Source organism: Musca domestica, unplaced genomic scaffold (genome assembly GCF_030504385.1).
Source record: "Musca domestica strain aabys unplaced genomic scaffold, Musca_domestica.polishedcontigs.V.1.1 2, whole genome shotgun sequence".
In the NCBI taxonomy this organism is placed as follows: domain Eukaryota; kingdom Metazoa; phylum Arthropoda; class Insecta; order Diptera; family Muscidae; genus Musca; species Musca domestica.
Window position 1 is genome coordinate 38,377,046 of NW_026712249.1, and position 72,089 is coordinate 38,449,134.

The 72,089-nt window shown below is 35.7% G+C and overlaps 4 protein-coding genes across 6 annotated transcripts in view; 2 read left to right on the plus strand and 2 right to left on the minus strand.

Moving 5' to 3' along the window:
• The first annotated feature begins 16,360 nt into the window (after window positions 1-16,360).
• Window positions 16,361-24,542, plus strand: LOC101901172 (anoctamin-8). Its single transcript, XM_005176104.4, has 9 exons — window positions 16,361-16,516; window positions 16,603-16,739; window positions 19,446-19,823; window positions 19,901-20,113; window positions 20,170-20,709; window positions 20,777-21,073; window positions 21,141-21,274; window positions 23,496-23,672; window positions 23,737-24,542. Exons 1-9 carry the CDS (start codon window positions 16,492-16,494, stop codon window positions 23,765-23,767), a joined length of 1,932 nt encoding a protein of 643 aa, XP_005176161.1. The 5' UTR covers window positions 16,361-16,491; the 3' UTR covers window positions 23,768-24,542.
• LOC101889788 (protein singles bar) lies at window positions 24,454-28,005 on the minus strand. The gene is made up of 3 exons (XM_005176124.4): window positions 27,666-28,005; window positions 24,820-24,960; window positions 24,454-24,748 (listed from the first exon to the last, which is right to left on the minus strand). Exons 1-3 carry the CDS (start codon window positions 27,975-27,977, stop codon window positions 24,671-24,673), a joined length of 531 nt encoding a protein of 176 aa, XP_005176181.1. The 5' UTR covers window positions 27,978-28,005; the 3' UTR covers window positions 24,454-24,670.
• Window positions 28,006-39,923: 11,918 nt separating this feature from the next.
• LOC109614009 (uncharacterized) lies at window positions 39,924-41,108 on the minus strand. Of its 2 annotated transcripts, none has more exons than XM_020039210.1 (4): window positions 40,987-41,108; window positions 40,717-40,911; window positions 40,468-40,655; window positions 39,924-40,416 (listed from the first exon to the last, which is right to left on the minus strand). In XM_020039210.1, the coding sequence occupies exons 1-4, from the start codon at window positions 41,038-41,040 to the stop codon at window positions 40,362-40,364; spliced, it is 492 nt and encodes a 163-aa protein (XP_019894769.1). In that variant the 5' UTR covers window positions 41,041-41,108; the 3' UTR covers window positions 39,924-40,361. The 2 variants fall into 2 exon arrangements, with proteins under 2 accessions (XP_019894769.1, XP_019894765.1); XM_020039206.2 differs by having other exon boundaries at window positions 40,966-41,107.
• Window positions 41,109-68,688: 27,580 nt separating this feature from the next.
• The window catches only part of LOC101901341 (uncharacterized), a 40,484-nt gene continuing 37,083 nt past the window's right edge, over window positions 68,689-72,089 (plus strand). Inside the window, exon 1 of one of the 2 annotated variants that reach the window (XM_059122148.1) lies at window positions 68,689-68,973. The gene's annotated coding sequence lies outside the window, so the exon portion shown is untranslated. Of the gene's footprint in view, window positions 68,974-69,562; window positions 69,771-72,089 lie in introns of those variants that run through there. The other variant, XM_020039198.2, reaches the window with a different exon arrangement.

A 72,089-nucleotide genomic window follows, 5' to 3' on the forward strand; every position in this document is an offset into this window, starting at 1 on the left:
GCGTCTTAAAAGTTTACATCGAAAATTAACAAAAAAAGAGACAAGTTCCCCTCTCTTCCACACATTTAAAAATGTTCGGATTAAGATTCCTTGGAATCCGTTCATTTTAGGTATATGGTGACTTTGGCAATATTATAGATAACAATACGAAGTTTATTTTCGCCAGAAGTTTTAACCCACAAGCGAGTCAACAAAGGGGTCTTTTTGGTCCTGTTTTTTCAAGATATGGTTAAAAACTCCCTTTAAATGTGGTATTTTTGATTCTCTTTCGAAAACATGGTATAAAATTCCCTTTTAACGTGATCGTAGCCTTTCAAAATACTCTACAAATTTAGTTGTCACAAAATTCTACTACAGGTCCCAGAATACTTAAAAAGTGTAAATCTTACCTAAACGCCGAAAATCGTACAGGGTTGCCCATATTCGACGGACCTTTGGGCCTTTTGGCCCATTCCAATCGACGAGGCTTGTCCGCAGGCAACATTCTTTGCGTCAATTGAATTTTGTACGGGAACAAATGCAAATCAATGCGAATAATCCGTTGTAAAGTGGACCGAGCCATGCCCAACTGCTGAGAACGGCGTTTTTGGGATGTTCTTGGGGACCTCTCAACATTGGCTCGTACGGCAGCGATGTTCTCGACCGATCGCCTTGGTCGACTTTTATATGGCCTCTTCGGATTTGAAAGAGCCTTACCAGTCGAAAATTTTTCGTATAAACGCTTAATGGTGTTCTTAGAAGGCGCACTTCTCACATTTTTTAATGTTTTAAAAGCACGTTGAGTTTTCACAATTGACTTCTATTTCAGAGCGCTCGCGTGGCGTGTATTGGTTCATGGTAAAAATCTGCTTGGACTGACGCTTCAAACGCGGTATGTCATTAAGCGATGTGACATCTCTGTCAAAAGTTATGGCGTTGCCAGATGGGTCCGTCGAATATGGACAACCCTGTATTAAATTTTATGTGAATTCACAAATTTCATAATCATCCCAGATTTCTGGTTGAGATAAATATTTAGATATTGCAAGTTGTAAAGAATACCTGACTTACTTCGTTGATTTAGTGAAAATAATGGGATGTGTGAAATATGAAGAGAACCGGATGTTTATTTCGAATTTTATAATAGTTTTGGTTATTCAAAACTTGGGAGGTATCAGAAGGAATGGTACGATTTCTACCATCTTCATATTAGATCTTGTGCTGATAGAAATATTGAGATGTGCAATGTCTGAATGAAATCGGATGTTAATTACGCGTTTTATAAGATTCATGGATATCTACAATTTGGGCCTTTTGGGGAGGTACCAGAAGGAATGGACCGATATGTTCCATTTTCACACCAGACCTTGGGTTTAATATGATATTGTGATGTGTGCAATTTGAAGAGAACCGGAAGCTTATTTTGGATTTTATAATTTTTTTGGTTATTCAAAACCTTGACCCTTTGTGGGGGAGGTACCAGAAGGAATGGTCCGATCTCTACCATCTTTATAGCAGATCTTGTGTTGATGGAAATATTGAGATGTACCAAGTCTGAATGAAACCGGGAGTTTATTTCGTGTTTTATAAGCTTCGGGAGTATTAAAAATTTTGACCCTTTGTGGGGCAGGTACCAGAAGGAGAGGACCAATATATTTCATCTTTAAACCAGAACTTGGGCTAATGAAAATATTTTAAATGTGCGTAGTTTGAAGACAATCGGACATTTATATCACATTGTACAAGGCTCATAATTATGGAAAAATTTAACCCTTTGTGGGGGAGGATGGAGTGCGTCGATATTGTAATTTTTCACACCAGACCTAGCACTGATGAAAATATTAGAAATTGCAAATTTGGAGAAAACTCGAATTATTGCCGAAAAAAAAAATATATATATATTTTTTTTTTTTTTTTTTTTTGAATATTTCGACCTTTTGTGGGGGAGCTACCAGAAGGAGTGTACCGATATATTCCATCTTTACACCAGACCTTGGGTTTTTAAAAATATTGCGATGTATGAAATGTGAAGAGAATCGGACTCTTTTATCACATTTTATAAAAGTTGTAATTATTGGCAATTTTGACCCTTTGCGGGGTAGGTACATGATGGAGTGGACCGATATTGTTCATTTTCTCACCTGGCCTAGCATTGACGCTAATATTTGAGAAGTTGGAACGAAATCGGATTACCTTTCCTCTTCATGTGCAGAAATTATATTTTTTGAAAATTCCGACCTTTTATGGGAGTGGTACTAGAAGGAGTGGACCGATATATTCCATATGAACTCCAGCTCTTGCGGTTATAAAAGTACTGGGATGGGGGAAATTTGAAGGCAATCGGATTCTTACTTCACATTTTATAAGACTAATAATTATTCACAATTTAGACCCTTTGTGGGGTAGGTACTTGATGGAGTGTACAGATATTATCCATTTTTGCACCTGGCCTAGAACTGAGGCAAATATTAGAATTTGCAAAGTTGGAGAAAAATCGGATTATCCTTTCTTGTTTTGTGCAGAAAATATATTTTTTGAAAAATTCGAACAAGGAGTGGACCGATATTGCCCATCTCCGAACTCGATCTAAGTTTGTCAAAAATATTACGATATACAAAGTTAGGACCAAATCGTATTCACCCTTCGAGAGTAACGGACGCACGGACATCGCTAGATCGACTACAAATGTTCTGAAACGGATTTGGTCCCAAGAAACCTAGGGTCTAAAACCGTTATTTCGACTTGGCACGTTTTGTCCCTATCAAATGTTATATACCCTCTCCAGCCATATTTGCTGAGGGTATAAATATACAAAGTTATATCGTCCTAAAAAATATGTTTAAAATCCACGATTATTGCTCTGTTGATGTTTCGAAAGGTATACTTTTTTTACGAACGTTCCCAACGTCACTCTTTCCCACCCCAACCGACTGTGGGGGCGACCTACCCTTAACTTAGGGATCGCGTACTCACCATGATCCGAACCATGGTAGAAAATTAGTAGGTATTGCAATTCCAGCTGCAGAAAATATTTCCTCAGCCGGGTTTGTTCAGCCGGTATTCTCTGCACATTTTGAGAACAAATTAGTAAGAAGTTGTTTAGTTTTTTGAAATCGATGCTGGCCTCTGAGGGAGTACAATTGTTGAGTCTGAATGTATTTGAAGAAATATTCCTTAAAAATCCACAATTATGTATCTGTTGGTTCTCCAAAATAATATCCTGTTATAATTCATTATTGGTTCTTGAAAAAATATTCTTAAGAAAATTACGACTATAGCTCTGTTGGTTCTTCGAAATATATATTTTTTTTTAAAATCCATGATTATTGTTCTTTCAGAAAATATTCTTTAAAATCCGGATATCCGATATCATTCCGATACTTAAATAAATATGAAATAGTCATTTCAAAAACGGAAGTAATTCAATACCCATTTAATTTAAAAATGAACATAATTGTCGTTCAAATAATTCATAGACGTAAAGCTTAAAAAAGCTCCAACAATTTACCATAGGTTAGTTTAGTTGGTAGTGGCCCAACATTCAAATTCATTAGAATTCCTAAAACGTTTATAGTTTAAGCATATTGTTTTCTGTACGAAAAATTATGATAGAGCCCTTTTAATAAATATCGGCTGGGCGTTATACGCCAATGTTGAAAACGTACAAAGTACGTGCAGAACGTTCAAAAGCAACAACATATGTTTCTGCCACTACAAGTCAGGCTTGATTGTGCTTTTACGTTTTTTTGAGAGATAAGAGCCAAAATAGTAACAACATTTGCTGTCAAAAAGACTTCCTGACTGACGTCACATTTATATCTTCCAGCTAATTAGTTGACAAGCATTAAAGCTATTATTTCGAATCGTGTCTGAGATTTAAAATAGATATTCGGATGTGCTGCTCGATGTTTTATTGTGTGCCCTACGCTACTACTACGTGGGAGGGGTATTAAATTTTTTTGCTTAGTTCCGACATTTTGTAAAATTTAGGTAAATTGAGCAGAGGGCGATCTATGAACTTACTTCTGGGTTAGATGTAAGTACGCGTGACGAATCGGAGACTTCTGGTCAATAGTTTACACCCTGGATGCGATGTTGTTCAATATTTTGCCAGAATAGTGGGAAGATATTTATGCTAAGGCAGGTAGAAGGTTCAAATATATATTTTGAGGGACCATCAAGGTAATAATCCTGAATTTTTGAAGAAATATTTCTAAAGGATTTTAAATTATATAAAAAACTTGCTGCATTTTTAATACCCTCAAATATATGGCTACTGAGGGTATACAGGGTGAGATAAAAACGGCAACAAAGTTAAATACCTTAACTTTTATACCCTACACCCACCACAAGGTGGTCAGGGTATAATGTCTTTGTGCATTTGTTTGTAACAGGCAAAAGGAAACGAGATAGACCCATAGTTCCTTTTGATGATCTGCATAGAATCACATTCTGAGTCGATTTATGCATGTCCGTCCGTCTGTCCGTCTGTCCATGTATTTTTGTAAACATAGTACAGTTCGCATTTATTGTCCTATCCAGATGAAATCATTTGTTTGGCCCAAGGACGAACCCTATTGATATTGGAGATAATCGGTCAAAATTTAGATTTAGCTCCCATATATATCTTCCGATTCGATTTGCCTTTTATTGTGCACCAATCGTGTAATATCAGGCCGAATGGTATGGAATTTTGCACATACAACCAGATTTGGTCTGAAAATAAGTATGCCATATTTGATCGAAATCGGTTCAGATATAGCTATAGCTCCAATATATATTGTTCATCCGATTTGTAATTTTTGACCTCCGCAGCCGTAATATGCACTCTGTAACAACAATATTTTGGGAAATATATCAAATGCAGCTCAGAAATATCTTTGCCAAATTTTATCGAGATCGGTTCAGAATTGGGTATAGCTCCCATATATAACTTCGTCCAATTTACCTTTGATTGTGCACCAAACGTCTAATATTTGACCAAATGGGATGGAATTTTGCACATATAACCAAATTAGATCTGAAAATAAGTATGACAAATTTGATCGAAATCGGTTCAGATATAGCTATAGCTCCCATATATACTGTTCATCCGATTTGTTATATTTGTTACCCACAGCCATAATATGCACTCCGTACCAACGATATTCAGGGAAATATATCAAATACAGCTCAGAAATATCTTTGCCAAATTTTATCGAGATCGTTTCCGATTTGGATATAGCTCCCATATATATCTTTATCTGATTTCAAATTATTTTTGCACCAAATGGGCAATACAAGTCCGGAGCTCTACTAAATTAGCAAAGTGGTGTAGGGTAAAGTCGGACGGGGCCGACTTTAAGACTTTCTTTACTGGTTACATTTGTTTTTGACATTTTATTGAATGAAAACAAAAAATGTCGGAAATAGCATCAAATTTTAGACTAAGTTTAGATTTGTTCGAATTGCTCACCTTTGGCACGAATTATGGCCTTCAAACGGCCAATGAAACCGCCGTCACACGCTGCCCGAATGTAGCTCTGCGGTATTTTGGCCCATTCCCGTTTGAGGTGATCGACATTTTGGTATTTTTTAGTACCAACCTTGCTTTCCAAAATACTCCAGACACAATATTCCAACGAATTGGTAGGCGGAGATTTTGTAAATGAAGCGAGAAACCTCATTTTGTAACCATTCTTGGGTGGTGCATGCTGGTTGCGATGGTGCTGAGTCCTGTTGGAATGTCCAAGGTCTGCGATCAAAATGTTTGGTTGCCCAAGGCTTTAATACACCCTCCAGAATATTTTCGCGATAATATTCGGCATTTATTCTGATGTCACGGTCGATTAATACGAGCGGAAAGCGACCATCGGCTATTATGGCGGCCCACACCATCACCATGGCCAACGCTTGAGTTCTGGTGACCAACGGAGCTGACCACTTTGGAAATTTGTTTGTTTACAAACTGCTGGACAACGATTTTTTTCGCATCGGAGAAAACCAGTTCACTACTTTCGGCCAAGCGAAGCAACTCCTTAGCCCTTTTGGGTCTATTTTCTTTCTGTTGCTGTGTAAGTTCTTGCACTTTTTGGAATTTCAATGGCTTTATCCCGAGCTCATTTTTCAATATTTGCCGAATGGAATATTGCTATATGTTCAGCACACGAGCCAATTTTCGCCCACTGCGACGCGGGTTTTGATCAAGTCGCTTCATTACTTTTCGAACGATTTCTGCTGATGTTACTGTTTTCTTTCCGCCACTTCCTTGACGTCGGGCTACGCTACCAGTATCACGGTAACGAGCGATAGTACGAGACACAAACGATTTATTCACATTTAAATGCTGGAGTGCTCTAACGATAGCCACTTGTGGTTTTCCAGCTAAATATAAAGAGATCACACTATCACGCTTGAATTCCATCACGAATAACTTTTTTTCTGCAATATTCTCACCAAAGTTCCTTTGGTCGCTTGTAAACACTCTGGAATAATTTTAACAGCTGTCGGACGAGTGGCTTAGAAATGACAGCAGTCTGAAGTTGGTTGCAGTTTTTTCATCCCACCCTGTATATGGCTCATATCGATCATCTTCGAACTTGACCTGCCTGTAGACAAAAGCAACTCTATGCAAAATTTTACATTCCTATCACATGCGGACGGATGGGCGAGCATGGCTAAGTCGACTTAGAATTTTCCGCTGATGAAGAATATAATTTATTTTTTTTTTTTGGGTCTGAAATGATGATTTCGATGAATTACAAACGGAAAGACAAACTCAATATACCCAGCATGCTAGGTATGGTGGAGGGTATAAAAACATGGCGTTATTCACGTTCCGAATTCTATCCGCAAATCCTTATCGCTTTTCCATAACCGGAATCGAAACACATTATTGCAACATGGTTCGAGTGACACATAAGAAAACATTCTAATGTCATGTCAAGAATTTTAGTCGCGCTACACAAACCGAATTTGGTACGAAAACAGGCACGCCGAAGAATCCACCACTGGCCATAAAAGAAGGCGTCGAAAATGACAAATCTCTGTCAGACCTCAATTCAATTTGTCCACTTTTTGAGTTCCCCCAAAAAAAAAAGACGACGACAATATTTATGAGCATTCGGAGATGTGATGGTCGACTATTTGGTCATTCGATGTGGCAGGCAGTCATGCCTTGTCGCTTGTTCGGGTTGTAACACTCTACTACTCACTTCATACGTGTTGCCAATTTTGGTTAATTTACATTGTTGGGCAAATTAAATTTGGTCAAAAACATGTATACCCAACAGCAGCAGTGGTAGCGACAATTGCAGAATTGACGATGGCGGCGGTAAATGATTTTTGTAGTTGTTGTCGATTTTGTTGCTGTGGCATGCCACACTCGTATGGTATGGGAATGCGTTTTTGGCCAACAGCTCTTTTAAGACATTTGACATAGACACCGAATAGATTTGAGTTGAATATTTTTTTTTTTTGTCGTGTTGAGCTGTTTTGGGGTCATATCAGACCCCGGAATGGAAACTGAATTCGTAAAATCATGTTATAATTTATTTACAAGGCCTTGGGGAATATTAGAAACAGTCAAATAGTAGGTAATGGACCGAAACGAGGTGGGATAAAAATGCTTAGGCCATAAAGATAAACTGACTCACTGGGGGAATTGAAATTAAGTTTTGAAAATATTTAAAAACCATGAATGCTATGAAAATTCTTGATAAAAACCAGTAAAGAAAGTCCTAAAGTCGGGCGGGGCCGATTTTATGATACCCTGCACCACTTGGCTAATTAAGTTGATTAAAAATTTTTATGGAAGAATTCAATCATACACGCTATGATTATAATTATAATTTAAAGTTCAAGGACTAAATATGCCGAAGCATTTGTATCTTTTAAATTCGGACTTGTATTGCCCATTTGGTGCACAATTAATTTGAAATCGGATAAAGATATATATGAAAACTATATCCAAATCTGAACCGATCTCGATAAAATTTGGCAAAGATATTTCTGAGCTGTATTTGATATATTTCCCTGAATATCGTTGTTACGGAGTGCATATTACGGCTGTGGGTAACAAATATAACAAATCGGATGAACAATATATATGGGAGCTATAGCTATATCTGAACCAATCTTCACCAATTTTGACATACTAGCTTCTAGACTTAATTCGGTCGTAAGTGCCAAAATCCATCCCATTTGGACAAATATTAGACGTTTCGGACGAAGTTATATATGGGAGCTATATCCAAATCTGAACCGATCTCGATAAAATTTAGCAAAGATATTTCTGAGCTGCAATTGATATATTTCCCTGAATATCGTTGTTACGAAGTGCATATTACGGCTGTGGGTAACAAATGTAACAAATCGGATGAATAATATATATGGAAGCTATAGCTATATCTGAACCGATCTTCACCAAATTTAACATACTAACTTCTAGACTCAATTCGGTCGTAAGTGCCAAATTTCATCCCATTTGGACAAATATTAGACGTTTGGTGCACAATCAAAGGTAAATCGGACGAAGTTATATATGGGAGCTATATCCAAATCTGAACCGATCTCCATAAAATTTAGCAACTGTACTTGTGAGCTGTATTTGATATATTTCACCAAATATTGTTGTTACAGAGTGCATATTACGGCTGCAGAGCACAAAAATAACAAATCGGATGAACAATATATATGGGAGCTATAGCTATATCTGAATCGATTTCGATCAAATTTGGCATACTTATTTTCAGGCCTAATTTGGTTGTATGTGCAAAATTCCATACTATTCGGGCTGATATTACACGTTTGGTGCACAATAAAAGGCAAATCGGACGAAGTTATATATGGGAGCTATATCCAAATCTGAACCGATCTCGATAAAATTTAGCAAATGTATTTCTGAGCTGTATTTGATATATTTCCCCAAATATTGTTGTTACAGAGTACAAACGTTGTTGCTACGGAGGACAAAAATAACAAATCGGATGAACAATATATATGGGAGCTATAGCTATATCTGAACCGATTTCGATAAAATTTGGCATACTTATTTTCAGGCCTAATTTGGTTGTATGTGCAAAGTTCCATACTATTCGGGCTGATATTACACGTTTGGTGCACAATAAAAGGCAAATCGGAGGAAGATATATATGGGAGCTATATCTAAATTTTTAACGATTATCTCCAATTTCAATAGGGTTCGTCCTTGGGCCAAACAAATGTTGTTTGCAAAATTTCATCTCAATCGGATAATAAATGCGACCTGCATTTTGTTCACAAGAATACATGGACAGACGGACGGACGGACAGACGTACTGACATGCATAAATCAACTCAGAAAGTGATTCTATGCAGATCATCAAAAGGAACTATGGGTCTATCTCGTTTCCTTTTGCCTGTTACAAACAAATGCACAAAGACATAATACCCTGACCACCTTGTGGTGTAGGGTATAATTAATACAAAATCCGCGATTATTGCTCCTGTGGTCCTAGAAGAAAAATCCTTAAAAAATCAACGATTCCGTTGGGCCTTCGTAAAATAAAATAGAAATTTTCAGGTGAGGGTCACTCTTCATTCGAAGGTCTCAGATAAAGCAGGGTTTTGGGAAATTCGTACTAGAACGATATGACGATATGATATGGTACCCTTTGTGATTTACGAATCAGTAGAGCTAGAACTCTTAAATTTGGAATGAGGGTCACCAATGGAGTGAGTGATGGATGTACCAAAGAGATTTTGGAAATACGCACTATAAGTGTACGAAAAGTACTAAAATGTACTACTTTTGGTACTATTTCGGAATCAAGGTTGAGGAAGTTGTTTTGGAAGTGTGTACTCATGTAAATTTCGTACAATTTGAATTTGGAGGAACGTATGGAGCTGGAATCCTGTAATTTGAAATTAATATTGCTGGCGGAGTGTAGGATTGGGATATGGAAGAAGTTTACGACATTTTTGCTTATGTGCACGAAAAATGCTAAATGGTACTAAATTTGGTACAATTTCGATTTGGGTGAACCGATAGAGCTGGAATTCTGAAATTTGGAATTAGGATTGCTGTGGGAGTATTAGATTGGGGTATATAGGAAGTTATGGAAATTTGTACTAAATTGTACTAATTTTGGTACAATTTATTTATTTTGGAGAACTGGTAGAATTGGAATCCTGAAATTCGGTAAACAAATTTAATTAGATTGTATGAAGCAGGTTGTTATGGAAATTTGTACTTATGTGTACTAGATGTTACTAAATTTTGTACACTTTGGACTTGGATGAACCAGTAGAGAGAGGTATCCTGAAATTCGGAATTAAGTTTTCTGATGGAGTGTAGAGTTTGGGTATGTAGAACCATTGGAAATTCGTACTTATGGTACTAAATTTGGTACAATTTGAATTTTGGGACAACGAATAGTATTGGAATCCTAAAATTGGAAAAAAATTTACTATTGCATTGTAGGACTGAGGTGTGTAGGTAAATTTGGGAAATTCCCACTTATGTGTACTAAATGGTACTAAATTTGGTACTATTTAAATTATGGGAGAACCAGTAGGTTTGGAATCTTGAAATTTGCAAATAAGATTTCTATTGGATTGTAGAATGTAGTTAGTTATGCAAATTTGTACTTATGTGTACTGAATAGTACTCAATTTGGTATAACTTGGAATTGTGGTGAACCGATAGAACTGGAATCCTGAAATTTGGATATACTATTGCAATTGCATTGTAGGATTGAGGTATGTAGAAAGTTTTGGAAATTTGTACCTATGTGTACTAAATGGTACTAAATTTTGGTACTATTTAAATTTTGTTAGAACCGGTAGGTTTGGAATCCTGAAATTTGGAAATAATACCTCTACAGGGTGAGATGAAAAAACTGCAACCACCTTCAGACTGCAGTCATTTCCAAACCACTCGTCCGACAGCTATTAAAAATATTCCAGTGACAGGTCATTATATTGTTTACAAGCGTACAAAAGCATTGTGGTGAGAGTTTTCCGGAAAAAAAAACTTATTCATGATGGAATTCAAGCGTGATAGTGTGGTTTCTTTATATTTGGCTGGAAAACCACAAGTGGCTATCGTTAGGGCACTCCAGGATTTAAATGTGAATAAATCGTTGGAGTCTCATACCATCGCTCGTTACCGACTACGTGATACTGGTAGCGTAGCCCGACCTCAATGAAGTGGACGGAAGAAAACAGCAACATCAGCAGAAATGGTTCGAAAAGTAAAAAAAGCGACTTGATCGAAACCCGCGACGCAGTAGTCGAAAATGGCTCGGGCGATGAACATATCGCAATATTCTATTCGGAAAATATTGAAAAATGAGCTCGGGGTAAAGCCATTAAAATTCCAAAAAGTGCAAGAACTTACACCGCAACAGAAAGAAAATAGACTCAAAAGAGCTAAAGAGTTGCTTCGCTTGGCAAAGTGGGAAAGTGGTGAGCTGCCGAATTTTGTTTTCTCCGATGAGAAAACATTCGTTGTCCAGCAGTTTGTAAACAAACAAAATGAACGGGTTGTCCTTGCCAAAGAGGTCAGTTGAAAATGTGCATCTTCGGTTGGCCACCAGAACTAAAGCGCCAGCCGGCCATGGTGATGATGGTGTGGGCCGCCATAACAGCCGATGGTCGTTCTCCGCTCGTATTAATCGACCGTGGCGTCAGAATAAATGCCGAATATTATCGCAAAAATATTCTGGAGGGTGTATTAAAGCCTTGGGCACGCAAACATTTTGGACGCAGATCTTGGACATTCCAACAGGACTCCGCACCATCGCACTCAGCACGCGCCACCCAAGAATGGTTACAAAATGAGGTTCTTCGCTTCATTTCCAGCGCACAATGGCCACTAAAATCTCCGGATACCAATCCTTTGGACTATTGTGTCTGGAGTATTTTGGAAAGCAAGGTAGGCACAAAAAAATAGCAAAGTGTGGATCACCTCAAGCAAGCGCTACACCGGGAATTGGCCAAAATACCGCAGAGCAACATTCGGACAGCGTGTGACGGCGGTTTCATTGGCCGTTTGAAGGTCATAATTCGTGTCAAAGGTGACCAATTCGAAAAAATCTAAAATTTATTTTAAAAAAATTAAAAAAAAAATGTAAAAATGTTGGCGTAAAGTGCTCGCAAGGAACTCCTTGTGTAGAATTTCAGACAATTCCATAGAAAAATGTGGCTAAAATCATCAAAATACCGAATATCGGGGGTACCTTTATATGGAGGCTATACGATATCGTGGACCGATGTAACCCATCTTCGAACTTGACCTACCTGCAGACAAAAGACAGATCTGTGCAAGTTCGTATTATTGGCAATTTGATTTTAAGGTGGACTGGTATTCCTTAAAAATCCACGATCGTTGCTCTGTTGGTCCTTTGAAAAACGTTCTTTAAAAATCAAGAATTATTCCCCTGTTGATCCCTCAAAAAATATTTTTTGAAAATCCTCTATTATTGCATTAAAAATATTTTTAAAAATCCCAGAGATATACTCTGTGGGTCCTCCGAAATAAATGCCCTTCGAAAATCCACGATTGTTTTTCATCCCTCCATCCTAATTAAAAATTACCCCCAGGGACAATTACCAACCGAAAATGGTTTCCATTTCTCAAACTGCTGCAATTGTCACGCAAGTGTTGCATACAATTTATTGCACCTCCCCCTACTGTCCATATGTCCAAAATATTGATTTGGTATTGAACATTTGCCTGCAACCATTCAACATTTTTTTCTTTAATTTGAAAATTATTTGTAGCCAATAAGTTTGCTCAAGTGCATACTTTTATTTGAGTGAATAAAAAACAAAGTTAATGAAACCATTTTTTGTTCTCGATCTCGCCCACATTTGTCTTTTTTATTGGTTCTGGCGGTTATTAATGGCTTGGCAAATATTTGAGAAGTGTTTTTTGTTATTTTTTTGGCTGAACTGCATTTTTTAACCAAATATTGCAGACATCTGGTGTTTGGCGGAAATTCCAACAAACATTTTCAAGTAGAGAATAAAAAAGAATAAAAAATGAATTTGAATTTGTGCACATACGCCAACAAATTAATTGATAAACATTGTTCGGAAAACAGATAATGGATGTAAATAATGCAACATTTTTTTTTTTTTGAAGTGGTGGCTGAATTCTATGGAATACTTATATAATTTATGTTTGCAAATAAAAAATGATCATCTGTTTTTACCAAAGGCATTTTTTACACCTTTTTGAAGCAATAATTTCAAAATTGTTTTTTTTTTTAAGGACATAAAAAGCAAATGCTTTAGATTTTTACAAAAAAAATCAATAAATAAGGAAATAAAATAAAAAATAAATAAAAATTAAAACATATTTAAGGACCATTAGTTTAATACACGTGGATTTTTAAAGAGTTTTTTCGATATTTTTATGAAAAATCACAGCAAAAAATCGAGATTTTTTAAAAAACTATTTTATTAAAGGACCAACAAGGAAAAAATCTTGGATTTTTGAATAAAATTTTAAGACGGACCGCAGAGCAATATTCCTGGATTATAAGAATACATTTTAACAACAAAAAATCTATAATTTTGTTTTGTTTTTTTTTTTTAATAAATACATTTTCAGTTATTTTACAGAAAGTGTTTTAAGGACCATCAGATTAATAAACGTGTACTTTTAAAGATTATTATTAAAAATTTTAATGAATATTTTTCAAAGCATTAATACAGGCTCTGTTCCAGAATCTGTAAGAATCAACTAATTGGAAAAATCCGTTATCGGTAGTAAAAAATGCTTACATAAAAAAGACCAATTGATAGTAAAAACCGACAAACAAGACAATAATCGTGGTTTATAAAATTAAAGTTTTTCTTTTTTGTTGTTGCAAAATGGTCAGGCTTAATCCCTTTATTGTTGTTTTTATAAAAACAACGTTTGTTTATTAGTGAAGGACTATGGTAATGTTTACCTGGGGGTAAGTTTGCGCCGTCCTCCACTAATAAACAAACGTTGTTTTCATAAAAACAACAATATTTGCAACAACAAAATACTATGGTATATCGAAAAAAACAAGCCAAAACTGTTTTTCTTTTTTAATAAATACATTTTTTGTAATCATTTGGCCGTACAAAATGTTTATGTGCGACATCTGTTGTGAAAATGTAGTGATACAAATATAACAGGTCGTTTTTACAAAATTTACACAACAATGAGCGTCGTATTTACACCATTGGTGAGTAACAATGTTGCCCCATCGTATTGATGAAATGAAAACATAAGATGTAGATAGTTCCATGGTATAATGATATCAAGGTAGGGCTTTGATACCATATGATTTAATTTTTTTTATTTTCTTGGCTTAATATGTCATCTTTATTTGTTTATGTATGTGTTTTCTTTTCAATAACAAAAAAATTGTTCAGAAAATATTCAATTTCGAGTGTTTTCCAAATGTTTATTTCAACAAAATCTAGAGTTTTTGTAGCGAAATTATCCTTTAGATATATATACTACATGATTTTGAAAAGAAGTGTTGACCTTTCATTCAGTTATCGCGGTTTTCAATTATTTATTCAAAATAAATGCAACAAGTTGTTTAATTTTTTATTGTTTTGATACTAATTCTGACATTACAAGCCAAACAGGTAGACCTCTTTACTTGCAATTTTTCCAAAGTTGACCTACCTTCTCTTCATTGTACCATGGATAGTTCCAATTAATAACAAGTAAAATAGTATCAGTCGGTTTTGCCGACAGACGTATACAAGCCAAACAGGTAGACCTCTTTACTTGCAATTTTTCCAAAGTTGACCTACCTTCTCTTCATTGTACCATGGATAGTTCCAATTAATAACAAGTAAAATAGTATCAGTCGGTTTTGCCAACCTTGAGTTATGATTATTCAAACTGTTGACCCTTTATGGGGAAGGTTCCGAAGCAGTTGGCCAATATTGATCAATCCGTATCTGGCCCATATCTTATATAAATATATAAACGTGCCAGATTTGGACCATATCGACTACTTCCTATACTTTAGATGAGATATTTGCAAATTTTGAGAAAATGTGGAAATATAGGTGAGGTACCAGATATAGCGGACCGAAATATTCCACTTCATCTAATAAAGTTTAAAATATTGGTATGTGCAAAATTTGAAGGTAATCGAACATTTATATCCAATTTTATGCGAAATCATATATTTCGATAAATAACATATTCATATCAGATTTTTGGTTAAAATCAAAAATTAGACATGGAAAATTGTATAGAATCGCCGAATTGGTTCTCAAATTATGACAGATACAAGTATTGGATATTGTGATCCTTTGTGGGTGAGGTACCAGAAGGGGTTGGCAAATATATCATCTTCACCATAGATTTTGTTCTAACATATAAAAGTATTAGAGATTGTGACCCTTTGAAGGGGTTGGTAGATCTTGCGTGAGCAAGAATATTTGGATTTGTGAAATTCGAAAGGAGTTGGATGCTTATTATGCTTATTATGTTTAATGAGCTTCATGAATATTCAACCCTTTGTGGGAGAGGTACAAGAAGGAGTGGACTGCTATATTCCATCTTCATACCAGACATTGGGTTAATAAAAATATTGTGATGTGAGTAATTTGAAAACAATCGGACACTTACATCACATTTTGTAAGAGTTATAATTATTCAAAATTTTGACCCTTTGTTGTGGAGGTACTTGATGCAGTGGACTGATATCGTGCATTTTCTCACCTGAGCTAGCACTGATGCAAATATTAGGATTTGCAAAGTTGGAGCAAAATCGGATGTTGCTTTCTTTTTCTGTGCAGTAAAATATTTTTCATATCATAAAACATATGATCTTCGCCTTAACAAGGCCTTAACAAGGTAAAACTCAAAATATTTTTTTTTTTTTTTTAACATTTTGACCTTTTGTGGGGGAGTACCAAAAGAAGTCGGCCGATATTGCCCATCTCCGAACTCGATGTAATTTTGAAAATAATATTACGATGTATAAAGTTTGAACCAAATTGGATACTACCTTCAGGAGTTATCGTGGGTACCAGCTACTCCATAGAGGGGCAACAATTTGAATAATCATAACAGAAGTCAAATATATATTTAAATAATCGATAATTTGCTGAGGGTATACATCTGTCGGCTAAACCGGCTAATACTTTTTATTTAATATTTTTCTATTCCATTAAATTGTTTATTATTAATTATTTCTCAATTGCAAGTACCACAAACCATTAATACAACTGGGAATATGGCAACTCTGTGATTTGCCGGTTTCATTGCCTTTGTTTTGATAAATTTTCGTCCCCCCTCACAGCCCCAACAACAATCAATCATCTGTTTTTTGTTTTCTTTTTCGCGCTGCCACTCAAGAAACTCAAGAAAAAAAAATAATTTCTAAATTTCTTTTATTTGTTGTTTGCATTGCGTGGAATGACAGGAATGCTGTGTAAGACCAGCTGGGTGAAGAGACGACGCGTGTGCCAAAGCAGAGGAAAAATCTTTAGAATAATTAATACAATTTGTTTGTTGATGTATCAAAAGTGGCCAAGACAATGGCTGCCAACGAAATGAGCAAAGGTAAGGCCAACAGCCTATGAAATATTATTTATATGCATTGTAATTTTATATAATTGTTTGCCATTCTTTTGGTTCATTGCAAACAGTTCCTAGTCTGCTGGGCAGACGACCACAGAAAATCATAGAAAATCAATTGTTTCGTCGCCAAAGAAGCCTTAAACTGAGTGCGAGGGCAGCAACATTGGATCAGGGCGATGATGGTGACGATACTGGAAACGATAAGGTAAGGGCGTCACAAGATAAGAAGTGGGTGTATGAATGATTGTGTTTGTTCTTGATTTGAGAAATGCATAGAAATTGGATAAATGTTAGAGAAAATAATGAAATCTTTGTGCCACGTAATTGAGTGAAGTCGCCAGAGGCTGCGCCAAATTTGGTTCAAATGTTTATTCGTGGCAAAATAAAATAAATCTGTTTTGTGATCTTAGTGACTTTGTGGTTTTGAGCGAACCCCGCAAATAGAAGTGGGACATCGCAGTCGTAAAATACAAAAAAAAAAAAAAAATAAATAAATAAATAAATAAAGTTGATCGCAAATGTAACTGAAGTGAATATGAAAGCAAACTTCTGTTCACGATGAAAGAGACTTGAAAACTTGAAATTTTATAAGGATCGACCTAATGGATTGAGAAACCAAATATACTGCAGACTAGTTTAATGTGAGTGCTATCATGGTACAATGAATTCAAGGTAGGGCAGAACTACCATATGATTTAAATTTTTTTATTTTTCTGGCTTAATATGCCAACTTAATTTGCTTATGTGTGTGTCTTCTTTTCAATAATAAAAAATTGTTCAGAAAATATTCAAATTCGGGTGTTTTCAAAATGCTTATTGCAACGAATGCATCGACAAAATCTACAGTTTTTGTCGCGAAATAAACCATAAGAGATATATAGAACATTATATTGAAAAGAAATTTTGACCATTCATTCAGTTTTCGCGGTTTTAAAGTATTTATTCAAAATCAGTGCAACAAGTTGTTTGCTTTTTTATTGTTTTGATAGTAATTCTGACATTACAAGCCAAACAGGTAGACCTCTATACTTGCAATTTTTTCAAAGTTGACCTACCTTCTCTTCATTGTACAATGAGTGCTATGAAGGAAGGAAGGATCTCTTTCAGAACTGTCAACAGTTTAGCAACCTACTGGGATACCCTCGGGATCTAAAGATACTTTTGTAGCCGATTTTTTATTATGCTGTCAATTTAAATCACACATCATCCCGATATCAAAAGAACAAAACTATACAGGTTTGCTGTCCTGCTGGATGGTACTCTTTGTATACATTTTCTTGTGATATTGCAAAGACAAAACTTTCGAATCTTCTTTCATATTACTGCAAATTGTTCGAACGCTATCGGCTATATTGGGTGACGGTAAGATTGCTTTAACAGTCCTGTTGTCAAGAGAGAGAGCTGACAAGAAGGCCTGGTTGAACTCTTATAATCAGCTGTGGTATGTGGTCAACTATGCCGCCCCGTGTGGTCTGCGATTACAAGGGCTACAAACTGGAAGAACATCCAAACCTGAGAGAAAGCTGCCCTTAGAACTGCGAGAAGGTACCCTCTCGCCTAATAACACCAGAAGGCGAATTAGGATGCGAAGGTCCTTCCCATACGTCAGCACAAACATATGCTTTCGTGTCAGGAAGGACATAAATCATCTACAGAGGGAAGTCCAACGCTATAAGAGAGAGCCACTAGATCAAGAAGCCTATCGCCTCATAACACCAGGAGTCGAATTAGGACGCGAAGGTCCTTCCCATATGTCAGCACAGACATATGCTTTCGTGTCAGGAAGGACATAAATTATCTACAGAGGGAAGTCCAACGCTATAAGAGAGAGCCACTTGATCAAGAAGCCTATCAGGCAGGTCTGAGTAGCATTCATACTAATGCAGTCACAGATGCCATTAACAATTACAGTACGAATGCCGTACTCTTAGCTCACCTCCCATCTCAGAAGAACGTTGTGTGCCTATACACACCAGGTTAGTTTTGTCGTAATTACGTGCAGGATGGTGTAGTAATTTCAATTCGTATTGTCCACGAATTGATAATGCTGTGTGAAACGTGTACTCGTATTCGCTACAGCCTCTTTAATTGCTCTGCCAAACCTATCCCATTCACTGCAGAAGATCATTGGTTACAGCCCGCGAAAGTTGCCCAATTTTTGAACCCGGAGTTAGAAGCGGATTAGCAGAAATCAAACAAAAGATGTAAAGCCGTTAGAACAGCAAACAGAACATTAATTATTAATTCTTAAGGACTATTTTGCAAAGGGTCAACAGAGCAATAATTGTGAATTTTGAAAGAATATTTTTCGATGGACGAACAGAGCAATAATCGTAGATTTTTAAAGAATATTTTCCAAACACCACCAGAGCCATAATTGTGGATTTTTAATGAATAACTTAATGAAAGACCAACAGAGCATTATTTATCGAATATTTTTCGAAGGACCAGTAGTGTAATAATCGTGGATTTGTAAACAATATTATTTGAAGGATCTACAGGGCCAGCAGAACAAGTATCGCGGATTTTTTAAAAATATTTTTTCGAAGGACCAACAGAGGAATAATTGGGAATTTTTAAGAAATATATTTTTTTTAAAACTTCGACAGAGCAATATTTGTGGTTTTTATAGGATGCTTTTTTATGTACCAACATAACATTAATAATAACATTTTTAAAGAACCAATCAAACATTCGCTAAACTAAAAGGACAAACGAAAATTGAAGTTAGATTTAAAAATGTCTGCAAATTTATTTAACATAAGACCAAAAATGACTTCCGACACTTAGAGTAATTTTCGGCCCCCCGAAATTTGGCTTTAAAACAATTGAAATGCACTTTATTAGCTTCAAAAATATAGTATTTTTGGATCATTGCAAATTAATTCATTATTTCTTTTCTTTTATGCAGACTTATGTTGTACTGATATTTGGTGAAAAAGCCAAACTTACCCACTGTGAAGATGTTCGCAAAATTATACATCAATATGATATTAAGACGACTCTGGAAGTCATTAGCAAAGAGGAAAAGTATTTGTATTTGACTGCATCCACAGATACCCTGTTGCGTTTGGCCGATGAGGCAGAGTTGACGAAGATGACAACCACAGGGAGTATGCAGAAATTTAATTATCACTCAGTATCGGATTTCTTGCTGCCCGGCATGACTGTGGATGATATTGTAAGATTCTGTGAAGCTCCGGTGCTCATCAAAGATGTTGTAAAACCTCAATTGCTGCCATATATACGTAATGGTATTGTTGAGGAATTATTTCCACTGCATGATATTGTAAGTTTCATTTTTTTTTTTTTTTTTTTTGTAATTGGATTTGAATTAATTATACATTTCATATTCACCTCATTTAGGAATATTTGGAGAAATTTGGCTTTGATTGGCGCAGACGTTCTCTGCCCATAGAACATATACGCAATTATTTCGGCTCGAGTATTGGTCTTTATTTTGCCTTTACCGAATTCTATACCAAGGCACTGATTTGGCCGGCTTTATTTGGTATCTGCCAGTATTTATGGAGTATTAACCTATCAGCTGTTATTGGTTTCTATGTTATATGGTCAACGGTAGGTTATAAACAACCTCTCCTATTGAATATTTTTCAAACTTAATCCTCTTTTAGATTTTCCAAGAATTGTGGAAACGTCGTTGTGCCGGCTTAGCCTATCGTTGGGGTACCATTGAAATGTCTAGTCTGGATAAACCGCGCACAAGCTACAAGGGAAAAGAGAAAGTAGATCCCATAACCGGAAAATTGACCCGTCATTATCCCATGCGTTATACATACATACAAATGTATTGCATATCATATCCGGTGGTGTTGCTATGCGTTGTAGCTGCAGCCTATTTTGCCCTATATCAATTTCAAATTGAAGCTGAAGTTTTGGCTGATTTTGGTCCTGATTCTTGGCTGTTATATATTCCTGTTATTGTTCAATCAATATTGATTGCCATATTCTCTTGGGCATATGAAAAATTGGCAACCTTTCTTACGGAATTGGAAAATCATCGTACCCGTTTGCAATACGAAAGACATCGTGTTAATAAATGGATGATTTTTGAAATTGTGAATAATTTCTTTTCGCTGTTCTATATTGCGTTTATAATACAGGATTTGAAACAGCTAAATTATCAATTGATGATGCAGTTGCTGATATTCCAAGTAAGTTCAAAGATCTTTTCTTTTTAATTAAATCTTTTTCTTTTAATTAAACAAATGTCCCTTTCAGATTGTATGCATTGCCCAAGAGGTGGGTATTCCCTTGTTGGCTGTTATTAAACAAAAATTTGCCAAATTAATGCACAAAGAACTGGATGAAGATAAACTGTCGTTGGTCAGTGATGTATCACGTTATGAACAATGTTTCTTTGAAGCCGGGTTGGATCAATATCAATCCACCTATGAAGATTATTTGCAAATGTGCATACAATTTGGCTATGTGGTATTATTTGCTGCCGTTGCTCCTTTTGCCGCTCTGGGAGCTTTAATTAATAATGTCTTTGCCATGCACATTGATTTGTTTAAGGTAAGTTGGATAAAATGTACGGAATATTGTAAAAATGTCGTGGATTTGAATTTGTTATCCCCCTTAGCTTTGCAACATATTTAAAAGACCATTTGCACGACGCACAAAAAATATTGGAGCCTGGCAATCTGCTTTCGAACTACTCTCTGTTATGGCAATTTTGAGTAATTGTGGCCTTCTGTATCTGTTACCAAATGTCAGGTAAGTCCAAGAAATGTACATATTTTACATAAACTCATTGGGAGATTTTATATATCGCATTCAAATCATTCCATACAAAAATTGGAAAACATCATTTAATGTCGATTAAAATCAGGAATCAAATAGAAACACATTATAAAAATCACTTCTATACAAAATCCATTTATGTGCATGATATTTTAATTCCCCACATTCAAATAAGCCAAATACTCTTCAGAAGCTAAGGGTTATGATTTATGCGTTTATGTGAGTTAAGTAAATCTTAAAAACATATTTTATATATTGCATATTTCTTATAATTTTCCCATAAGACCCGTAATATTGTGTCTATTCACTTTATTAGTGGCTAAATCTTTGAAAAAAAAACTATAGATTTTATATTTTTCTTATAATTTTCCCCATAAGACCACCTAATATTGTGTCTATTAAGCCACGTTTTAGTGGCTCTTCATTGAAATTTTAGCTGATAAAGAGCAGAAGCGGTCTCTCGACATAGTGATGCAGAATTCGATTTTCCTGGCCAAAAGCCAATTTTGCCATCACATATGTTTAGAAGGTAGATTGGATAGATCTCAATATTTGAAGATATGGACACATTTTTAAACCACGGATTCCTCAAGTAATATAAAGCAACATATCGAGTTTCAAAGCTTAAACTTCGGTCTGAGAATCCAAAACTATTTAGTGGTTTTAATCTACAAACCGAGCATTTTCATATCTACTTGGGAATATCCAATACCTCAGATTGGCTGTTGTTCAGTTTGATTTTAAGACAATTTGCACCGGCAAAATTTGAATTTCTGGGCTAAAGTGGTACCTCCCATTATCGGGATTTTGGCATTTTTGGACATATGTTTTGATCGATTTTTTTTAAATTTGGCATTTTATGTTTATCATTGGAAGAACTTTTTCCGTTTGTTTTTGTTTTTACCCCTCAATATAATGGTACCTTCCGATATTCGGCATTTTGATTACTTCGACTACATTTTTAACAGAAGTATTTCATATTCTGTATTTGATGTTCGCAATATATACCAACAAATTGTTTAAAATTCGGAATTTATTTGGTTCGTAATGGGCAGAACTCAAGTTTCGGTAATGGCTTATGACAAACAACGTATAGACCCCAATATAGCGGCTATATTCGTTATCTTTAAAATTTTAAGAGAATTTTTTAAGGATTTTATTTTTTGAAATTTTCCAAAATCGTTCCAAATGGTGGAGAGTATTCAAAGTTTGGCCCGGCCGAACTTACTGCTTTTTTACTTGTTTTTTTTTTATTTACGATTATTTCCCTGATGACTACTGAAAAAAATATCCTTAAAGAATCCACGATTATTGCTCTGATGATTTGTTGAAGAATATTCGTTCCATTGAACATTTTTTTTTATCAAATATTCCTCCATTGAAAAAAAATAAATCCACGATTATTGATCTGATTATTATTGAAGAAAAAAAAAAACATTTTTTTTTTAAATCTATGGTTATTGCTCTGTTGGTTCTTTAAAAAATACTCTTTAAAAACAATCGGTTATTTTGCTGGCGGTTCTTAAAAAAATATTTTTATATATTTTTTATAAATCCACGATTATTGCTCTGTTTCCTCGAAAAAATATTGTTTAAAAATCCGCAATTATTAAAAAAACACAATTATTGTTCTTGTGAAGATTAAATCCCCAAGATTATTTCTCTGCTGGTCCTTGAAAACTTTTTTAATCCACTTTGATGACCATTAAAAAACATTAAAAAAACACGGTGACTATTGAAAAAATGTATAAAATGACTTTTGAAAAATTTTTTTAATCCACAACCATTCAGTTTTGTATTTCGATTCAAATTGCAGTAAGAATATTTTCTTTTGCTTTAAAATGTTAGATAAAAATGTAAAAATAAAAAATATGTCTTCCAAATTTTTCCAAGGCTTTTTTTCTTCTCTGCATTAAAAAATATTTAAAAAAAACCGTGCGGAGAAAAATTCCTCTTGTTCCGTCTTTAATCCAGGCCTTTGAAAATTTCCTTCAAAGTCCTAACATTATGTTACGACAAACATTTATCGTTTTCATTAGTTTTATTTCGATTAACTTTATCACCTGCAAGCCATTCATCATTAATTTCCATTTCAAAATTCATACAAATTTCCATTTCATTCTAATGTTTCTGCATCGATCATTCCCTCATCATTTTCACAACACTTAATAATTTTTCAATTCCCCCTTTTTAGAGCCTTCGTTGTCCAACATTTTCCCTCCATGCCCAATTTGTCGTTTGTCCTTTTCGAACATTTGCTGTTGGGTCTAAAATTTGTGATACACAAAGCCATCCATGAGAGGCCACGATGGGTGCGCATTGCCCTGATGAAGGGTGACTATGAGTCGAGTCAGGCCTACAAAAATATTAGGTACGTTTAAATAAAATATTAAGTAAGAATAGAATTAAAAAATATTTTTTTGTCCTTTTTGCAGGAAATTTAATAGCACCAAAAAAGTTGATTAACGTTTTTTCTACTCCACCAAATCGTATTCGATTTGCTGTCCCAACAGAATCTTGTTCTCAAACGAAGATCGAATCTCCACTTGTCACAGATCACACAGATTTTTGAAATATGTCCAGTGTTTGTGTTGTTTATAACTCCCAATAGTAATGTACTAATTTATTGAAAACCGGTCGACAATGGTTCTAAAGACTAGATGAAGTTTTGTAAATTTTTAATATCAAAATGTATATATACATACATGGGACCAGTTTCTTGTTCTATGAAAATATGAAATGAAAAATATTTCCCTTATAAAAGTTTTAAATTCACATTTTCATAGAACACAATTGAGACCACGGCCTATATAAGGTCGTCCATTAAGCCCATCTGACAATTAACAATTTTCTGTCAAAACACATAATTGTGATTTGAAATCCAAAGAGAATCAAAACGCAATAGTACCAAAACTACTAATTTTATTGGCAAATTGTTTCCAAAAGTAGTCTTCTTGGCCGACCTTATATAGGCCTTGTTTACATACATATAAATTATACATTGATATAATTGATATGAATTGTGCCATGTATGTAAGGAAAAGTATACTCCTCATAACCACTGCTCGACTGTGTGCCAAAAAAGTGATACCAACTAAGTTGCCTATAACATATGCCTTATAACATTATTAATCACACAAAAAGAAGATACGTAAATAATTACACAGACTTGATTTATTTGTTGTCAACTTAACGATATAAATATATTTATATATTTTTGTATATAAAATAACTTAAATAATATTGCCTTTTTTCTTAGTTTAAATTACAATTTATAAAAACAAATGCAATCTTTTCCTAGAATAGATTCGTTGGAAAGATTTGAATTTGGAGTTGAGACCTTGGATGTGTTTATTTTTCCGATGTATATTACCGATATCCCTTGTAATGCCTAAACGCCAAGTATCCATCAATGGCGTGCAAAATTCCACCGGCATAGCCCATGTACTGTAAATAGTTAAAGGAGAATATTTTGTTTTTGAATAATGTTATTTTAAAGTTCTAAAGATTTAACTTACATAGGCTGCTGTCATTGCCGGATATGCCCAAAATCCGGGTTTTATTAAAAATTGTGGATGTAACCAAACTACACAAGCAAATCCCATATAGCTGGCTGCACTGAAGTACATGCTGCAAGCTATGACATTGAAAAGTACCTCCTGGAAAGACAAACAAGTATTGAATGAAATCAAAAGGAATAGGTTTTTAGAGAGATCAGTCGGTTTTGCCGACAGATGGTATACATCTTATCCCAACCATGAGTTATGATCATTCTAACTGTTGACCCTTTGTGGGGGAGTTTCAGAAGCAGTTGGTCAATATTGTCCAATTCGTATCTGACCTAAGTCTGATATAAATATTACAACGTGCCATATTTGGACTATATCGTCTACTTCCTGTGAGATACAGGGTGAAATAAAAATACTGCAACAAAGTCAAACGCCATAATTTTTACATTTTTTTTTTAAATTTTATTGAATGAAAGCAAAAAATGTCGGAAATAGCTTCAATTTGTGAATAAGTTTAAATTTATTGGAATTGGTCACCTTTGGCACGAGTTATGGCCTTCAAACGGCCAATGAAACCGTCACACGCTGCCCGAATGTTTCTCTGCAGTATTTTGGCCCATTCCCGGCGAAGCGCTTGCTTGAGATGATCGGCACTTTGGTATTTTTAGTGCCAACCTTGGTTTCCAAATACTCCAGACACAATAGCCCAACGGATTGGTATCCGGAAATGTTGGTGGTAATTGTGCGCTGGAAATGAAGCGAAGAACCTAATATTGTAATCATTCTTCGGTGGCGCGTGCGATGGAGCTGAGTCCTGTTAGAATGTCCAAGGTCTGCGGCCAAAATGTTTGCGTGCCCAAGGCTTTTATACACCCTCCAGAATATTTTCGCGATAATGTTCGGCATTTATTCTTATGCCACGGTCGATTAATACGAGCGGAGAGCGACCATCCGCTGTTATGGCGGCCCACACCATTACCATGCACATTTTCAGTTGACCTCTTTGGCAAGTAAACACGATCATTTTGTTTGTTTACAAACTACTGGACAAGGAATGTTTTCTTTTCGGAGAAAACCGAATTCGGCAGTTTACCTCTTTCGGCTAAGCGAAGCACTCTTTAGCTCTTTTGAGTCAATTTCCTTTCAGTAAGTTCTTGCACTTTTTGGAATTTCAATGGCTTTACCCCGAGCTCATTTTTCAATATTTGCCGAATGGTATATTGCGATATGTTCAGCTCACGATCCATTTTTCTGCCACTGCGACGCGGGTTTCGATCAAGTGGCTTCTTTAGTTTTCGAACCATGATGATGTTGCTGTTTTCTCCCGTCCACTTCCTTGACGTCGGGCTACGCTATCAGTATCACGGTAACGAGCGATGGTTCGAGACACAAACGATTTGTTCACATTTAAATGCTGGAGTGCTCTAACGATTGCCACTTGTGGTTTTCCAGCCAAATATAAAGAAATCGCTTAAATTCCATTACGAGTAACTTTTTCTCTGGAAGATACTCACCAAAATGCTTTTGTACACTTGTAAACAATATAATAAGCTGTCACTGGAATAATTTTAACAACTGTCGGACTAGTGGCTTTGAAATGACAGTAGTCTGAAGTTGGTTGCAGTTTTTTCATCTTACCCTGTATATAAACTGATCTGGACTATACATCTTCCGGAAAAAGCGACTAATAACTTTTTTCTTATAATGAAATTAAAAATATTCCTCTGATGACCCCTGAAAACTAAAATCCATGAATATTACTACCTTGACCATTAAAAAACATTTTTTTAAATCCCTCAATTATTCCTTGAAATGAAACATTCTTTAAAAATTCACAATTGTTGCTCTGTTTTCCCTTTAAAAAATATTTTTTTAAAATCTCAGATTTTTGCTCCGTTCCACGATTAATCCATGATTACTCCTCTGTTGGTCCTTGAAAATCCTTCTTTAAAACCCCGAATTATTGCTTAGTTGGTCCTTAGAATTTGTCGAAAAATATTCTTTAAAAATCCTCCATTTTTTTAAAAGCCATCATTATTGCTCTGTAGGTCCTTACAAAAATATTCTTTCAGAATCCATGATCATTTGTCTGCTGGTACTTTGAAACACATTATTTAAAAATCCGTGATTATTGCTTTGTTGATCCTTGAAAGATATTTTTCAAAAATCGTTGCTTATTGTTCTGTTGGTCCGTTAAAAAATATTCTTCAAAATCGACGATTTTTACTCTGTGTCCTTCGAAAAATGGTCTTTAACAAGTAAAAAAAACATTAAGTTCAGCCGGGCCGAACTTTTAATACCCTTCACCTTAGGGTAAGGGAAACATTAGAACCCATTATGACCCACAAATACCAATTTTAAGACATATTCGTGGGAAAATGTGGCAAAAATCATCAAAATACCGAATATCGGGAGGTACCATTATATGGGGGCTATACCAAATAGTGAACCTATACATGCAATGTTTCGTCGCCGGAGCTAGAACCCATTATGACCAACAAATACCAATTTTCATCATGATCATCATCAAAATACCAAAAATCGGTAGGTACCGTTATATGGGGGCTATACAAGCGGACATCGTTAAATCGACTTAGAATTCCATGCTGATTATGAATATATATACATTATGGGATGTTACAAACGGAATGGCAAATTTATTATACCCTCCTTTCAAGGTGGAGGGTATAAAAATCCACAATTATATTTCTGTTGGTCCATAAAAAACATGCTTTAAAAATTCTCACTTATTGCTCTGTTATTGACCTGTTTTTTCTTTGAGACATTTTTGAGATTTTTTTCTTTAAAAATATTCCTATTAAAATTTATGAACATTTAATATTTTTGAAACTTACAAACAACGATTGCCTTATTAATCCATACGATTTATCCGAAAAACAATAGCAGGCCAATAAAATCGCCGTCGTTGTAAAACAATACGATGTGGTTGTTAGAAATCCCGTCAGTGCTTGACCAATTGAGTCAGCTGCTGGTATACCATATTTAATGAGCAGACCCTCGCACAGCGATGCCAAGCCTAATTGAACGATTTTCAAAAGACCCGCCCGTGAAGTTATAAAACCGAAATGTATGCAGGTGCACACGCGGCAGCAACAAATTTTAATGCCAAAATTCTGGCTCATGCCACGAACACCAAATGATGCCATTTAATGTTTTTGTTTTTAATAATAAAAAAAAAATTAATTTCCAATAAATTTATAGCAAAATCTTTTTTGTTTGGTACCCGGGACGATCCTTTGTTTCCGAAGCCTTAGCTACAACTGATCTCCCTATAGATGCTGGGGAGATGTCATCTCAAAAACAATGAAGCAACTCCAATGAGATTTTTCTTTCTTTTAAAAATAGACACATCTTCCGTTTGTTGTTTATTTTTTTTGAAGATCTTCATCGGGAAAAAATTAAGACCCCCTTTGGCAACTCAAGTGTGTGCGTTCGTTTGTGTGTGTGTGTGTGTGTGTGCGTGAACATGACCTAAACTCATAGATCTCAGCGTAAACACACACGTGTGTTAAAAATGCATGCCTAGCTTATCAGTTTATGGGACAGGCAGGATATTCTGCTCAATATAGATTTGGATTTTTTTTTGTGTTCAAACATATGGTGTTTGGTTTTATTGATGTCCAGAGTACACTGAGAGAAAATACTGAAGGTTATCCCATTATGTGTCTTTTCCTCAACCTATTGGTAAACTCATCAACATTTTAAACAAGTAAGCAAAGGCTATACAACACTACAATATGGTGGAAACCACCTTATGTTCAAATTAATTTTAGAATATTTCGATTTTGAAATAATGTCATAGAGCCCTGCTGTGTTGTTATGTATTCGAAAAAAATTCGAAGTCGTGGTCCATTTTACAGCTAAATATGATCTAATGGTCACCCAAAATGCTCGACGTCTTCCCTGTAAGTAACTCTCTCCTCGTGTAGAGCGACTGCAAAATCAGGAAAATGTTTTTTTTGGTCCACTACATTTTCATAGGCTTTAATTCTAACCCTAACGCTACTCCATGCAAACTTTCGTGAGGATCGACTGAGAGACTTAGCTTTATGGGGAAGGTAGCAAAAGAATGGCCCTATCTCTAGCATCTTTATAACAGATCTTGGGTTGATGGAAATATTGAGATGTACCAAGTCTGGAATGGAATCGGATGTTAACTTCGCTTTTTATGAGCTTCATGGATATTCAAAAGTTTTAACTTTTGTGGGGGAGGTACCAGAAGGAGTGGACCGATATAACTCATCTTCACAACAGATCATGTATTAGTAGAAATAATGGGATGTGTGGAATACGACGAGGATGCCTAATTCAGATTTTATGATCGTTTTGGTCATTCAAAATGTTGACCATTTGTAGGAGAGTTACCAGATGGAATGGTCCGATCTCTACCATATTTAAAACAGATGTGGCAAGTCCAAATGGAAACGGATGTCAATTTCGGGTTTCACGAGCTTCATGGATATTCAAAATTATTAACCTTTGTGGGGAGTAACCAAAAGGAGTGGAATGATATATTCTATCTTCGCACCATACCTTGGATTAATAAAAGTATTGTGATTACATTACATTTTATAAGAGTTATAATTATTCAACATTTTGATACCTGGTGGGGTACTTGATGGAGTTGACCGATATTGTCCATTTTCGCAGCTGACCTAGTGCTGATGCAAATATTAGGATTCGAAAAGTTGGAGAAAAATCAGATTATCGTTTCTCTTTCTGTGTAGAAAAAAAATATTTTTTTTGAAAATTTCGACCTTTTGTAGGGGGAGGTACCAGAAGGAGAAGACCGATTCCGGTAAAGATTTGGACATAGCTCCCATATATATCTTTAGCCGATTTCGTGTTAATAATGCACCAAATGGGCAATATCAGTACAAAAGTCCTAAATATTGGTACATCCGACCGAATTCAGTGTAGAAGCAAGTACTTCGAATTGGGAGAAAATCGGATCAGCTCCCATATAAAGGTTTCATCCGATTTCGTGTTTAACTCCCCCACATTCGTAATATGCACCCAGCAAAAATAATGTTTGGTATCAGATATCAAAGACAGTCCAGAAATATCTCTGTCAAATTGTATCAAGATCCCATATATATATCTTCGACCGGTTAATTATGCACCAAATGGCCAATATAAGTCCAAATGACCTGAATTTTGGCACATCCCACCGAATTCAGTCTAGTAGCAAGAACATTAAATTTGGAGAAAATCGGTTCAGACATGGCTATAGCTACCATATATAGGTTTCATCCGATTTGGTGTTTAAGTCACCCACATTCGTAAGAATGTTTGGTATCAGACATCAGATACAGCCCAAAAATACCTCTGTCAAATTGTATCGAGATAGGTTCAGATTTGCATATAGTTCCCATATATATATTTAACCGATTTTCGGGTTGTGCACCAAATGGCCAATATAAGTCCAAATAACCAGAATTTTGGCACATCCAACCGAATTCAGTCAAGAAGCAAGTACATGAAATTAAGTCCTCCACATTTGGTACCCGTTATCTTATAGAGTTCGCAAATACCTTTGCCAAATGTTATCGAGATCGGCTTAGATTTGGACATAGCTCCTAAAATCCTTAATCTGAATTGAGGTTTATGGTGCAAATAAACCGCTAACTTCAGCCTAAACGGAGTGAATTCCAGCACGTACGTTTCCATTTTGTGGAACTCGGCTCCGATATATATTTTTTTAGTCGGCCCCGCCCCACTTTTGACCTCTCCTTACTGGTTATGTATATAAAAAATAAGCCCATTTTACTCCAGCATTCCTTTAAATAATCTTTTCCCCATATGTACCCATATAATTGCAAGGTTAAAAGTTCATTAAAACTTTCACGTAATTCCAGCGAAATCGGAAATGGGGGAAGACGACAGATTAAGATGCCTATAGAGTAATTAAAATAATTTCATTAACAACTCGTGCTGTTTTTAATTTTTATTTTTATTTAATTCCAAACTAATGCCCTAAGACGCCTGCCCAACAAGGCATTCCCTCCATTACCTTCTTCCACTCTCCTCTCCAACCCTCTTGCAATTTCGTGTAATGTCTGTCACAAACAATTAATTTCATTACAATTGATTTGGATTTTGATAAAAATTAAGACTTAAATAATTGATTTTCACACCGCCGCTGACGGCTGAGAGAATTTTGTGAAACAATTAATTTGTAGTTGTTTTATTTTTTCAGAATTTCTTAATTGGTATTACGTTTGGGGGGCCAGATATGTGGATGTCGTCGTTGTAGTTCTTTTGTTTTTTTTTTGTTGTTGTCTATTATCGCGATAATTGAGAGAAACTTTCCACATGATTTTCAGATAAATTAGCTTCGCAAATAGATAAAATTATTTGACCTACACGAATATTGAATACCGAAAGCGATTGCTCGATGGGATTCTTCCATAATCGAAATTGTGCAATATTTTCATAATTGATCGCATTCAATTGTTTGTTATGATGGTATTTTAGTAATAATTGGATTCTTATGTCGTAAAAGAGATCGAAAGGGAACTCGAATACTAAACCTTATCTGGAATGTTTAGATGATATTTTAAATTATCTTTTATTTTGAAAGTTATGGCACACGAAAGGTATTTTGCGATAACTTTTTTTCCCGAGAGTAAAGCTATAAGGCCATAATCTAGGCTTTTTTCATGTAGGGGGATTCGATCTAATTTTGGCACAAACCATGATCCAATTGGAAATATACAGCTCAAAATATTGGATTTTTTTACCCTACCCTAAGGGTATTATGTCTTTGTGCATTTGTTTGTAACATGAAGCAGGAAGCGAGATAGACCCAGAGTTGCTTTTGAGGATCTTCATAGAACCACTTTCTGAGTCGATTTATGCATGACAGTCCGTTCGCCCGTCTGAAAAGAAATTTTCCAAACAATATTTGTTTGGCCCAAGGACGAGCCCAAGGACGTGAGAATCGGATGTGAATAAATCTTTCGTGTCTCGTAACATCGCTCGTTACCTGGTAGCGTACCCCGACGTCAAGGGAGTGGACGGAAGAAAACAGCAACATCAGCAGAAATGGTTCGAAAAATAAAGAACCGACTTGATCGTAACCCGCGTCGCAGTGGTCAAAAAATGGCTCTTAAGCTGAACGTATCGCAATATTCCATTCGGCAAATATTTAAAAATGAGGTCGGGTACAGCCATTGAAATTCCAAAAAGTGCAAGAACTTACACCGCAACCTAAAGAAAATAGACTCCAAAAAGCTAAAGAGTTGCTTCGCTTGGTCGTGGTGAAGTGATGAACTGCCGAATTTGGGTTTCTCCGATGAGAAAACATTCGTTATCCATCAGTTTGTAAACAAACAAAATGATTGTGTTTACATGCCAAAGAGGTCAGCTGAAAATGTGCACCTTCGGTTGGCCACCAGAACTCAAGCGCCGACCATGGTGATGGTGTGGGCCACCACAACAGCCGATGGTCGCTCTCCGCTCGTATTAATCGACCGTGGCATCAGAATAAATGTCGAATATTATCGCGAAAATATTCTAGATGGTGTCTTAAAGATTTGTATTAAAGCAATTTTGGCTGCAGACCTTGACATTCCAACAGGACTCAGTACCATTCCACCCAGCATGCGACAGTTACAGTACACAATGGTCACCAAAATCTCCGGATACCAATCCGTTGGACTATTGTGTCTGGAGTATTTTGGAAAGCAAGGTTGGCATTAAAAAATAACAAAGTGTCGATCACCTCAAGCAAGAGCTTCGCCGGGAATGGGCCAAAATACCGCAGAGCAACATTCGGGTAGCGTGTGACGATTTCATTGGCAGTTTGAAGGCTATAATTCGTGCCAAAGGTGACCAATTCGAACAAATCTAAACTTTTTCTTAAATTTGATGTTATGTCCGACATTTTTTGCGTTCACTCAAAAAAAAAAATTTAAAAAATATAGAAGTTATGGCGTTTGACTTTGTTGCAGTTTTTTTTATCTCACCCTGTATATATTTTTTAAAAACAAAATTTAATTTTTTTTTGGGAAACATATCTGTAAAGTATTTGGATTTTTATACAGTTTTTGAAGTTCATCATAACTTTTCCTACCACAAAGAAAAAAAATGATGAGCCTTTTTTTGATTGGACTCAGTTGGAATACTTGCATCGCAGTTTTACCACAAAATATTAGATAATTTGTATTATTTTCGATAAATTTCATCATACTACTATTAATATTAATTTTATTCTTCGTTTAAGTCGTATTCAATTTTTCTTAGTTATATTAAATTCACTACCCTAAGCTAAAGACATCTTTAGTTATACAATTGATTTGTAAGCCTTGTCATTGCCAACATCAATCGGATATTTGAACAATGTGTTTTCAAAATAAAAAACATAAAACTCTGTACAATGCATGAAATCTTTACTGAGTTAATAGTAGGGTCCATTACACTACGTTTATATATAAATGGGTTAACCGACTGGATTTGGATTAAAATTGTCATATCCATTACTTATACTTCAAATAAATCCTCTCAAAGTAGGTTAACCCTACAAAAAGTTCTAACGTAAACATGGCATTAAATTTAATTCTTGAATATTATTTCATGCAAATATTGCCGGCGACTGCGTCTTAAATGGTACATCCACTTAGCCCGCCTCAAAACTTTAAACTCGTTCCCACAGTTCGTGTTAGCGCTTTTTAGTACTCAAAATACGTACTAAATTTTCCGACTTTCAAGGTTTTATATATTATTTAAGCTTTTACTTTTTCGGAAAGAATTACGGGCAAATTTTTTCCTTTTACACCAAAAAGTGTTCAGAATCTCTCATTTTGAAGTTCACCAAGGAAGATTTTGCTAAAACCATTGCACAATGGACCCACATCCAATTTTTCTTTTCAAAACTATTTCAACGTCTCCATATCTCAACCTCAGATACCAATATGAAATTTCAGGAATTTCCCCACTATCAAATTTAGTACACATTTCCGAAACCATCTCCAATCTTCACCACAGACACCAAAAGTGACATCTAAATCAAATTTCATGGTACCATTTAACACTTTTTGTACAATTTCAAAACACAATTCCAAAAACCACCTCAATACCTGAATTTCAGGGATTCCAGTTCTATCCCTTCACCCAATACCCAATTTTTTTGATACACTTAGTAATTTTCGAACAACTTAGTACATATTTCTGAAACCACCTCCCAACTTAATCACAAACACCAACATTGACATCTATATTAAATTTCAAGATTTTAGCTCTATTGCTTCACCCAATGCCAGTTTTAACACTATTTTGTAGTTTTCGTATAATTATAGCATACATTTCCAAAATCAGCTCCATACCTCAATTTCATATACCAACAGAGACTTCAATATAATATTTGAAAATTCCATCCTTATCCGCTGACCCAATACCAAATATCGTACCACTTAGTAATTTTTTGTACAAATATAGGACACATTTCCAAACCATCACCAAATCTCAAAAACAGATACCATCAGTAATCTATAATATCTATATAATAATCTACCAACACCAAATTTAGTACCATTTAGCACTTTCGCACAATTATAGTACACTTTTCCGAAACCACATCCATATGCCCAGACTATAAATTTACGGCGACCTTAATAATAAATTACACATTTCAAGCACATTTCTTGCAATATCAAATTGTACCAAATATGATACTATTTAGTACTTTTCGTGCTCTTGTAGTACATATTTCCAAAGCCACATCTTTATCACAAACCTACCCAGTTTCAAAATTCCAGCTTCATCCGTTCACCCCAAACCAAAGTATTCTAAATTTAGTACCATTTAGTACAATTCACACACGTTGTACACATTTCCAAAACCATTTTCATGTATCAAACGTACTTTCCAACCTTAATTGTTAAACCAAAATGTCAAGTTTTTAGCTTTATCCCTTCACGTAATACCAATTGGTACAATTTTAGAAGTTTAGAACCATTTAAAATTCCAAAAAATTCTTTGGTACATCTGTCCTGCTCCATGTCATTCCTAATTTCAGAATTCTAGCTCATTTCGTTGGTCCAAAAACAAGTATTCAATTATTAGTATTTTTCATACCCTTTTAGTAAAACCCGCATACGGAACAAGACTGATCCTTGTGCAAATGTCAAGGCTCTAACTTTAGACGTTTCGTCTTGGCGTTGGTTCTCAGTCAGTCAGTCAGCCAGTTATTTCACTGGTCTTTTATGTATACATCATTCGGTAAAACCGACTGATACTTTTTAAATTTTTTTAAATATAGTGCATTTTTGAAATATATTTTTTAACAATCGCGTATGTATTAAACAATGTTTTTCAAGCAGCTATTTGGCTGCAGAGGGTATATATCATATGATACGGCAAACACGTGCCTCTTGGAATAAATAGGTGCCTTTGTACCAATTCCTTCAGGACCTTTGGAGTCGATCTAGAAACGTCCGTCCGACTGTCTGGCTGGCTGGTGCGCACGAAGGGAGTATCCGAATTGATCCAAACTTGGTACATCGTAATACTATTATCAAACTTAGATGGGCAAAATCGGTTCACTCCTTCTGGTACCTTCCCCACAAAATGTAAACATTTTCAAAGAAAATAATTTACTGCACAGAAAGGGAAAAAAGATAATCCGATTTTGACCCAAATTTGCATATCCTAATAGTTGCATCAGTGCTAGGTCAAGTGTGAAAATGGACAATATCGGTCCACTCTATCAAGTACCTACCCCACAAATGGTCAAAATTTGAAATAATTATAACTCTATTAAAACGTGATGTAAAAGTCCGATTGTCTTCAAAGTACGCACATCACAATATTTTTATAAACCCAAGGTCTGGTGTAAAGATGGGATATATCTGTCCACTGCTTCCGGTACCTCCCCCACAAAGGGTAAATATGCTAAATATTTATATCTTTCCTAAAATGTATCAACACTATTTTTCAGACTTGATTCTCATATCAAATTTCAAGGTTCCTTCTCTGTCCGTTTATATAATTCCAGATGCTACTAAATTTAGTGCGTTTTAGTACTTCTGGTACACATATTCCTAAAATTTCGATAAACACTTTAGTTTGTTTATCCTACGCAACATCAAGGACTCTCACTCCAATATTCAGATTTCTTGCTCTATTTCTTCCCCAAGTACCAAAGTTAATACTATTTAGTAATTTCCGTACTTTTTAGTAGGCATTTCCAAGTTGCCCGTCATATATCAACCAAATCGCACAAAAGATGACCCTAATTCCAAATTTTAGACCTTCAACTCAATTCCTTACCCAAAATACCAAATTTAGTGCCATTTAATACCTTTCATACATCTACGGTACATATTTCCAATACCACCTTAATATCTCAATACTACACACCAATTCCCAAACACCAAAATTCGGAAATCTAACTATATCTACGATTAATACTAAATTTTGCAAACCCAATTTCAGGCTTCCAACTCCACCGGTTTACCCAAAATTTAAATTGTACCAAATTTAGTGTCATTTAGTACACAAAAGTACGAATTTCCAAAATCACCTATGCCATAGTAATCTTAGTTCCAAATTTCAGGATTCCAACTCTATTGGTTCACCCAAATTCAAATTGTACCAAATTTAGTACAATTTAGTACCGTTCCTGTACATAAGTACAAATTTATACCCCAATCGATACCTCAATCCTACACTCTGCAAGTAATGTTAATTTCAAATGTAAGGAGTCCAACTCCATCCGTTTCTCCAAATTCAAATTGTACCAAATTTAGTACAGTTTAGTACTTTTCGTATTAATGAGTACACCCTTAACTACCTCCTTACATCAACCCTACTCCTCAACCTTCATTCCCATTCCAAATTTCAAGTTTTTAGCTCTAACGGTTAACTTCATACGAAATCGCACCAAATGTAGTACATTTTAGTACCTTACGTACACTTATGGTGCGAATTTCCAAACTCCCTTTGGTAAATCCATCACTCACTCAATTAGTGACCCTTATTCCATATTTAAGAGTTCTTGCTCTACTGGTTCGTCAAATACAAAAGGTATCATATTTAGTACCTTTTAGTACTTTCGTACCGTCCTACTGCAAATTTTTCGAAAACCCAGCCTTTTTTGACCCCTTCGGACCAAGAGTGACCCTCACCCAAAATTTCAAAATTCTAGATTCAGGGACTGATCTCTTTCTTTTTGGGGGTCTTAGTTTAAAGCTCTTAATTCGGTGACCTCAAATGAGGTGGAATTTTGTATATGTTCTGCATTGACCAGGCTACAGGAATACGACTGTGATAACAGTTCTGTGGCAAGAGTTCTGCATCGACAGCTGATATCCCAATGCATTCATCTTGTTCTACATTTTCATTAAAAGTCCGCATACCGCATCGAACTATTCGATGCAACCAACCAACTTTGTTTTTCCAACCCAACAACGTTAAGTGACCAATTACAAAGTTGTTGCTGCTGTTGTTGTTTTCGTTGTGTTATCAAACTCTCACGAATCTGTTTTAAAATTCTTAAATTATAAAACGGTAGAATTATTTATTAAGCTACAAAATAAAAAATTATAAAATGTTATTACGCGATCGACGATGATCGACATGTGAGTGAGTCGGCGGCGACGAGTTCGTTCACAACGTTTGCCAATTAACATTGTGAATTAAACAAAAAACAAATACACAATACAAATTACGTTAGAACCGATGTGTGTGATTATAAATTACTACTATTACGTTATTACTATTACAACAATTGGCGATGTTGTTGTTATTATTTTTAGCGAGCGGTGCCTATCACGTTTTTCTGAGTTTGATGAAATAGTTTGGTTGGAACATCTTCTTATTTTTAATAATTGGTGGTGTTTAATTTGATTTAAATTGGAACTATCGGGAATTTGTAAAGCATTCATAAATTAGGGAAATTCTGGATGATTTTGTTGATTCATCTGAGCTTAATTAAGAAAATAATAGACGTTAGAGAAGGGTTTATTCAGGGAGTCTATTTAGATGAGATGAAGGAACGAAAAAGTCTATTTAAACGATCCTGGGGAGCTGCATAGACATGCTGAACCCTAGGTATGTTTTTTAGACGGGCTGAAGTTAAAGGCAGCTGTAAAGAAAAGATAGCAGTAAGAGAGTCGATATAGAGGGGCGTAAAAGCCAGGAAGACGAGAATGCCTTGGAACCTTCTACAAACGCGCTGAAGCCCAGGCAGGCTGCCTAAAACAACTGAAACCCAGACGACGAGCCGGCGGCTAGTGAAGTCTCTATAGGCAAGCTGGAGGCCAGGGAGTCCGTATAGGCGAGCTGGAGGCCAGGGAGTCTCTATAGGCGAGCTGGAGGCCAGAGAGTCTCTATAAGTGAGCTGGAGTCCAGAGAGTCTCTATAGGCGAGCTGGAGACCAGGGAGTCTCAATAGGCGAACTGGAGACGAGGGAGTTTCTATAGGCGAGCTGGAGACGAGGGAGTTTCTATAGGCGAGCTGGAGACGAGGGAGTTTCTATAGGCGAGCTGGAGTCCAGAGAGTCTCTATAGGCGAGCTGGAGTCCAGAGAGTCTCTATAGGCGAGCTGGAGGCCAGGGAGTCTCTTTAGGCAAGCTGGAGGCCAGGGAGTCTCTTTAGGCGAGCTGGAGGCCAGGGAGTCTCTATAGGCGAGCTGGAGGCCAGGGAGTCTCTATAGGCGAGCTGGAGGCCAGGGAGTCTCTATAGGCGAGCTGGAGGCCAGGGAGTCTCTATAGGCGAGCTGGATGCCAGGGAGTCTCTATAGGCGATCTGGATGCCAGGGAGACCCAGGCAGTCTCTATAGACGATTTGCAGCCCAGGGAGTCTCTTTAGTCGAACTGAAGAGCTGGGGTGTCACTACAGACGAGCTGAAGTTTATGGAGTTTATATAAACGAGTTGACAGCCAGGAAGTCTCTATAGGCGAGCTGGGGGCCAGGGAGTCTACATAAATGAGTTAGAGGCTAGGGAGTCTCTATAGGCGAGCTGGAGGCCAGGGAGTCTCTATAGATAAGTTAGAGAGTCTTTGTATAGGTGAGCTGGAGGCCAGGGAGAGTCTATAGTTGAGCTGAGGTCTATGGAAGTTATATAAATGAGTCGACGGCCAGGGCGTCTGTAAATGCGAGCTGGAGGCCAGGGGAGTCACTATAGGCGGGCTGGAGGTCAGGAAGTCTCTATAGGCGAGCTTAGATGAGTTAGAGGCCAGGGAGTTTCTATAGACGAGTTGAAGGCCAGAGAGTGTCTATAGATGAGTTGCAGCCCAGGGAGTGTCTATAGACGAGTTGCAGCCCAGGGAGTCTCTTTAGTCGAACTGAAGGCCTGGGGAGTCACTATAGATGAAGTGAAGTCCTGGGGAGTCACTATAGATGAAGTGAAGTCCTGGGGAGTCACTATTGACGAGCTGAAGCCTATGGAAGTTTTAAAGAAAAGCCGGCGACCAGAGAATCGATGAAGAAGACAACTTCAGATAGTCGATGTAGAGTTGACGGCCCCTCTCTATAGACAAGCCAAGGCCAAGCGATGAAGGGAGTCTCTTCATAAATACTGGAGTCTCTATAGACGAGCTGGAGCTGAGGGAGGCAGGGAGTCTCTATAGACTCCCAGAAGGGAGCCTTTATAGACTTCCAGAAGATAGTCGTTATGGACTCCCAGAAGAGAGTCGTTATAGACTTTCAAAAGAGCGTCGTTATAGACTCCCAACATGGAATCTTTATAGACTCCCTTAAGGGAGTCGTTATAGATTCTCAGAAGGCAGTCGTTATAGACTCTAAGGAGGAAGTCCCAGAAAGGGGATCTTTATAGCCTTGAAAGACTTCCAGAAGGTACTCTTTATATAATCCCAGAAGAGTCGTTATAGACTCCCAGAAGGGAGTCTTTATGGACTCCCAGAAGGGAGTCTTTATAGACTCCCAGAAGGGAATCTTTATAGACTCCCACAAAAGCGTCATTACAGACTCTCTGAGTGAGAAAGTTGTTATAAAATCTAAGAGAGGAGTTTTCATAGTCACCTTAGAGACATTTTCTTCTTGCTTGAATTTTGTCCTCTCTTTCCTGTGATCTCAGGAATGTCCCATTCTCCATCTAGCATTTTTTATAAATTCCATTACAAAAAAGCGTTTATTCAAACTGCGTCACACTTTTATGGCAATTTCGATTCATTCAAGAAAATCTAAATTTCAATCGCCTCTCATCCATATGTAACAGGTCCGCGATTAGTGTCATAATAAGCCATAATTATTTCAATTGATTTACAGTTAAAAAACTTGCAACGAATCTTCTAGTCAATCAAATAACGAAACGGCGACGAGCCATAACATTTGAATAGAATTGCAATTTGTTGGCGAACACGACATGTTTATGACGAAAATACGTCAGTAGTTTGAAAATCGGTTTTTAGGCTTAAAGGCCTATTTCCGCTTACGACGACAACAGCAGATATTGCGCATCACTAGGCCAGTAGTGGCAACAACAACAACGAAAATATCATGTTATCATCTCGGTATTGCATTACGTTATGGATGAATGGTTTTATTTGGAAATAGATATCGTGAAAACTAATTTTCATTTTCCGCCATAGTAGAACTTGCAGGTCTTCGTAGGGGAAATGCTCTGAAATGAAGAGTATTTGAATAAAATTCGAAAATTTTTGGCTGGTATTACCTTTCTTCGGGCGCCACAAATACTAAACAGAACACCGAATTTAGGAGATGAACTATTCCAGCTATTATGCTTGGCAATGTCACACTCTTAACAATGGATATGGCATCATTGCCACAGTCCTCAATGGCATAAATATAGAAAATGGACCAGATTTGTAAAATACCCACCACCAAGTTATAGGCAATGGTCTGTAAATGGAGAAGGTTTGAATAGAAACCAAAATTTTATTTTGGGACAGCGCCGTCTTACCCCTTGATCGGAACCAAAAGTACATGTCTTGATGAACATTGCCACACCAATACATGTGAGAAATGCAATATCTGGTACCACAGATAGCATTATGAGTTGTAGATGTGACCCTACTTTATCGGTTATTTCCCAGCCAGCAATGCAATGGGAATCGAACTGGCTATAAAGCGTTTTGATGTCCCAAATTTTTAAAATCTGAAATTTGAAATAATTGTTTTTGTAGATATCTTCAAATGAAATTTAACTTACAATAGCTGTCATGAAGAATACCAAACTGATCGCCTTGGTCACAATAAGCGGCAGTGAAGGCCATTTGAGGGGCATTTAAAAGAAGTGCTAGATTTGATTATATATTTTTAATTTTATATTTTGAGTCAAAATGTCAATGAGAATTTAAATAAAAAGTAAAAAAATCGAAAACCAAGTTTAGTGATCGGAGAAAATCGATTTTTATGTTTATGGCATAAATCGACGAGTTGAAAGTCAGGGAGTCTCTATAGACCAGTTGAATGTCAGGAAGTATCAATAAAAGCCCTGGAGGCCAAGCAGTCTCTATAGACGGGCTGGAGGCCAGAGAGTCTCTATAGACGAGCTGGAGGCCAGAGAGTCTCTACAGACGAGCTGAAGGCCAGGGAGTCTCTATAGACGAGCTGGAGGCCAGGGAGTCTCTATAGACGAGCTGGAGGCCAGGGAGTCTCTATAGACGAGCTGGAGGCCAGGGAGTCTCTATAGACGAGCTAGAGGCCAGGGAGTCTCTATAGACGAGCTGGAGGCCAGGGAGTCTCAATAGACGAGCTGGAGGCCAGGGAGTCTGTACAGACGAGCTGTTGGCCAGGGAGTCTCTATAGACGAGCTGGAGGCCAGGGAGTCTCTATAGACGAGCTGGAGGCCAGGGAGTCTCTATAGACGAGCTGGAGGCCAGGGAGTATGTTTATGGCAAAATCGGCAAGTTGGAAGTCAGGGAGTCTCTATCGACCAGTTGAATGTCAGGAAGTATCAATAAAAGCCCTGGAGGCCAAGCAGTCTCTATAGACGGGCTGGAGGCCAGAGAGTCTCTATAGACGAGCTGGAGGCCAGAGAGTCTCTACAGACGAGCTGAAGGCCAGGGAGTCTCTATAGACGAGCTAGAGGCCAGGGAGTATGTTTATGGCAAAATCGGCAAGTTGGAAGTCAGGGAGTCTCTATCGACCAGTTGAATGTCAGGAAGTATCAATAAAAGCCCTGGAGGCCAAGCAGTCTCTATAGACGGGCTGGAGACCAGAGAGTCTCTATAGACGAGCTGGAGGCCAGAGAGTCTCTACAGACGAGCTGAAGGCCAAGCAGTCTCTATAGACGGGCTGGAGGCCAGAGAGTCTCTATAGACGAGCAGCTGGAGGCAAGGGAGTCTCTATAGACGAGCAGCTGGAGGCCAGGGAGTCTCTATAGACGAGCAGCTGGAGGCCAGGGAGTCTCTATAGACGAGCTGGAGGCCAGGGAGTCTCTATAGACGAGCAGCTGGAGGCCAGGGAGTCTCTATAGACGAGCTGGAGGCCCGAGAGTCTCTATAGACGAGCTGGAGGCCAGAGAGTCTCTATAGACGAGCTGGAGGCCAGAGAGTCTCTATAGACGAGCTGGAGGCCGGAGAGTCTCTATAGACGAGCTGGAGGCCGGAGAGTCTCTATAGACGAGCTGGACGCCAGAGAGTCTCTATAGACGAGCTGTAGGCCAGAGAGTCTCTATAGACGAGCTGTAGGCCAGAGAGTCTCTATAGACGAGCTGGAGGCCAAGCAGTCTCTACAGACGAGCTGGAGGCCAAGCAGTCTCTACAGACGAGCTGGAGGCCAGCTAGTCTTTATAGACGAACTGGAGGCCAGCCAGTCTTTATAGACGAGCTGGATGCCAGCTAGTCTCTATAGACGAGCTGGAGGCCAGCTAGTCTTTATAGACGAACTGGAGGCCAGCCAGTCTTTATAGACGAGCTGGATGCCAGCTAGTCTCTATAGACGAGCTGGATGCCAGCTAGTCTCTATAGACAAGCTGGATGCCAGCTAGTCTTTATAGACGAGCTGGATGCCAGCTAGTCTTTATAGACGAGCTGGATGCCAGCTAGTCTTTATAGACGAGCTGGATGCCAGCTAGTCTCTATAGACGAGCTGGAGGCCGGATAGTCTCTATAGGCGAGCTGGAGGCCGGAGAGTCTCTATAGACGAGCTGTTGGCCAGGGAGTCTCTATAGACGAGCTGTTGGCCAGGGAGTCTCTATAGACGAGCTGGAGGCCAAGCAGTCTCTACAGACGAGCTGGAGGCCAGCTAGTCTTTATAGACGAACTGGAGGCCAGCCAGTCTTTATAGACAAGCTGGATGCCAGCTAGTCTTTATAGACGAGCTGGATGCCAGCTAGTCTCTATAGACGAGCTGGAGGCCGGATAGTCTCTATAGACGAGCTGGAGGCCGGATAGTCTCTATAGACGAGCTGGTGGCCAGAGAGTCTCTATAGACGAGCTGGAGGCCAGCTGGTCTCTATAGACGAGCTGGAGGCCAGCTGGTCTCTATAGACGAGCTGGAGGCCAGCTGGTCTCTATAGACGAGCTGGAGGCCAGCTGGTCTCTATAGACGAGCTGATGGCCCAGCTAGTCTCTATAGACGAGCTGATGGCCCAGCTAGTCTCTATAGACGAGCTGATGGCCCAGCTAGTCTCTATAGACGAGCTGATGGCCCAGCTAGTCTCTATAGACGAGCTGATGGCCCAGCTAGTCTCTATAGACGAGCTGATGGCCCAGCTAGTCTCTATAGACGAGCTGATGGCCCAGCTAGTCTCTATAGACGAGCTGATGGCCCAGCTAGTCTCTATAGACGAGCTGATGGCCCAGCTAGTCTCTATAGACGAGCTGATGGCCCAGCTAGTCTCTATAGACGAGCTGATGGCCCAGCTAGTCTCTATAGACGAGCTGATGGCCCAGCTAGTCTCTATAGACGAGCTGATGGCCCAGCTAGTCTCTATAGACGAGCTGATGGCCCAGCTAGGCTCTATAGACGAGCTGATGGCCCAGCTAGTCTCTATAGACGAGCTGATGGCCCAGCTAGTCTCTATAGACGAGCTGATGGCCCAGCTAGTCTCTATAGACGAGCTGATGGTCCAGCTAGTCTCTATAGACGAGCTGATGGCCCAGCTAGTCTCTATAGACTAGCTGATGGCCCAGCTGATCCCTGTAGACGAGCTGGTGGCCCAGCTGGTCTCTATAGACGAGCTGGAGGCCCAGCTGGTCTCTATAGACGAGCTGGAGGCCCAGCTGGTCCCTGTAGACGAGCTGTTGGCCCAGCTGGTCCCTGTAGACGAGCTGGAGGCCCAGCTGGTCCCTGTAGACGAGCTGGAGGCCCAGCTTGTCTCTAGAGAAGAGCTGGTGAAAGAGGAGGCTAGCTAGAAATTTTGTATTTTTGATTTTAAAATACTGTCCTATTTTTTTCAAAAAAAAAAAAAAGGAAAAGAACAAATCCAATACCAATTCAAAATGAATTGAATAGCGGTTTCGCTTCAACGGCAATTGCGCCGTTTCAGTGGGCCATCAAGCGAATAAACTTCAAATAAAATAATTTAGTCGAGATGTTGTTGTTACAGCTACAGCATTAGCTATGGCAGCGGTTTGGAAAAACAGCAGTTAGATATTACAAAATATTCCAATGGAGATGCAATCGCCACACACACACTACCTAACAAATTAATTACAACATCGCAATGTAATAATATCCAACGATAGCATCGGCGATTTCGATTGTTGTTGTTGCTGATTTTGCCGGTCGTATTGGCGTTTTGCCGCTTCACTATTATTTGCACAGTGTGGTGTGAGCGATGGTTTCTATTGTTTACAGATCGAGTAATTTGTCGATTGGTTCTAAGTTTGGAATTTTCATAAATGAATTGAAAAAATCAATCTTAAAATATTGATTGTTATTCGAACGGTCAATAATCTTTGCAATTTCATAATGGCAACAATAACTACTTTTTTATGATCATTGAAATCAAATTAAATATAGAAATCGAAACAGAAGCGACGCCATGCAATGATGCATTCAAAAACATCCACATCATCGTCAGACGTGTTAATTTTATTCATCAAAAAAAAAAATTGAAATGAATATTCAAAAAACTATTATTATTACAACATATGATGGGCAATGGCGCATATGATCTTCATAATTATGATGAAGATGATCATCATCATGTTTGGTATCGTCATGATGATCATAATCACGATTATCATGGCTTAACAGCTATTTCTTTGGCTATTGTTTCGTTTCGAGTTTTGGCTTTGCATAAATAACTCTTTGGTATGCGCGAAGCGACGCTAAGCGATTATCACAGTTTGATTTTACTCGCTCGCTCACTCACGATTTATGCACGTGACAATGACATTTAATATTTACAAAAAAAAACGACAACGACAACTTGTTCGATTAGTTGTTGTATTTTATCGCTGGGTGTAGATCTGCAGTTAAATGGAATTTTCGACGATTCATCACCTTTTAGATAAAACAAGTAAAAAACCAGATAAGTTCGGCTCTCCACCACGAAGATGGAAGTTGTAAAAAAATCAAAATTTCAGGTTTTATATTTGTATGGGGCCTTTAAAGCCAATTATCTGCCAGAGAAGAATCTATGCTAAAATTTTGACCTATATGTCGGAAATAGTATCAAATTTTAAAATAAGTTTAGATTTCTTCGAATTGGTCACTTTTGGCACGAATTATAGCCTTCAAACGGCCAATGGCCAAACCAAACGCTGCCCGAATGTTGATCTGCGGTATTTTAGCCCATTTCCGGCGAAGCGCTTGCTTAAGGTGATCGACACTTTGGTATTTTTTATTGCCAATCTTGCTTTCCAAAATACTCCAGACACAATAGTCCAACGGATTGGTATCCGGAGATTTTGGTGGCCATTGTGTGTTGGAAATGAAGCGAGAAACCTAATTCTGTAACCATCCTTGGTGCTGAGTCCTGTTGGAATGTCCAAGGTCTGCGGCCAAAATGCTTGCGTGGTCAAGGCTTTAATACACCCTCCAGAATATTTTTTTGCGATAATATTCGAGCGTTATGGCGGCCCACACCATCACCATGGCCGGTGTTTGAGTTCTGGTGGCCAACTGTAAATGCACATTTTCAATTGGCCTCTTTTGCCCATATTCGACGGACCCATCTGGCAACGCCATAACTTTTGACAGAGATGTCACATCGCTTAATGACATACCGCGTTTGAAGCGTCAGTCCAAGCAGATTTTTACCATGAACCAATACATGCCACGCGAGCGCTCTGAAATAGTTGAAATTTACATTCAACAGAAGAAGTCATTTGTGAAAACTCAACGTGCTTTTAAAAATATTAAAAAATGTGAGAAGTGCGCCTTCTAAGAATACCATTAAGCGTTTATACGAAAAATTTTCGACTGGTAAGGCTCTTTCTAATCCGAAGAGGCCATATAAAAGTCGACCAAGGCGATCGGCCGAGAATATCGCTGCAGTACGAGCCAGTGTTGAGAGGTCCCCAAAAACATCCCAAAAACGCCGTTCTCAGCAGTTGGGCATGGCTCGGTCCACTTTTCAACGGATTATTCGCATTGATTTGCATTTGTTCCCGTACAAAATTCAATTGACGCAATGAATGTTGCCTGCGGACAAGCCTCGTCGATTGGAATGGGCCCAAAGGTCCGTCGAATATGGGCAACCCTGTAAACACGATTATTTTGTTTGTTTACAAACTGCTGGACAACGAATGTTTTCTCATCGGATAAAACCAAATTCTGCAGTTCATCACTTTCGGCCAAGCGCAGCAACTCTTTAGCTCTTTTAAGCCTATTTTATTTCTATTGTGGTGTAAGTTCTTACACTTTTTGGAATTTCAATGGCTTTACCCTGTGAATATGAGCTCATTTTTCAATATTTGCCGAATGGAATATTGCCATTTTTCGGCCACTGCAACACGGGTTTCGAACAAGTCGCTTCTTTACTTTTCGAACCATTTCTGCTGATGTTGGTGTTTTCTTCCTTCCACTTCCTTGGCGTCGGGCTACGCTACCAGTATCACGGTAACGAGCGATGGTACGAGACAAAAAGGATTTATTCGTATTTAAATGCTGGAGTGCTCTAACGATAGCCACTTGTGGTTTTCCAGCCAAATATAAAAAAATCAAACTACGACGCTTTTCTGGAAAATTCTCACCAAAATGCTTTTGTACGCTTGTAAACAATATAATGAGCTGTCACTGGAATAATTTTAATAGCTGACGGTCGAGTGACTTAGAAATTATAGCAGTTTGAAGTTGGTTGCAGCCTGTATGCATTTACTTCTTCTAGGGCCTATGGTTAATTTTTATGACAAATAATTTTGTAGAAGAATTTGACTGACTAGCTCTACTTTCATAATCTGCTTTTAATTATTTTTTTTTTGCTGCACAGTGTTATCTTCTCGGCTGTCTCGTAATTATTTTTTGGGTCGCACAGTATTTTTTTAATTTCGGTACACCCTTTTACACCTGTCTTCCGCCGATACATGTTGTAATAAAAAAAATGTTCATAATTTGTTTATTCTAAAATAAATTTTAAAAGATTTCGAATCAAACTTCCCGTCATACCGCGCAGATGATAAAAATGATTCACCCATCGCAAAATCACTTTCATTTTATACACTCAAGGAAAAACGCATAAAATGCAATTCATTATGTTTTCCTCTGTAGGCAAGTGGGTTTTCCCCATTGAAAGCAAATAAGAGAATGGAAAAACGAATTTATTAACCCCCAATTTGTTACACGGGGCCAGAATTTCAAAGAGTAGTGAAAACCTGACTAACTAACTGAGAATCAACGTCCTGACGAAACGGCTGAACCTAGAATCTTGAAATTTTGCACGAGGGTCAGTCTGTGTAATAAAGCTGGGTTTTTGGAAATTCGTACTAAAAGGGTACGAAAAGTACTATTACGAAAAATTTAATACTTTGTATTGGACAAACGGAAAGAGCTAGAAATTGAAATGAAATTTGGAATGAGAGTCACCGACGGAGTGCAAGATTTAATACTAAACTTCTAAAAGGGTACGGATAGAGCTAAACAATTATTTTTTATATGAGAATCAAGGTTGGAATGTAATTTTAATATATGAAGGTGGTGGCTGGAGTCCTAAAAATTTGATATTGAGATCGCGGTCGGTATCTGAAATTATGATATGGAGCTGGTTTTGGAAATATGTACTATAATTTTACGAAAAGTACATCATTTGGTATTGGGTTAACAAATTGTGCTTGAAATCGGAAATTTGGTATGTGAGGCGCTGCTCGTATCGTAGCGTGGACATATGAAAGGCGTATCGGAAATGTGTACTATAATTGTACGACAAGTACTTAATGGTACTAAATTTGGTGTTGGATGAAGGGTGAGATATAGACTAATGGAATCTGTGTTTGATGTTTGACGAAAAGTACCAAATGGTACTAAACTTGATATTTTGGGGGAAGGAAGAGAGCTCAAATCCTGAAATTTGATGTAGATGTCATAGTTGGTGTCTATGGTTAAGATATGAAGATGGTTTTGAACTGTGTACTATAATTGTGCGAAAGTGGAACTTCATTGGGTATTTAGTGAATTTATAGAGCTGGAATCCCGGAATTTAATAGTGAGGTATCTCTTGGTATCTGGGGTTCTGATATTGTTTGCATGGTTCTGCATAGGCGTATTATAATTGTTCGAAAAGTACTAAATGGTACTAATTTTAAATCACTGATGGCGTCTAGCATGGAGAGATGTCGATTATTTTGGGTTACAAAGTTTGGTATTGGGTGAAGGGATAGAGATGAAATACTGAAATTTTATATTGAGGTAATTTTTTTAGATTTTAAGATGTCCTATTGTTTCCGAAAATGAAAAACAACTTAGAAAAAATCTAACACAACTGTTGGAATGTATGTAAAATATTACGATAGTCTTTTTACTGACACACTAGCGGGCACTTGAGATTTTCAGCAAAACTCCCTAAACGTATCTAAAAAGGTAGCGTATGTAAAAGGAGGGTGCGTATGTAAAAACGAACTCGGCAAGAGTAGAATCTGCTCGAAAACGAGCAAAGCATACTCACAAGAGTTAAAGCGTTCGAATTCGAATAGGAAACTCGCTCGATAAGAATATTTCCCAACCTAAATTGTATTAGTTTTTACCCATATTTTCAGACGGGTTCTCCAAATTGTGGTATTTTAGGTTCACATTTTGATATAGGCCATATATAAAGGTACATCCTTTTTTGGACTATTTCATGATTCCTGGCTACATTTTTCGATTAATTTTGCTCAGGGGGTAAATTATATCTTTCTTTTTAAATGTAGGTAAATGTTTCGGTGTAGTGTCCTCCTACTTAGTTTTTATAATGCCAGGCAAGCAAATATATCTACACTTTCTTAAATAGCACAGCATTATCAATACTTTTATACCTTCAGCCATAATGCTAGAGAGGGTATATAACATTAGATACGTTTAAAACGTGTCTAGTCGAAATAACGGTTTTAGTCCCTAGGTAACTTTGGACCAAATCCGTTTCAAGACATTTGGAGTCGATTTAGCGATGGCTGGCTGTCTGTTTCGCACGATAACAGTCGAAGGGAGTGTCCGAATTGATCTAAACTTGGTACATCGTAATTTAAAAGTCAAACCTAGATCGAGATCGGAGATGGGTAATATCGGTTCACTCCTTCTGATACCTCCCCCACAAAAGGTTGAAATTTTCAAAAAATATATATACTGCACAGAAAGAGAAAGGATGATCCGATTTTGCTCCAACTTTGCAAAACCCAATACTTGCGATACGTCAGGTGCGAAAATGGACAATATCAAGTACCTCCATCAAGTACCTCCCCCACAAAGGGTCAAAATTTCCAATAATAACAACTCTTCTAAAATGTGATGTAAGAGTCCGATTGTCTTAAAATATTTTTATTAACCCAAAGTCTGGTGTGAAGATGAGATATATCGGTCCACTCCGTGTGTAGATTCCATTCACACTTGGTACATCTCAATATTTCTATCAACACAAGATCTGTTAGAGAGATGGTAGAGATCGAAACATTTCTTCTGGTGCCTCCCCCACAGAGGGTCAAAGTTTTGAATAACCAAAATGTTTATAAAATCCGAAATAAGCATCAGGTTCTCTTTATTTTTCACACATCCCATTATTTCTACTAACACAAGATTTGCTGTGAAGATGGGATATATCGGTCTACTCCTTCTGGTACCTCCCCCACAAAAGGTCGAAATTTTTAATATCCATTAAGCTTATAAAATTAACATCCGATTTCATTTAGACTTGTCACATCTGAGTATTTCTATTAATATAGGATTTGTAATAAATATTGTAGAGATCGGACCATTCCTTATGGTACCTCCCCCACAAAGGGTCAAAGTTTTGAATAACCAAAACGTTTATAAAATCCGAAATAAGCATAAGGTTATCTTTATATTTCACACATACAAACATTTTTGCTAACACAAGATCTGTGGTGAGGATGCTATAAATCTGCGATCCCCTTCTGTTACCTCCCCCACAAGGGGTCACAATTTTCAATACTTTTGTCGGTCATAAATTGCGAAACCACTTAGCGATTCTTTACAACTTGCTATATCTAAATATATGTCCCTCAACCAGACACCTGAGATGAATATGGAATTTATGATTTAACATAAATTTGGCCATACCAATATTTTTATCGGCATTAGATGAAGCATGAAAATGGAATACTTCGGTCGACTATATCTGATGCCTCAGCACATTTTAATATTTTCTAAAATTATCACATATCTCATATAAAGTGAAGGAGGTAGTCGTTATGGTTCAAACCTGGCATATTTATTTAGGTCCGATACGAAATAGACAATATTGGCCCATTCTTTCAAAACCCACTCCATAGAGGGTCAAGAGTTTGAATAACCAAACCAGTCAAAATATTTTTCAATAATCGAACATTGGCTGAGGATACACATCTGTCGGCAAACCCGACCGGTACTTTTTTACTTATTTTTATTTTTTGGTGTAGTGTCCTTCTCCTTAGTTTTTATAACTTCAGACAAGCAAATAAATCTTCAATAAATAAATAAATAAATCTTCTCAAATAGCACAGCATTATCACAACTTTTTGAACAGCCCTCGTTAAAAAATCACCCGCCACATGCCAAAATTTTTTCGTTGAATTATTAGTTCAATAAAATAAATATCGAAAGTCCCCAAGTGACTCTTTCAACAAGTTTTGGGTTTAATGAAAAATCATTCAAATTAAGAAGAAAACAACAAAACAAATCGAAAAAACGAGAGTGAAAAAAACGAACAAAAATTCTGAAAAAAAAAACACAGCATCATTTCGAATTGCCAATGAGAATTTAGTACATTTTTTATTTCGGCAAAATAAGATGTTCCGAGATATGGTTTATCAAAACGTATTCCCCAAGAAAAGAAGAGAGAAAAATAAAACAATATTTTCCTAAAAAAAAATAAAACCAAACAAAAATCACAAAAATAAGAATTCAAAAAAAAAAATTAATTAATAAAAAAATCTCAACATTGCATAAAAATCACAACAGTGTAAACAGTAATTTGTAAAAAAAGTAAAATGTTAATGAAACTAAAATATTCAAAATCTATTTAAAGATCAGGAGGAATATATAATGTGCGTCTTGTGTGTTTTGTGTACAGTGTTAAAATAAACAAATACAAAGACGAGTGTTGACCAAAAATAACAACAACAACAAAAAGAAGAGAAAACAAAAGCACAAACAAAATAAATAAATAAATTTTCAATAAAATTCACCCACCGCTCACACACACACACATATATATGTATGTATGTTTGAACGTGAAACGCAATTTGCCATTCACTTTGAAAACAAAAATCAATATCCCAAAAAAAAATTTACCACAGACTCAAACCGAACCAATAATTCTATTTCCAACTTCTTAATACCGCGTTGTCTTAATTAGATCGTTAAATTTATCGCCAAAACGTGAGAAGAGTTTCTTTTGTTTTTTTTTTTTTTTGGGCGCAGACATTCCGCCACCCACAGCTCAACAACAGCCGGAGACGACGAGAATGTGTTAAATTTGCAATAACAAATTGTCACAGAAAAGAGAACCATCCGAGCAGACCACCAACCAACACCACCTGCCACCTCCGCCAACGTCATATTTTACATAAATAAATATTCATGAGGACCCTCAACTAGGTATTGATGGATTTACTATTCTTTGTCGCAATTTTGAATTCAAATTTTGAATATTTTTTTTTTTTTTTTTGGTTGAGTATTTCAAGTGAAATTCAGAAACGAGACTTGGCGTTATTTTATTGTGCGTGCGTGTGTACATTCCGGTTTTCTAAGTTATGCACCATTTTTCGAGTCGGTGCTTTGAATTCCATTCGACGCGTGTGGAAAATGAATAAAATTGTTTTGGAACTAACTGTTTTGCGAAGAAAAAAAATATTTATTCATAAAATATTTTAAAAAAAATAAAATATTTGTTTTGCTGTTCTTAGTCAGCGAAGTTACTAACCGGTAGTGTTGTATAATTCGCACCGATGCATATTGAGGAGGTGCGAATTGAAAATGAAACAAATGCAAGCTGAAACTTTTTTTCTACCCTCCTTATTTTTAGAAAACTTAATTTAGACCTCAAAATCGGGGGATTCTCAGAAATCAGTACCATTATTGTCAATTTCTCCAAGATTACCTTCTGTCCATTATGAATGAATTTCCAATAAGAGGTATTTTGTGATATTCTGAAATATGTCACTTTTTTATTTTAAATAAATTATCGGATGTTTATGCTGTGAATGATAAAAAATAACAAGTTAAAAAGCAGTAAGTTCTGCCGGGCCGAAGTTTGAATATCCTCCACCATTTGGAACGAATTTAAAAATTTTCAAAAAATAAAATCCTCAAAAAATTCTGTTAAAATTTTAAAAGTACCGAATATAGCCGTTATATCGGGGTCTATACGACGTGGACCTACATAGGCATTGTTTGCCATTAGCCATTGCCGTATTCAAATTCGAAACTTGAAATAAACGGTGAATAATGTAGCTAATATCATCAAAATATCGTATATAAGGAATATAGGGAGGTACTGATATATGGGGCCTATACGAAGACCTGAGCCTGCATAGGCAATTTTCTGTCACAGACTGATATTCCCATTAAGAACTCTAAATAAGTAATTTGAAACAATTCCGGTGAATAATGACGCTAAAATCACCAAAATACCGAATTTTGAGAGGTACCGTTATATGGGGGCTATACGAAGACGTGGACCTGCCCATATAATTTTCTGTCATAGGCTGTAGTATCCATTTCGAACTTCAAATACCAAAGTTGAAACAATTCCGGTGAATAATGTCGCTAAAATCATCAACATACCGAATATCGGGAAATACCGTTATATAGGGGCTATATGAAAACGTGGACCTACATGGCCTATTTGCAAACTTAATCTGCCTACTGGAAAAATAAACACGTGTGCAAAATTTTAGCCTTCTATCTCAATTCGTTCGAAAGATAACGTGATTACAACAGACAGACGGACAGACAGACAGACAGACAGACAGACAGACGGACGTCGCTAAATCGACTTAGAATTTTACGCTGATCAAGAATATATATACTTTGTTGGGTCTGACATGAGTATTTCGAGGAGTTACAAACGGAATGACAAAGTTAATATACCCTCCATGGTATGGTGGAGGGTATAAAAAGGGCACCTAATTTTGGCCAGGCCCTTCACCATTTAAAAGGAACTTTAAAAATATAAACAACAGGGGTTGAAAAATGCTGCCAACATTTTAAAAATTTCGTATAACTTTCCTTAAAATATATATACGGAACTATAAGAAAACGTGGACCATCATAACCAATTATCTGCCAGTGAGGGCGATGCCTATTGCGAACTTTAAATACCAAGTTTGAGATAATTCTGTTAAAAATTGTAGATAAAACCATTAAAACGCCGAATATTGGGAGATACCGTTATATTGGGTGGGGGCTATGCAAAGACGTGGATCTGCACATACAATTTTCTGTCATAGGAGTACAAATTGCGAACTTCGAATTCCAAGGTATAAGTAATTTCGGTGTATAGTGTAGCTAAAATCATCAAAATCCCGAATTACGTTATAAGGGTGTTAAACGAAGACGAAATGGTATCGCTTGCGAACTCCAAATGACAAATTGGATACAATTTCCAGAAAAAAATGTGATATAAATCATTAAAATAGGGAATAGCTAGGGGTACATTTATACGGGGACAATAAGGGATGTGGAGTCGGACAATATTCCTCATAAGCATACATGCAATATTTTGTGGTGTATTACAAATCTTTAGAGATGTAGGAGGAGTAGAATCTGTGGCCAAAAACATATAACCATCGAAATTTTGACCCTCTGTGTGAAGTGCTAGAAGGAGTGGTTCCATCTTCACCCCAAACCTTTTTTAATAGAAATATTGGGATGTCCGAAATTGGCAATATCGGCCCATTCCATCAAGTACCTCGCCTATAAAGGTTCAAAATTAAAAATAATTATAACACCTATAAAAAGTGATGTAAGAGTCCGATTGTCTTCAAATTGCACACATTACTATATTTTTATTAACAAAAGATCGGGCGTGAAGATGAAATATAGCGGTTCACTTCTTCTGGTACCTCCCCCATAAAGGGTCAACATTTTGGATATCCATGAAGCTCATAAAACACGAATTTAGCATTCGATTCCATTCAGACTTCGTACATCTCAATATTTCCATCAACACAAGATCTGTTATAAAAATGGTACAGATCGGACCATTTCTTCTGGTACCTCTCCTCTCTGGGTTGAGATTTTGAAAAACAGAACGTTCAAAGAAAACAAGTTGGGCATCCAACTCTATTCAAATTTCACACACACAAACATTTTTGCCAACACCAGATCTGTTGTGAAGATGATATATATCTGCCAACCGCTCCTGGTACCTCACCCATAAAGAATCACAATTTTCAATACTTTTATCTGTCATAACTTGCGAAAAAAGTCAGCGATTCTTTACAACTTGTTATATCTAAATATTTCTCTCAACCTCTCCTGAAATGAATATGGAATTTATGATTTCGCATAAAATTGTGTGTATTCATGTGAATACACGTCTGGCCGAATTCAGTCTAGAAGCAAGTACATCAAATTTGAAGAAAATCGGTTCAGATATAGCTATAGCTCCCGTATATATGTTTCGTCCGATTTGGGGTTTTAAGTCCCTCACATGCGTGATATACACCCCAGAAGAATAATATTTGGTACCGGACATCAGATACTGCTCTAAAATACCTCTGTCAAATTTTATCGAGATCGGTTCAGATTAGGATATAGCTCTTTATATATCCTAATCTGAATCCGATATCAGGTTTATTGTCAACCAAATGGCTAATATCAGCCCAATGGCAATTTCAGTTATAAACCAGTACTTTAAATTTCGTGTAAATCGGTTCAGATACAGCTATATCTAACATATATATGTTTTGTCCTATTTGGGGTTTAAAGTCCCTCACAAGGGTAATATGCATTCCCCAAAAATGACTTTTGGTACCAAATATCAGATACAGCTCCGAAAAACGTGTATCAAATTTTGTGAAGATCTGTTCAGATTTGGATATACCTTCCATATATATTCCTCAAGCGATTTCGGGTTAATTGTGCACCAAATGGCCAATATCAGTCCAAATCACCTGAATTTTGGCATAACCGACCGAATTTAAACTAGAAGCAAGTACATCAAATTTGAAGAAAATCGGTTCAGGCATAACTACCAGATATCTTATAGAGCTTCGAAATTCCTTTGCCAAATTTTATCCAGACCGGCTAAGATTTGGATATAGCTCCCATATATATCCTTAATCCAATTTCAAGTTTATTGTGCAAATAATGACTAATATCAGCCCAAATTGAGTGAATTTCGGGACGTACGTTTCCATTTTGTGCAACTCGGCTCCGATATATATTTTTTGAATATAATCCTTCTCCAAGTGATATCATGCACTCTATAGCAAACTATAACTGCTCTAAAGCCAAACGTTGATAGGTGACATGATCTACTTGAAATAAATTCTTTAGTTACGGGAGTAGAACTCCCGTTGTGGTGTAGGGTATCATATAGTCGGCCACGACCGACTTTTGACTTTTCCTTACAATTTGGTTTTTTTGATTTTGCAAATGAATTACTATATAATTGGAAAATTTAAATGAATAATAATATTAATATGCTTAATGGATTTCCACATGCTTTGTAATTTCCAATTCAATATTATTTGACGGAATGGACGGAATGGTTTTTTATAGTACCTTTGTTAGACCAGCTATTATTACTTTCTATTTATACCCTACAACACTATGTGTTGGGGGTATTATAAGTTTGATTGGGCCAAAAATAATGTAACACCACGAAATAATGGTTTCCCACATAGGAAAGTATATATGGATCTTCCTATCTCGCCGAGCTGAGTCGATCTAGCTATGTATGTCCGTCTGTCCATGTTAATTTGTAATCACTCTACAGGTCGCAATTATGGCCCGATCTTCACGAAATTTAGAATGGAGGTGGGGTTGAAATGGACCAAAAACTGAAAAATTTCATGATTTTGCAGTTGCCCTACAGGTCGCAATTATAGACCAATCAAAGCGAAATTTAGTATGGGGCTAGAGCTTAGGGCTGGATGCGATTTTTTCAAATTAACTTATAATACTTTGTAATATTTTTTCACCTTACAACACAGGTTGGGGATATTATATAAGTACTGCAAATATCTTCCGATCCTCACGAAAATTTTCACAAGGGTAGGGTTGGGCTCAGAAGGGCTAGGCCTTTTGTTTTCAAAGATGTCCGCAATATATTAAGGGTTGAAATGGACCAACAACCAAAAAGAGGGGCTTCTTGCTTTTGGAGATGATTGCAAAATATTTAGGGGTTCAGGCATAATTATTGGGCAAATGTCCCTAGTCAAAATCCTAATTTCAGAAGCAAAATCTTTCAATATGAAGTTGGACATAAGGGGGCTTCTAACATATTGTAGTGTTGTAGGGTATAACATAGTCGGCCGCGCACGACTATAGCCTTTGCTTACTTGTTTATTTTGCAAATGAATTACTATTTAAATTAGAAAATTTAAATGAATAATAATATTAATTAAGCATATATTTCCACATGTTTTGTACTTTCCAATTCAATATTATTTGACGGAATGGACCTGTTTTTTTATAGTGCCTTTGTTAGATCAGCTATTATTACTTTCTATTTTTAATTTTTTTATTACAAAAAAGTAACAATATATTTGACTATTAGCACATTAACTAAAAACTGTGAAAGTAATTTATAACTTGCTCCTGCTTTTTTGCTACTCACCCGAAATTGGGTAATATACTCACACAATTATAATATCCGCAACACTATAACTTATTTGCCACAAACGAAAAAAAAATGCAATTAAGTGTTAATTGGAACACAACAAATTTTGTGTGAAATCTCAATTAACCCAAAACATTTGAGTGAAACATTTGAAATGAAAAATTCGGAAATAAACACAACACACATGTTTCCTCTTCCGATGCAGTTTACGTTTACGCTTTTATAACAAATTCTTGGAATGTATGTAACATTGATCTGAACAATTTTGTTAAACCAACAGATGCCGTTATTGCATGTCATAAATCTCAGTCGGCTGTTGTTTTTTTTTTTTTCGTTACTGCATTTTCAATAAAAACTATTAAATCCGCTTGTTAGCCGCCTCAAATTGGTGAGTAATGAATAAGTCGGAATATTAAAAAAAAAAGATGAACAACAAAATTGAATGTAAACGCCTCATAGTAATTGAGACGATTGCATGTCATTGCAAATTGTTGCACGAGTTTTTTAACCCGAACTGAGGATGAGTGAGGATGCCTCACTCATGGCTGTAGTGAACAATGAACGTAAAATTTATTCGAAACGATGCTTTTGTGGTTAGGAAATTCCAAGTAAAACAAAAAAATTAAAAATAAATAAAAAATATCCATAAATAACCCTCCATTCATTCAAAAGTCGTGAGTTATGACCGACAATGAGCATTTTTTTAACTCTGTTGCTGGGCGGTGTTGACTCTTTTTTGGGGGAAATGGGAATGTGGTGATAAAATAGTTAAATGTTGATCCGTTAGAGAGTACCTGTAGATCTTCTCTAGGAAGATCTGTAGATCTTCTCTAGAAAGATCTGTAGATCTTCCACAGAAGTTCTGCAGATCTTTCATAGAACATCTTTAGATTTTCCATTAAAAATCTGTTGTACTTCCATAGAAGATCTGTAGAAATTCTCTTTGAAGATCTGTAGATATTCTCTCTGAAGATCTTCAAAAAGAAGATCTGATGATCTGTAGATATTCTCATAGAAGATCAGAATATTTTCTCATAGAAGATCAGAATATTTTCTTTTAGAATCTTCTAATATAAGATCTGTAGATCTTCTCACAGAAGACCAGTTTATCTTCTCACAGAAAATCGGTATATCTTCTCATAGAAGATCAAAATATCTTCCCACAGAAGATTGGTAGATCTTCTCATAGAAGATCAGTAGATATTCATAAAGAAGATCGTGTAGATCTTCTTATAGAAGATCGGTAGATCTTCTCATAGAATATCAGTAGATCTGTAGATCTCCTTCTTGGAGGTCTCTAGATCTTATCCTAGAAAATCCTTAGATCTTCTCATAGAAGATCGTGAAGATCTTCTCATAGAAGATCGTGAAGATCTTCTCATAGAAGATCGTGTAAATCTTCTGATAGAAGATCAGTAGATCTTCATAAAGAAGATCTGTAGATCTTCTCATAGAAGATCGGTAGATCTTCTCATAGAAGATTGGTAGATCTTCTCATAGAAGATCGGTAGATCTTCTCATAGAAGATCGGTAGATCTTCTTATAGAAGATCGGTAGACCTTCTCATAAAAGATCAGTAGATCTTCTCATAGAAGATCTGCAGATCTTCTCATAGAAGATCTGTAGATCTTCTCATAGAAGATCGGTAGGTCTTCTCATAGAAGATCGGTAGGTCTTCTCTCAGAAGATCTGTAGTTCTTCTCACAGAAGATCTGTAGTTCTTCTCACAAAAGATCTGTAGTTCTTCTTAAAGAAGATCTGTAGTTCTTCTTAAAGAAGATCAGTAGATCTTCTAGAAATTCTCTAGTTTTTCTCCTAGAAATTCTCTAGTTTTTCTCCTAGAAAATCGGTAGCTCTTCTCATAGAAGATTGGTAGATCATAGAAAATTTGCAGATCTTATATTAGATTTAAATTTTTCTTGGAATCTTCGAGACAGTAATTTTTTCCAGAAACAAATAAGTTCTCTGCACAGATATAAAAAATTGAACAGAAAAAAAAACACAAAAATAAATGTCAGAACAAGTTTTCAACAATTGAAAAATCTGCAGCACTTAACTTGCAACTTGTTGTCTGAGGTCAATAACTTGGTTTCAAGCGTTTAGATCACAAAATCTCAAGCAACAATAAAAACCCCCAAAACACCTGAGAGATTTCTAAACAATATCTTGTTGTGGCATTGATTTACTCGCGTTTTCTATTGTCAATGTCAAGCGCAAAAGCCAAACGCAAAAAAGGTGTTCTATTTATCCGACATTCTGTGAATCAATTAACAAATACCCCTGACAAACAAAAAAAAACTCAAATCTTTTGCAATTTCAGATTAATTTTGTTTTGTTACGATTTTGATTTTTTTTAATTAATTATTATGGCTAATAATGTTTCAAATAACTTAATGCAAAAAAAGTTGTTATTTGATTTGTTCGATTTGCCTTCTGGGGAAAAAGTTAATTTTGTTATCGGAATTGTTGTTTTCAAGAGAAATGAACAGCAGCATTTCGTTGGGTTACAACCACTTGATTTGTTAGATGACGTTGTTGTATTTTTGCTACTGTTGTTGCTGCTGTTGTTGTTTTTCTACAAAATATTGTCATTTACAATTAAGCCATAAATTTAGGCTTCTGTGCAATTTCAAATCAACGAAATTGAAACGATAATGTTTTAATTATTTAACGACAAGTGTTTAACAACGACATCAACAACACACACCAGTCTCATCTAGGGGCACCGTGTCTTGAAACAGAGAAAAATATTAAAAAAAAACAAGGTAAAAAGTAGCAGTCGGTTTTGCCGACAGATGTATACCCTCAGCCAAATGATTATCGAAATATATTTTGACTTCTGTTAGGATTATTCAAAAAGATGACCCTCTATGGAGTAGGTTCCGAAGAAAGGGGTCAATATTGTCAATTTCGTATTGGCTCCTAAAAAAATATGTTATAAATATTGCGACCTGCTAGGCTTGGATTCCTTTAGTTACTTCCTATTTTTATAATTTTTAGAAAATGTCAAAATGTGCGTGAGTTACCAGATTAAGTCGACCGAAGCATTCCATTTTCATACTTCATCGAATATAGGTAAAAATATTGGTATGGGCAAAATTACACGAAAATCGAACAGTTATATCCAATTTTATACGAAATCATAAATTCCATATTCATCTCAGGTTTCTGGTTGTAAAGAATCGCCGACTTGTTTTGCAAGTTATGACAGATAGAAGTATTGAAAGTTGTGACCCTTTGTGGGTCAGGTACTAGAAGCTATACATCATCTTCACAACAGATCTCGTATAAGCAAAAATGTTTGTAGGTGTGAAATCTGAAGAGAGTTGGATGCATACTTCGCTTTCTTTGAGCGTTTTGTTTTTCAAAATCTTGAACCCTATGTGGGGGAGGTACCAGAAGAAATGGTCCAATCTCTACCATCTCTATAACAGATCTTGCGTTGATAGAAATATTCAGGTTGTGCCAAGTCTGAATAAAATCAGATGCTTATTTCGTGTTTTATTAGCTTCGTGAATATTCAAAATTTTGACCTTTGTGGCTGAGGTGCCAGAAAGAGTGAACCGATATAGTCCATCTTCACACTAGACCTTGGGTTAATGAAAATATTGTGATGTGTGTAATTTGAAGACAATCGGACTCTTACTTCACATTTTATAAAAGTTATAATTATTCAAAATTTTGACGCATTGTGTGGGAGGTACCAGAAGGAGAGAACCGACGTATCCCATCTTCACGCTAGATCTTGTGTTAGTACAAATAATAGGATGTGTGAATTATGAAGAGAACCGGATGCTTATTTCAGATTTTATGATCGTTTTGGTTATTCAAAACGTTGACCCTTTGTTTGGGAGGTACCAGAAGGAATGGTCCGACCTCTACCAACTTTATTACAGATCTTACTTTGATGTCAATATTGATACGTTCCAAGTCTGAATGGAATCGGATGGTAATTTCGCATTTAATGAGCTTCATGAATTTTCAAAATTTTGACCCTTTGTGTGGGAGGTACCAGAAGGATAGGCCGATGTATCCCAACTTCACACAAGTTCTTTTGTAATTTGAAATATTGGCATATATGACATTTTAAGAGAATCGGGAGCATACTTCGCATTCCATGAAATATATAATTGTTCAAAATGTTGACCCGCTGTGTAGGAGGTACCAGAACGGGTGGTCCTATATAAATCATCTTCATACTAGATCTTGTGTTGGTAAAAATATTGAGATGGCCGAAAATTGAAAACAATGGAATCCTTATTTCAGATTTTATAGTAGTTATTATTATTCAATATTTTGACACTGTGTGGGGGAGGTACTTGATGGAGTCGACCGATATAGTCCATTTTCTCACCTGACCTAGCTCTGATGCAAATATTTGGATATGCAAACTTGGAGCAAAATCGGATTATCCTTTCTCTTTCTGTGTAGTAAAATATTTTTTGAAAATGTTGACATTTTGTGGGGGAGATACCAGAAGGAGTGGACGGATATTGTCCATATCCGAACTCGATGTAAGTTTGAGAATAATATTATGATGTACCAAGTTTGGATTGAATCTGATACTACCTTTGAGAGTAAACGTGCGTACCAGACAGACAGAGAGACGGACACCGGATTTGGTCCAAAGAGACCTAGGATCTAAAACTGTTATTTCGATCAGCCACATTTTGGCCGTATCAAATGATATACAGGGTGAGATGACAAAAACTGCAACCAACTTTAGACTGCTGCCATTTCTAAACCACTCGTCCGACAGCTGTTAAAATTATTCCACTGACAGCTCATTAAATTGTTTACAAACATGATGCAAAAGCATTTTGGTGAGAATTTCCCAGAAAAAAACTTAAAAAAAAAAAACGTGGCTATCGTTAGAGCACTCCAGCATTTAAATGTGAATAAATCTTTTATGTCTCGTACCATCGCTCGTTACCGTGATACTGGTAGCGTAGGACGACGTCAAGGAAGTGGACGGAAGAAATCAGCAACATCAGCAGAAATGGTTTGAAAAGTAAAGAAGCGACTTGATCGAAACCCGCGTCGCAGTGGCCGAAAAATGGCTAGTGAGCTAAACATATCGCAATTATTGAAAAATAATTCGACAAATATTGAAAAATAAGCTCGGGGTAAAAACATTGAAATTCTAAAAAGTGCAAAAACTTAGACCGCAACAAAAAGAAAATAGACTCAAAAGAGCTTAGAAAGTGGCGATCTGCCGAATTTGGTTTCCTCCGATGAGAAAACATTCGTTGTCCAGCAGTTTGTAAACAAACAAAATGATCGTGTTTACTTGCCAAATAGTTCAGGTGAAAATGTGCACCTCCGGTTGGACGCCAGAACTCAAGCGCCGCCAGGGTGATCGTATGGGCCGCCATAACAGCCGATGGTCGCTCTCCGCTCGTATTAATCGACCGTGGCACCAGAATAAATGGCGATAATATTCTGGAGGGTGTATTAAAGACTTGGGTACGCAAACATTTTGGTCGCAGACTTTAGACATTCCAACAGGACGCAGGACCATCGAACTCAGCACGCGCCACCCAAGAATGGTTACAAAATGAGAGTCCTCGCTTCATATCCAGCACACAATGGCCACCAAAATCTCCGAATACCAATCCGTTGGACTATTGTGTCTGGAGTATTTTGGAAAGCAAGGTTGGCACTAAAAAATACCAAAGTGTCGATCACCTCAAGCAAACGCTTTAGCCGGGAATTGACCAAAATACCGCAGAGCAACATTCGGGCAGCATGTAACGGTTTCATTGGCCGTTTGAAGACCATAATTCGTGCCAAATCTAAACTTATTTTAAAATTTGATGCTAATTCCGACATTTTTTGCTTTCATTCAAAAAAAAAAAAAAATAAATAAATAAAAAAAATGTAAAAATTATGACGTTTGAGTTTGTTGCAGTTTTTTTATTTCACCTTGTACATTTAAATAATCGAACATTGACTGAGGTTATACATCTGTCGGCAAAAGCGACTGACACTTTTTTACTTGTTTTCTAATAATTTAGTAAAAATTGTGAAACTTCGTATTATTCAAATGCTCAAATTGATGGTTGACTTTTCAAACAGAGGCGACTGTAATTTGACAATTAGAAATCCTTTAATAGTGGTTGAAATGTTGGAAAAGCTCTCATATACCAGATGCCCCCGGTTATATATATTTTAAATGCCACAATCACAATTTTCAACGGAATGGGATGTAATTAAATATTTTTTATAGGATTTGGCATATGATCCAAACTCCGTATTTCAGGGATTTTAAGACAAGTGATTTGACAAATTTTAGCCTGGTCTATGGTATTTGAAGTTTGGTCTGCTCGACTATGTGTTATGCCTACATTTAAACACTTTTAGTTTAATATGACCCATGAATATGTGATGACGTTTAAAAGATCTTTAAAATATGCAACATAAATCCATTTTTAGCTTGCGTCTGCCAAAAATATTCTTTTTTTTTTCAATATTATATATACATAGAAAAATATACCGAAAAAGAGAATTAGTTAATTCGGAATATTTAATCAACCTACTAATACAAATATTCAAAAAAGCCAGTTATGTATCAGAACAGAACCTCATTCATATTTATATATAAAAAATGGAACTTGTTTTAAAAAATAACTTATTTTATCCCTTTATAGAAATATCAAAGTTAAAGTTTCAGTTTTCAAATTCTCTTTGGCAATATTTTTCTACTGTTGCTTTAATTTGGTTACTTCTTTTTGCAAAATGTTTAAGTTCGCAAAAATCTAAAATAAAATGGAACCAAGCTTTATCATTGGCCTCAGTCTGCCATCAGCATCATATTTTTTAATTATAGCATCTTTTTTTCCATCCACGAATCAGAGCAGTGTCTTTAAATATTCTCAGACGTTTAAGAAAGCGAGACGACGACTTCTTGAGACCTTTGTATTCCTTTGCCTCGATTAGATTAAATTCTCGCTATTTTAATTCATAAAAAACTAATTCGATGACAATTAAAATTAATTTATGACCGCGGGCTGGCAAGTAGTGCGGCATATCACAAAGTTGGACATTTTAGAAAAAATATTTTTTAAACTGTTTATTGTTGTTTTCTTTTTTAAATCTGTTTATACAAAAAAAAAAAAAAAACGAGAATGCCAAGTGGCGTCAGGAGGAAATTAGATCTGGTGTTGCTGTTAGTTTTAATGAAATTTGCAATGAATGTGTTTTATTTTTTTTTTTTGGTTTTAATTTTGATTTAGGATTTTTGAATGCAAGTAATAAATTGTAAATCTACACAGTGCCTGATAATTTCCAATGAAAATATGGAAAATTCAAAGAACTAAATAAAGTATTAGAGGAGGCAATTAAAAATATGATCACCATTCTTCTGTGTGAACATCGATGTTTTTCATATTTTTTAGGTTGAAACTTAAAATTATTATTTATGTTTTGCGATAAAGAGAGGTCGACACAAGTAGTGCTGAAAAATGTTCACAAATTTGTATCTCAAACAAGTTAAAAAGTATAAGTCGAATAGCCGATGGATGTGTACCCTCAGCCAATGTTCGATAATTTAAATATATTTTGACTTCTGTTATGGTTATTTAAATTGTTGACCCTTTATGGAGTAGGTTCGAAGGAATGGACCAACATTGTTCATTTCGTATTGGGCCCAAATAAATATGATATAAATATTGCGACGTGCCAGGTTTGGATTAAATCGACTACTTCCTTCACTTTATATGAAACTAGCTGGCCCGGTCCGCGTTGCCGGCCCGTAGTTTTAGTCTTTAATGCAAATTTTGCATAGCATAATATTTCACAAATCTATCTCATAAAGGTGAACAAATTTTATTATAAATATTGATTCGACTAAATAGAAATAAATAACTATGGAAGGAGGGCAAAATAATTTCTAAATAGTCAAAGTTAATTACGCTTTTACACCCATTACCATAGCACCTCAAATTGCGCATTAGAGTCCCCAAAAAGTCTTTGTTCTTGTTCATGGTAAAATTCAATAACGATTAAACAATACCCGCGTTGTTATCCGCCAATCGGTAAACATCACTATAGATCGGCGGGCCTGGGGACTATATGGTGACTGTACCAAAATATTTACGTATGTTGACATTTTTCTGTAAGATGGTTCTCTACTCACAAAGTAACCTAAATACGTGGCCAAGACCACGGTCACAGCTGTCAGGTCAGGGATACATTTATATAAGGGTTATACCAAAACGTGGCCCAACCAATATTCTCTTGGGGGTTACAAATTCAATAGAAAACAACATTTTTTTTCTGACCACCAATTAGATGTGAAAGTGGACTTGGGAATACGCCAATGTGGGGACTTTACTTAAATAAATTCCTATGTGGCAATTATCTGTATGATGGTTCCCTACCCCAGAGTAGCATAAATACAACCTTTAGCCAAGTCAATTAATGAATGTGGTCAAGACCAAAATGGGCCCTACTCTGAAAATTTCAAACTTTATGCGAAGAGGTTCTCTGCCTCCTTAGAAACAAAAATGCCAAATAATGGCTAAAATATTAAAAAAGTGACCAAGACACCAAAAATAGCTTAAATCATACGATGGTTATATAAATATGAAATCGGGTTGTCCCTTATCCGTGAGTTATGATCGATATCATGACCTATCTTGAATGTTTGGGAAGAATTTCTGGAAGGATAGAAATCTTTATCTTACTAAAAGTCCCATTCGCTCTACTATTTTCCACCATTTATATTTGGTATTTTTCTGATTGTACATTGGACGGATTATTGTGACAGGAAAGAAGTAGTTCCACGCTTTGAAATGATCCCCATTAGGCTTTTTCGGCAATTTTTTTTGTTCAAATGTGTTCGCATCTTCCAGCTGAACCACGATGTCGGCCCTGGAGTTGAAAGGTAGATGTCAGTTGACATCGTATTTCCTACTTATTTAATTTTTTGGTGAAAATTTGTATATAGTGAAAAATTATTCTTTATTTTGTTTATTTTGAATTCAATTAGATAATACAAATTGAAAAAAAAATTGACAAAAGAAGAATAACACATTGAAAAAATCTTCAACTTGTTCGCTGATTTTTTTACAGCAAATGTTTAAAGATCCTTATATAGTTTGTCAATAGAATGTACTTCTATTTTAAAATTCGATTCCATTAATTTATTTCGACATCATCTATTCCGTTTCGCCACCACATAATTCGGTACTACACTTCCATGTAACCCGTCATCAATTTCAGTTCTCAAGAAATCAAGTCAATTAAATAAATTGATATTATGATATTCGAATTCAAAAATAAAATATAAAAAACACTACAAATGTACATTAGAAAAAAGTAAGTCAAAATGGAAAAAAATCATGCAAAATAAAACATTACTATTGTACATTTCAAAAGTCAAAATGAAAATGTTAAAATATCACATTTTTACGCGATTTTTTTGGATATTATCCTTTTCGGAGAGGAGAAAATTCCGAATTTGTTTGAATCGTTAAAATCAGTCCAGCGGTTCTTAAGTTATAAGCGTAGTAACTAACACAACTTTCTTTTATATATATAGAAGATATGTGATAATTGATGACTTGTTTCGCAAGTTATGACAGATACAAGTATTGCAGATTGTGACCCTTTGTGGGTGAGGTACCAGAAGGAGTGGACCGATATATCCCATCTTCGCAGAAGATCTTGGGTTAGTAGAAATAATTGGATGTTCGAAATATTAAGAGAACCTGATGTTTATTTTGGATTTAAAATTCGTTTTCGTCATTCAAAATTTTGATTTTGAAATTTTGTGGGGAGTTATCAGAAGAAATAATCCGACCTCTACCATCTTTATAACATATCTTGTGTTGACAGAAATATAGAAGTGTACAAAGTTTGAATCGGATGTTAATTTCGCGTTTTATGAGCTTTATATGTATTTCAAATTTTGACCCTATGGGGGAGGTATCAGAAAGAGTGGACCGATCCCATCCCATCCTAACAGCAGATCTTGTGTTAGTAGAAATAATGGAATGTGTGAAATGTAAAGAGAGCCGGATACTTATTTCGGCTGTTAGGATCGGTTTGGTTATTCAAAACATTGACCCTTTGTCGGGGAGATACCAGAAAAAATAGTCCGATCTCTAGCATCATTATAACAGACCATTTGCTGATAGAAATATTGAGATGTGCCAAGTCTGAATGGAGTTGATTCGGAATCGGATTCTTAAATCACATTTTATAAGAGTTAAAATTATTCAAAATTTTGACCCTTTGTGGGGGAGGTACCTGATGGAGTGGACCGATACTGTGCATTTTCGTACCTTACCTAACCCTGACACAAATATTCGAATTTGAAAAGTTGGAGCAAAATCGGATTATCGTTTCTCTTTCTGTGCACAAAATATATATTTTTTGAAAATTTCCATCTTTTGTGAGGGAAGTACCAGAAGGACTGGTCCGATGTTGCCGATGTAAGTTTGTCAAAAATATTATAATGATACCCCCTTCGAGAGTTATCGTGCGCACCAGACAGAAAGACGGGCGTACGGACGGACATCGCTAGATCGACTACAAATGTTCTCAAACGGATTTGGTCCACAGAGACCTAGGGTCTAAAACCGTTATTTCGATGAGGCCCGTTTTGGCTGTATCAAATGATATATACCCTCCGTATAAAAATATTTCTTTTAATGACGTTCCAGACAAAAACCGTGGACTTAAAAAATATATGTTTAGCTAGTCGTGGATTTTTTAAAGAAAAATATTTTAGATCTTCGAAAATCTTGGATATCTTTCAAGGACTTCATACAAAAAACCGTGCGTTAATTTTTTTTTTTGAAAAGAACTTTGACAGGAGAAAAACGTGGAATTTTTCACAATTTTTTAAAGAACAATCTTTCTTTGTATGTCATATCCTCTGGTAGATTTTCGTAGATTTACAGAAGTAAAGCCTAATTATTTTTAAAATCGTTATTTTTCATAACAAGTTCAAAGATGGACTTCCTGAGGTTCAAAGGTGGGCTAATCCGTTCGTCATCTTCTTCTGATCTCTTACTGATAATAAACATTTGAAAAAATCTGAAATGTCTTTTATACTTTTTATGAAATTTTTATGAAAGTGTTCAAAATTGGATTCTTTGTTCCACTTTATTTGGTAACTCCCCCATTTACAATTTTTAAATCTATTTTTTTTTATTATTTTGCACACTTTTAATTTTTTTTTTTCAAATTTCGATCAATTTCTAGGATTGACTAAAACAGTCCACTCCTTCAAAGAACATTTTCTAAAACCAAATATTTAAATATTTTTAAATAATCTATAAAATATCCAGAACTTTCATGTAATTTTTCCACTGACCTTTGGACTCTGTAATAAGGTTTCGGAATTACATTCTGTAACTAAATCCACTAAATACCCCAACTAATTATTTGAGATACATCTTCAAAACAGAATAGAATGCAGCAACGCTTATGCGCTGTAGCAGCCTGCCGCCACCAACCAACTAGCTTATACAAGCTTAGCTTCAAATAAAGATGCTTAAATAAGCATTGACATTGTCATTCATAAAATACCGGTAACAATAGAAACATCTTTAGCGGAGCTATAGCAGACAAAACTCGGGTGTCAAAGACCATATCAACAACAACTACTACAACAACAGTCGACAATAAACAAGTTCAGCTCACGTTTTAAGTGACAAAAGACAGGCTGTCTGCTCTGAACTAACAAAAGATCAAAAGAAAATAATCTGCATAAATTCATCACAGCAGCTATTCAGCCACCCATCCATTAGCGTTGTGTATATCGCCGCAGATTAAAAAGTGTGAGATTTTTTGGGTGGATTTTTCCTTTGCGAAAATTTTCCTATTGTCGAGGTAATTTGTTTTGAAAGATTTTAAATTTTGTTTTCATTCTTGGGGTTTTGAATAAAAGATAAGTTTAAAGTGTGCAAAAAATATTGAAGCAATTATTCTATTAATTCATTAGTTTTAGAGTTTTTTTTTTCATTTTTTTGCAAAAAAAAAAACAAAACAAAAATATTTGAAAAAAATGAAAAAAAGTAATCTTTATAAAATAACCTAGACGGAATACAAAAGAATCACAAAAAAAAAACTTCCAACCAAGAACCAAGCACAGCGCAATCTATGACTGCTACGGCCTTCCGATAACGTTTCAAATGTACCAAAACGTCGACGTTCCGTCCGAAGTATTTTTCTACGCCGATGTGTACGCTCGCCACCATGTCGTGTAGATCGTCAATGTTTTGCTGCATTCGTCTAGACTAGACAACGTTTACATACCTGTCGGCGTAGCAGTCAGGCATTGTTCGCTTCGCAAAATCGCGAATTCCATTCGTAGTTAACTGAGCATTCAACGGCACCACTTTTCAACTTCATGTTGCCACTGCGAACACAGGCAGAGTCATTGAATTTTAGTAGTTTTTTAAAAGATTTTCAAAATCGGTTTGAAATTTCAGTCGCTTTTTTGTTGGCCAGAGTTAAAGATCGTTATTTTGCGAATAAAATAACTAAACAAAAGAAAAGTTGTGAAATTTTCAAAAGTGTTTAAAAGGAGTAGAAAATATTAAAGGAATTGAGATAGAAAATATAGAAACATTTAATAAAAAAAATTGAAAGTGTTAAAAACAACTATATAAAAAACTGTCAAGGAGGTAAAAAAAAAAATTATTATAAATAATAAAATAATATTTAGTGAAAGAATTGAAAATAAAAAAAAAAGCACAAGAAATCAAAAAAAGAAAAATAATGCTAAAAATGTACAAACTCATTAACAAAATTAACTTAAATTAAATAGTGAATAAAAATTATGTTAATTTTCGTCTCGAAAGAGAAATTAACAAAAATTACATAAAAAATTAAAAATTACAAATTTGGAAAAAAATATTTTTTAATAAAATTTTATATATTAACAAATTAAAGACAATTAACAATTGAACCAAAAATGCAATTATTTTAAAATATTTTTTAAATTATGTGTAAAATATATTTATTTTAAAGTTGAAGCAATTTTCAATAATTTTTTATAAAAATAAATTACATAAAAAATTAAAAATTACAAATTTGGAAAAAAATATTTTACAGTATTTTTTAATAAAATTTGATATATAATCAAATTTAAGACAATTAACAATTGACCCAAAAATGCAATTATTTGAAAATATTTTTTAAATTACGTGTAATATATATTTATTTTAAAGTTGAAGCAATTTTCAATTATTTTTTATAAAAATTGTTAAAAAAAACACATCTAAAAACAAATTAAAATTTATCACAGAATCAGCCACAAAATTTAACGTTTAAAACAAAACCAAATAAGCATTAAAGACAATAAATAAAGTCGTTAAAGACTGTAAAAAAATTTAAAAAAACCAAAAATTTTTTAAGTATCAACAAAAAAAAATATTGCCGAAGGTAAAACTTTTAAAGATCAAATAAAAATATTATTTTTATGTGTAAAAATTGAAATATATTTTTTAGACTAAATAAAAAATAAATACAAAAAAATTTTTTTTTAGAAAAAAAAATTTAAAAATCAAATAAAATGACGTTTTTATTCAAACAAACTAAAATCATAATTGGAATATAAATAAACCAATGAATAAATAAAAAATGAATAATAAGTTTATAAATAATTGTGTGTATTAATTATAATTATAGATTAATAAACTGACCAAAAATTAGTAAATAAAAAATAAATAAACACAAAAATTGTTTAATAAATAAAAATATATAAATCAAAAAAATTATATTTTTCTATAAGCAAATTGGAAAAAATATAAAAAACAAATTACAAAAAAAAAAATAAATAAATAATAATTCAGAAAACAAAACAATTCAAACAAACTAAAATCATAATTGGAATATAATTAAATAAATCAATGAATAATAAAAAATGAATAATAAGTTTAGAAATAATTGTATGTATTAATATAATTCAAATTGATAAATTGACAAAAAATTAATGAATATATAATAAGTAAACGAAAACAAAAACATATAACAACGAAAAAATGTTTAATAAATAAAAAAATATATAAGGACGTGTTTTTTTTTTAAATCAAAAAAGGCTATTTTTCTTAAAATTGGAACATATTTGAAAAATGAATTACAAAATATAAATAAATAATATTTTTTCAAAATACATATTTTTCGACTAATAGAAAGTAATAAATAAAAAATATATATTTTTAGAAAACAAATAAAGTGACGTTTTAGTTCAAATCACAATTGGAAAGTAAATAAAAAATTAATAATAAATTCATAAATAAATGTATGTGTTAATTAAAATTCTAAATTAATTAATAAATTAATAGATTGACAAAAAAAATATTGAATAAAAAATAAATGAAAAAAAATGTTTATGGAATGAAAATAAAAATAAAAAGGGTTTGTTCTTTTAAAAGTAAATAAAAAAGTTACATTTATTAAAGCAAATTGGAGAATTTTTGAAAAATAAATTACAAAATAAGTAAAATAATATAAAATAAAAATAGTTAAATAAATAACTAAATTTATAAATACTAATATAAATAAAACAATTAATTTAGTTAATATTGAAATGAATATTTCGAAATGAATCAGAAATTAACAAAAAAACAAGTAAGCAAAGGCTACAGTCGAGCGGGGCCGACCGTTGAATACCCTACAACACTATAATAAACGATACAGTTTATATAGGCGAGATACTCGAAAGAATTCCACAAGATATTGTGACAAATAATAAAAGAAAATCATCAAGTTTCGTTCTCTAATTTTCGGATAATAGCAACTTAAACTAATTTGCTCATTTCCAATTTATTGGTAGATGTTGCACTTAAATGGTCTTCCTAGATCTGGAACCAATATTTCCCAAAGACCTATAATTTCTTAGAAGTGGCAAAATATTAACATTTATTATTGGTTTTTGACTGAAACGCATCTATATGAGATACAGACATTTGACTATATTCGTTAACGAAATAGTCAGAAGT

Excerpts from the sequence above, each read along its gene's own strand:
- LOC101901172 (XM_005176104.4), top strand. The coding sequence starts at position 16,492 with ATGGCTGCCAACGAAATGAGCAAAG. Across the intron at positions 20,710-20,776 it reads TGCAGTTGCTGATATTCCAA|ATTGTATGCATTGCCCAAGA; the intron begins GTAAGTTCAAAG and ends TGTCCCTTTCAG. Across the intron at positions 21,275-23,495 it reads TATCTGTTACCAAATGTCAG|AGCCTTCGTTGTCCAACATT; the intron begins GTAAGTCCAAGA and ends CCCCCTTTTTAG.
- LOC101889788 (XM_005176124.4), bottom strand. The coding sequence starts at position 27,977 with ATGGCATCATTTGGTGTTCGTGGCATGAGCCAGAATTTTGGCATTAAA. Across the intron at positions 24,961-27,665 it reads TAATAAGGCAATCGTTGTTT|GAGGTACTTTTCAATGTCAT; the intron begins GTAAGTTTCAAA and ends TTGTCTTTCCAG. Across the intron at positions 24,749-24,819 it reads CGGCAATGACAGCAGCCTAT|TACATGGGCTATGCCGGTGG; the intron begins GTAAGTTAAATC and ends AACTATTTACAG.
- LOC109614009 (XM_020039206.2), bottom strand. The coding sequence starts at position 41,040 with ATGCCCCTCAAATGGCCTTCACTGCCGCTTATTGTGACCAAGGCGATC. Across the intron at positions 40,912-40,965 it reads TATTCTTCATGACAGCTATT|ATTTTAAAAATTTGGGACAT; the intron begins GTAAGTTAAATT and ends TTCAAATTTCAG. Across the intron at positions 40,417-40,467 it reads TTTGTGGCGCCCGAAGAAAG|AGCATTTCCCCTACGAAGAC; the intron begins GTAATACCAGCC and ends TCTTCATTTCAG.